Source organism: Salvia hispanica, chromosome 1 (assembly GCF_029641045.1).
Source record: "Salvia hispanica isolate PSC_SH4W2 chromosome 1, Shi_PSC_v1, whole genome shotgun sequence".
In the NCBI taxonomy this organism is placed as follows: Eukaryota; Viridiplantae; Streptophyta; class Magnoliopsida; order Lamiales; family Lamiaceae; genus Salvia; species Salvia hispanica.
The window spans coordinates 45,020,221-45,091,459 of record NC_142692.1 but is presented as its reverse complement, the minus strand read 5'-3'; the positions used below and the strand labels follow the sequence as shown (position 1 = coordinate 45,091,459).

General features: G+C 35.9%; 6 protein-coding genes and 1 long non-coding RNA gene across 10 annotated transcripts; 4 read left to right on the top strand and 3 right to left on the bottom strand.

Moving 5' to 3' along the window:
• Positions 1–5,775: 5,775 nt before the first annotated feature.
• LOC125219259 (cyclin-dependent kinase inhibitor 7-like) lies at positions 5,776–7,299 on the bottom strand. Of its 2 annotated transcripts, none has more exons than XM_048121184.2 (4): positions 6,910–7,299; positions 6,693–6,757; positions 6,379–6,573; positions 5,776–6,200 (listed from the first exon to the last, which is right to left on the bottom strand). In XM_048121184.2, exons 1-4 carry the CDS (start codon positions 7,135–7,137, stop codon positions 6,131–6,133), a joined length of 558 nt encoding a protein of 185 aa, XP_047977141.1. In that variant the 5' UTR covers positions 7,138–7,299; the 3' UTR covers positions 5,776–6,130. The 2 variants fall into 2 exon arrangements, with proteins under 2 accessions (XP_047977141.1, XP_047977142.1); XM_048121185.2 differs by having other exon boundaries at positions 6,379–6,570.
• A 13,400-nt stretch (positions 7,300–20,699) lies between these two features.
• PREP1 (presequence protease 1) lies at positions 20,700–29,277 on the bottom strand. Its single transcript, XM_048119927.2, has 19 exons — positions 28,901–29,277; positions 28,642–28,825; positions 27,081–27,255; positions 26,857–26,989; positions 26,653–26,723; positions 26,366–26,449; positions 25,700–25,790; positions 25,072–25,592; positions 24,828–24,992; positions 24,541–24,759; positions 24,328–24,455; positions 23,699–23,888; positions 23,302–23,385; positions 23,125–23,222; positions 22,550–22,814; positions 22,279–22,441; positions 22,016–22,196; positions 21,449–21,520; positions 20,700–20,851 (listed from the first exon to the last, which is right to left on the bottom strand). The coding sequence occupies exons 1-19, from the start codon at positions 29,169–29,171 to the stop codon at positions 20,710–20,712; spliced, it is 3,237 nt and encodes a 1,078-aa protein (XP_047975884.1). The 5' UTR covers positions 29,172–29,277; the 3' UTR covers positions 20,700–20,709.
• Positions 29,278–29,929: 652 nt separating this feature from the next.
• On the top strand, positions 29,930–31,077 carry LOC148933914 (uncharacterized). Its single transcript, XR_016135600.1, has 2 exons — positions 29,930–30,267; positions 30,375–31,077. It is a non-coding gene; the product is annotated as an uncharacterized LOC148933914 (long non-coding RNA).
• A 6,559-nt stretch (positions 31,078–37,636) lies between these two features.
• Positions 37,637–50,175, top strand: LOC148933913 (uncharacterized). The gene is made up of 4 exons (XM_089062027.1): positions 37,637–37,893; positions 49,211–49,373; positions 49,454–49,745; positions 50,048–50,175. Exons 1-4 carry the CDS (start codon positions 37,637–37,639, stop codon positions 50,164–50,166), a joined length of 831 nt encoding a protein of 276 aa, XP_088918153.1. The 3' UTR covers positions 50,167–50,175.
• A 4,357-nt stretch (positions 50,176–54,532) lies between these two features.
• LOC125218507 (uncharacterized) lies at positions 54,533–58,703 on the top strand. 3 transcript variants are annotated; one of them, XM_048120187.2, is made up of 7 exons: positions 54,533–54,719; positions 54,875–54,961; positions 56,768–56,796; positions 56,883–57,048; positions 57,129–57,426; positions 57,796–57,972; positions 58,060–58,703. In XM_048120187.2, the coding sequence occupies exons 1-7, from the start codon at positions 54,618–54,620 to the stop codon at positions 58,155–58,157; spliced, it is 957 nt and encodes a 318-aa protein (XP_047976144.1). In that variant the 5' UTR covers positions 54,533–54,617; the 3' UTR covers positions 58,158–58,703. The 3 variants fall into 3 exon arrangements, with proteins under 3 accessions (XP_047976144.1, XP_047976145.1, XP_047976146.1); XM_048120188.2 differs by having other exon boundaries at positions 54,537–54,719; positions 56,886–57,048; XM_048120189.2 differs by having other exon boundaries at positions 54,537–54,719; positions 57,799–57,972.
• Positions 58,704–59,421: 718 nt separating this feature from the next.
• LOC125221584 (AP2/B3-like transcriptional factor family protein) lies at positions 59,422–63,264 on the top strand. Its single transcript, XM_048123726.2, has 7 exons — positions 59,422–59,676; positions 59,767–59,868; positions 59,960–59,994; positions 60,088–60,247; positions 60,851–61,057; positions 62,570–62,666; positions 63,064–63,264. The coding sequence occupies exons 1-6, from the start codon at positions 59,548–59,550 to the stop codon at positions 62,612–62,614; spliced, it is 678 nt and encodes a 225-aa protein (XP_047979683.1). The 5' UTR covers positions 59,422–59,547; the 3' UTR covers positions 62,615–62,666; positions 63,064–63,264.
• Positions 63,265–63,289: 25 nt separating this feature from the next.
• Positions 63,290–69,739, bottom strand: NQR (ARP protein (REF)). The gene is made up of 17 exons (XM_048123725.2): positions 69,405–69,739; positions 69,151–69,332; positions 68,749–68,854; positions 68,514–68,590; positions 67,575–67,662; positions 66,955–67,144; positions 66,741–66,867; positions 66,404–66,484; positions 66,092–66,193; positions 65,888–65,983; positions 65,661–65,735; positions 64,965–65,084; positions 64,594–64,722; positions 64,105–64,182; positions 63,821–63,907; positions 63,644–63,730; positions 63,290–63,553 (listed from the first exon to the last, which is right to left on the bottom strand). The coding sequence occupies exons 1-17, from the start codon at positions 69,631–69,633 to the stop codon at positions 63,503–63,505; spliced, it is 1,905 nt and encodes a 634-aa protein (XP_047979682.1). The 5' UTR covers positions 69,634–69,739; the 3' UTR covers positions 63,290–63,502.
• Between the last annotated feature and the right edge of the window lie 1,500 nt (positions 69,740–71,239).

The window sequence follows — 71,239 nt, the reverse complement described above, 5'->3', positions numbered from 1 at the left end:
ACTCCCTTAAAATTTAAAATTTGGTACCATTGGACCCGACATAAGTTTAAAAAAATATACTTCCTCCGTCCTGACTAAAATGACACATTTATTAGTCGATACGGGCATTTAGGAGTAATTGGTTATGTGTTTAATTGGAGAGAGAAAAGGTGGGTGAAAGTATTAAAATAGAGAGACAAAGAAAGGTGAATATTTTAATAGGAGTGAGAAAAAGTGGTTGAATGTATTAATTGGAGAGAGAAAGTTTCCAAAAAATGAAATGTATCATCTTAATTGGGACAAACTAAAAAGGAAAACGTGTCATCTTAAGCGGGACGGAGGGAGTAGTAGAAAGTGGGTTGAAAAAGTTAGTGGCACGTGGATCCTATTTTTATATATTAGTTTTAAAATAAAATATGAGTAGAAATGAGTTAGTGGAATGTGGGGTCTACTACCTAAAATGGTAAAAGTGCAAAGTGATAAATTTTTAAGAATGAAAGAAAAAGAAAATAAGTGATAAATTTTTAGGAACGGAGAAAAAAAAATCATAACCGAAGCAACGGCGAAATTACCATTTGCTCTTCACTTCAACTATAATTAATAATAGTACTATATGTTAGGTGTGGGAGAAATGTACTAAATTGAATAAATATGAGATTAAACAAATGAAAAGGTATTCTTAAATAGATTAAGAATCTGCATTAGAAATGTAGATTCACGGAATACAAATCCCAATAAGATCTTATATAAGTATAATTTTGTTCAAACCAATACATTAACTGGAGGTACGAGGGTATAGCTTTATCTTAGCCACAATTTCATCTTTAAGTTTTCATGTAACTCTTGTTAGCAAATCTCATTTGCCATAAAATTTATTTCCATTAAAAAATATACTATAATCTAAATTTCTAAATTTTTCTCCAGAAGCTTGATCAATATTTTTATATTGTTGGCGTTTGACTCCACATCAACAATGAAAATAGAGAATGAATGGGAATCGAGATAATGGACAGTGAATGGTGTGATAATTTTGTGCAAATAGAATTAACAAATAAATTTTTCATAATATTTTATATTGTTGGCGTTTGACTCCACATCACCAATGAAAAATAGAGAATGAAAGGGAATCGAGATAATGGAGAGTGAATGGTGTAATAATTTGTGCAAACAGACTTAACAGATAATATTAAAACTTAAATATGAAGTTTCAATCGAATAATCTCGAGCATTAAAATGAATCCTAAAATCTTAATATTTAAAAATTAATGTTGAGGGCTAGTGCGGATGCCCTCAAACTAAGTTAATGAGCCCATTAGTATGATAAATAATTTAGAGAATATGGTTTGTTTTTCCCACCAATTTTCTGGTATAAAAAGATCATTTTTGTTGTAGCATGATATAATTAATTGATTTATTAATAAAATGTAAAATACCATTTCTATTTATTTTTTGAAACTTAAAATGTAGTGTTATCATTATCGGAATAAAGGTAAAAATTAATTACATTTGTATGTACACCTTCCGACACATGTGAAATGTTTCCTATTTTCTCTCTTGTACTATGTGGATTACTATAAACAAATAGAATCAAAACTATACTCTTATCCAAAAATAAAAGCATAACAACACTATTATGAATTTCATGCCGAAATACATGAGAAATAATAATGTAGTGTACGAAAAGGCAACTTTTACTAAAAGTACAATGTTAATTCAAAGCTAAACAGCATATGTACTTACACCGTTTGAAAATCTGACAAGGCTTCATGCGCATGACAATGAACATTTCAATAGTAGTACTCCTATATGTTTCATTTTGTGTCTCATTTTACTAAGGATTAATGGTCGTAAATCCATCGATTACAATCAAATTGAGATTTTTCCATAATTTATAAAATTGGTGTCTAAAATAACTTGAATTACTATATCTTAAAATTTTCTATAAATACAAATTTCGTGTAGAAATATCCCTTGAATCCAAATTACGGGAAAGTCAAACTAATGTGCCACAAAAAATGACAATGCAAAATCACGGCATCCACAATGGGACGCCCTAAGCGACGCCCTATGTATCGCCACGTTAGCATTTTATCCTCCTCCTATTCCACCTGCAGTGGGGCGAACTATAACCCGCCCTAAGCATTTTATCTATTATTTGAATATTTAAATACTTCAAAATTTGGAAAAATAACTTCATTTCATCAAAATTCAAACATTACAATACGAAATAAAAAAACTACAATTTCTCAACGGCGGCGGTTTCAAACTTCTTCAATGTCGGTCATGACCTGAGTATGGTCTTGTTGGTTGCGCATTGAGGCCTGTCGCTGTAGAACCGCACTGAAGCCAGTCGGTAATCCTCGAGTGACAGGCGAGGTCGTCGTGCTGAAGCTAGATCCGGCTTCATCATCCACCCAATTGGTGACATGTCCACGTTCTTGTTCGACTATCATGTTATGCATGATGATGCACACATACATGACGTCGACGATGACTTCCTAACACCAGAAACGCGTCGGACCTTTCACGATTTCCCACCGCGATTAGAGCACCCCAAAAGCCCGCTCCACATCCTTCCGCGCGGACTCCTACTTTGCCGCAAACAAGACTCTCCTCTCACCAATTGGGCAGTTGATCGTCTTCAAAAAAACAGGCCACCTTGGGTATATACCATCGGCCAAGTAGTACCCCATATGATGTGTGAGGCCGTTGGCAGTGAACTGAATGGCCGGACCACGACCCCTGCACTGATCGGCGAATAGGGTGGACGAGTTGAGGACGTTGATGTCGTTGTTCGACCCAGCTACACCAAAGTAGGCATGCCAGATCCAGAGGCGGTGGTCAGCGACGGCTTCTAAGATCATCGTCGGGTGGTTGCCCTTGTAGCCGCTAGTAAATTGGCCTCTCCAGGCCGTCGGGCAGTTCTTCCACGGCCAGTGCATACAGTCAATGCTCCCTAGTATCCTAGGGAAGCCGTGCAACGTCTCGTGCATCCGCATCAGGCTCTGGCAATCATCAGCAGTCGGGCGTCGCAAATATGTGTCGCCAAAAGCCTCCACAACTAACTTACAAAATTTCTTGAGACATTCGCGGCCAGTTGTATCCCCGACGTGAAGGTACTCGTCGAACATATCCGCTGTTGTGCCGTAGGCCAACTGGGATCGCAACCGTGCACTTCTGCAACGGCGTAAGTCCGGGTCTGCCGGTCGCGTCTTCCCGATACTGGAAGTACTCATCACGTCCCTCCAACGTGTGCACAATGCGGAGAAAAAGACCTCGGCTCATTCTAAAACGTCGGTGAAAAATATTCGGGCCCCACATTGGATTCTCAGCAAAATAATCTGCGAACAGACGTTCGTGCGTTACGTCGTGCTCGTGGGGGACAAACGTCCGAGGGACCCGCGCCTCCGCCGCCGCCTCCTCCCGCTGCATTTGTGCCAAGCATTCCGCCTTGGCTTCATTAACGGCATCGAACAAGGCTCGAGTCAAGGCCCGTCTGCAGCCATCCGATGTACTCAAATCGTAGTCGTCGGGATTCATTTTTGAGACGATGAGAGAGAATAATTGAAGAGAAATTGAAGAGATGTGAAATTGGAGTGTGTGAAATGGTAGAGAATTGTAGTGATTAAATAAAAAAAATTCAAAAAATTCAAGAAAACAAAACAAAACGCGTGACCATCGTCCGTCGCGTCGTCCGCGTCGTCCACAGTGGCGGACGATGCGACGAACGATGGGTATCCTCCGCGCGTCGTCCGCAGACGATGTATCGGCGCGGACGATGGGTAACCCATCGTCCGCGATGCTGCAGTGGTGGACGATGCGACGGACGATGCATCGTCCGTCGCATCGTCCGCCCCATTGCGGATGCCCTCAGTATATAGATGACACAACGAGTTCGATAGTTAAAACCATATTTTTATTAATTTAAAATTAATAGTAAAACGTCTTTTTTTTTAATCACAGGTGTACCAGATCCGCCTTTGGCAGAATCCGACTAATCCTGCACGACCGGACTTGCGGAAAGTCTCCCAACAGGTGAAGGGGTTTGAACCCGTGACCTCAAGATCACCACAGCTCCGCACTGCCAACTACAGTTATTAATGTGAGAACTGTTTTCATCTCATGGGTCGTGAACATCTGTGGTAGATGCATCTTCTTAATGAATGGATACAGTTTTTCAGTTCGATACTAGAATGACTAAAATTTCGCACTAGTATATTTTTAATACGGTTAAATTAGTAAAGAATGCAGTGAATTAAACATGTTATAGTGTCGTTCGATTGTCGTGACTTATTTCATATGATTATCTACCTAATATTAAGTTGTGGAATTATTTTAGTTGGAGATGGTGACTATGACTAATTATCTTAAGATGATCAGTTTAGGATTAAGTTGTGGAATTCAACCTTATGAATTAAACACATTACAATATTCAATCATAAGATATAATCTTGCAAACCGAACATCTCTCATATATTCAGTGCAGTGTCCACACATTTGTACCCAAATGAAATTTGTTTTGATGTCAATCTAATCTTATATACAATACTCCCTCTGTCCCCTAAAAATGAAAACTCTTTCTTTTTTGGTCCATCCCCTGAAAATAGAAATTTCTATGTCAAGAAATTTCTCTCTCTAATGAGGTGATAATCATTTTTCACTAACACACTTTTCTTTCTAGATTGCTCTTACTGTATCAATTTTACATTCAAACTCGTGTCGTTTTAAAAGTTCTATATTAAGGGAATGGAATGGAGAATAGGAGTATATCATTATAATTTTTTTTTTAATAAAAAATGAATATTTTATTAATGCACCGTGCCCATTAATGATAAACAAATACTCTGCATTGCTTCCTCATAGTTCCCACTCATTTGTATCTCTGCTCAAATCTATGTCGTCTTGCTGTTTCACATTATATTATATAACAACATCATAGGAAAATTAATTTGAATACAAAATTTCAGCTTTATTACATAGTAGTATTACTATAATTTCGATCTCACACACACAGGTGGTGGAGCACATATTTTAAACATGTGCAACTATTTCTTAATTGACACAGAGAGAGCCCCACAACTCTGTTTTTTGAGGATTTCATATGTATCTGTCCCTTCAACAATCATCACTACCACTGTTATCTGACTCATTTTCTCTGCTAATCAGTCGCATAAGAAAAACATATGCTCTAGTATTATATTCTCATTTAAATTTATTTTTTTTCAAATAGTTCCCATTTTGCATTCCCTTACCATTACAAAATTTGGAAAAGTAACATAACAATAATTCTTTATGAATCATTTTAACAAACTCATTATCACCTACACAATGTCTTATCCAAACTAGTTGTTATAGTTATAGAGGTAGAGCAATAGATGTATTTTATTAGTGTAAATTTATCAGCCGTTTGGGGACCAGATCTATCTCGAAAAATACAAATTCTTTTTCAGCCAGCTTCTTTTTTTTTTCCTTTCATCATTTTCCCACTCTCCATATGCTAAAGGACAAACCTTTCAATCAAACTTCAAAAGCAATTCAGATGGCCCACTTTACACACACTGAACCCACTCACACGTTTCATATATACACATACATGTAGCATTAGAGCTCCACTCTCAAGACACACACATGTGGGTGGGTGGGTGCATTTTCTTGGCCATGTACAAAGCCATGCAGCCAATTTCCCTTTTTTTACTTTTACATCTAACTAATTATTTAGAATTGCAATTCTGCCAAATGATGGGTACAAGAAAGTTCACACACAAAGTGACAGCAATCAAGAATGCATCCAAAATATACACAAAACAGAAACTCCCTTTTCAAATGAAATGCAAGATAACAAAACCAAATTAATTAATACCGTCCTACCCACCACATCAGTATCATCAAACTCTGACAAAAGAAATCATCCCAAATTTCGCCACTTGGGAAAAATAGAAAAATGGAAAGGCTATTATCGTACTCGATTTTTCATTAAGAGAACTCTAGCTTCTTTACATGATTTTGGGAAATTGCTATACATATCCAGCCAGAATGATTTCGGTGTTAGAAAATGTCGAATCCCCTCTCAAATTAATTCAATCTAACCCCACAAAAATAGAGAAGAGGAAATCATAAGATGCCTTGTTTCTTGTTTTGGTTGTGGTTTCATTTAAGGCAGTAAACGAACCCACTGATACTTGCCCTCCAATGGCACGTCCTTTACAATATCATAGTTGTACCTGAAAATAATACAAACCCAATTCAATCAAAATCATTTCCCCTTTCCTTTTCCGTTGCGGGAATAATCAATTGGCCCACGCTAAAATGAGCATTTTCAGCGCTTATCGTAAACACACTACTGCGAACAAATTCGTAATCATTGTATGCATATGCGAGATTTTAAAAAGTTTTACGCACTTTTCAGAGAATCGTTTCTGCTCGTACTTTTCCGCCGCTGCGAAAAATGCCTCCAGCTCCGCCGCCGATGGCATGCTGTCCGCCGCGGAATTTGGTGTTTTACGGCGGAGATTCGTTGATTTTTTCCTTGACGTAGGCGGCGGCGAAACATGCTCCGAGTCTCCGCAAAGCTCGCTGGTTGGAGTCGCCTCTCTACTGAAATCGAACAATTGTGAAAATTGAGAGAGTAATTGATTTCATCACGACGTTTCGGAAAACTGAAAACAGAAAAAGAACAAAAGCATAATGACTGCAATTATTTCCATTAAATTCACCTGAAAACGCGACCGGTGGAGGCGGAAATTTCCGTTACGAAACCCTCGGAGTGCGAATCAGCATTCTAGAGAGAGAGAAGAGAGAAAGGGAAGGAACAAATTCAGAGAAATTCTTCGAGAAAGGACGTAATTTCAGCTGCGAAAACGTACACACAACGCACACAATTCCACAAAGTAGCACTGAATCCGATTCTGCATTCAAATTTCAAATTCTCACCTCCAGATCTGGCGAAGTCGGACTCATCTTCACGACGTCGTTTGAGTCCTCACGCTTAGAGCAGCTGGAAGTCCTCGACGCCGCCGGCGACGGCGAATCCTCCGCCAATTCCGCCTCGCCGCAGCTCTCATTCTCAAGCTCAGAGTAAACCTTCCTCTTTTTGTTGAAATTCAACCGCATATCTTCCTCCATCGCTCTACACTTTATTCTCACGCTGAATTCCCCCATCTCTCTCCACCTCTACGCATACATTCTGCTATAATCCGAGAAGAATGTGTGATTGTGTGTGTAAATTATTTTATGTGTGTGGGTGTGTGTGTGTGTGTGTATATATATATATGTGTGTGTGATCAATCAACACACACAGCTGCAAAGGCATAAAAAAGCTCAATTTCTTTTGAGCGCACCACATCCGGTGCTATAAAAATCAGAGGCGAGGAGAGAGAAGAAACAGGAAAAGGTGCGATTTGATCGGACGGCTGAGATGAAAGGAAGCGGTTACCGTAGCATGTGGTCCTGACTCTGTTAACGGTGACAGGCACATGGCGATGCCGTTAAGAGAGAGATTGGGATCGTATAAGAATGATTATGGATTAAAGAGACCAGTAGCGGAGCGACACGTGGAAGGGGAGGACAACCGGTTATAACCTGTTTCCTCACCGGGAATCTTGGTTATGACTGGGATTTTGTTGCCGCATAACTGAAAATTCACTGCCACAATAGTTTCCATGCCGGTTGTTATTCCCAAATTGCCTAAACACGCTTACTTGTGATCTTCTAAAAACCCGGGCCCATATTCCAATTTGCAAAATTATCGATTCATGATTCAGCCGGTCAGATCGCGACTGAAACCCGTATTCGAATATGTGATTTATCGATTCATGATTCAGCCGGTCAAGTCAATTTTTTACCGTTGGTGGGGTCGAAATCTTAATTAAGTTATATTATAAACTCAATTAATGACGGAAGAGATACGAAGATAAACTCAAATTTAATAATACTAGTAGTGATTGGTTATAGGAGGTTTGACTAAGTTCGAAGAAATTATAAGATATAGTTTGTCAAAGTGTATGGATGATTAACTTTATAAGTTAGAAATTTGCAAGTTACTCAAATAAAATTCATATTTTGAGAAGAATAAAGGAAGGAATCGAAATGTTGAAAATAGTAAGCATAGTACATTTATTTTTGTACATTGATTATTTTTTATGAGATTATTGAAAGAGAATTTGAGGTTAAGGAATTCTTTAGGCGATTATTTGCTATTGGATCTAATTGTGTCAATCACTTTGTAAAGAGCTTATAATTTTCTAAACAACTTATAACTTGTGTCTTGTTATATGAAGCTTCTAACTAATCTAAATCGAACACCATCCTAGTCAAAACAATGTATATACAGAGATATTAATCTTAAAAATAATAAATATTATGTGAATTCCGGTATTAACTGCGAACTTTAAAAAATGAATAATTTATAATTTTAAGATTGAGAGCATTCCCAATGGAGGTGGCGAATTCTCGGCGATAAATCGCCGGTTATCGCCGAATTATCGCCGGCCATTGTGGCGAAGTCGGCGATAATTCGGCGATAATGTTGCCGTTGCTTCGCCGAGTGGCGTTCTAACGCCGGATTATCGCCGAGCGATCGCCGGCCACTGTGGCGACGCTCGGCGATAATCGGCGATAATTAAAATTTTTTTTTTTTTTTTTTGAACCCAACGGCTATTTTACATTCCACCCCTATAAATATTTCCTCCACTTCCTCCATTCATCACCCACAATCTTCATTCTCTCCATTTTCAATCTCTTCTCCCAATCTTCAATTTTCATCAAAATTATGAGCTTTTGGAAGAAAAGTTCCCGATCGGGTAAGGATAAGGGTAAGGGGAAAGAGTCGAGTTCACAAATTCCCAACACGGATGAAGCAAACGAGCAGTGGATGCAGTCGTTGTTGGCGATGGGTTCTCCTCCCGGCCAACTTCCATACGGGGGTCCGTCTCCTTTGCAGACTCCTCCGGCGCGGAGACTTTCTCCGTACTTCAACTCTGCCGGCAGAATGCCCTTTCCAGCCGACGATGTGTATCGGCCCCAGTTCGACACCCCCGGATCAACCCCAGGCGACCAAGAATCTCAGGCCGCGACACTGAGCGCGGAGGACTTCGAGGTGGAAGAAACGCCCACCGAGCCGCCTTCTAGGAGCGGGAGGGGGAAGGCGCCGGCGTCGTCGGCTGCGACTGATACGGGTTCCGATGAGAGGCCGAAGCGGGTAAGGACTACTTACACTCTGCAAGAGTCCGAGCTGATAGCCGACTGCTGGGCGGACACGTCACAGGACGCGGAGCGCAGCAACTACCAGACTGAGATCATATTCTGGGAGCGGATTGCCGCGAAGTACAGGAGCCACAAGACTGCCTCAATGAAGGACCATGGCAGCGAGGCGATCCGTCGGCATTGGGAGCGCCTCATGAGGGACTGCGGGCACTTCAACGGTATTTATTCTAACTTGATGACTCACATGACGAGTGGCCAGAACGAGCACATGGTCCGAGATGAGGCCATCCGGATGTATAGTAGCCAGTACTTGTCGACGAAGGGCTTCAAGTATTGGAACATCTACGATAAGCTGAAGGATCTCCCCAAATTCCGGACGGGAATGCACGACGCGCTGCACGGGAAATCGGTGCGCTCGCGACTTAGCGTTTCGGAGAGCGAGGGGAGCGCGGCCCACATCGACTTGAGTGGGGATGGTCCGCACGAGCGCCCGGAGGGAGTGAAGAAGGCGAAGGGGAGGCGGAAGGGGAAGGGCGCAACGTCGGAAGTCGCGTCGGAATCCGTCATCGACTTAGAAAAAGCCACTTATTCGAGCAATGTCGCCAATCTGACCCAGATGTACACGCTGTACTTCACCGGCGGCGGGACCCCTGAAGAAAAGGCGGCCCTCTGGAAATGCATCCAACACCTGCAGAGTACGCTGGGGCTCGATCCCGACGCCCCTCCGGCCCCTCCGTCTTAGATTTTTTTTTTTTAAATCTTTGTTTATTTGCGTTTTTTATTTGTAGTTTTTTTTTTCTCGTTGTATTATATTTTCCAATGATTAATACAACGATGAATTGTTCATTATTAGTCTATTTATTAAATACATTTGTAGGGAAAATTAAATAATATAAAAAATAATGATGTAAAAATGAAATGTTGAGTTAGGGAGAAATAAGGGAGAAATAAGGGAGAAACCAATGTAGCACTTGGCTAAAAACTGGGGATAAATTTTGGTGCTGATGTGGCGCTGATGTGGCAGGAGTTAGGGAGAAATAAGGGAGTTTTTAGGGAACTCCATTGGGAGTGCTCTGATATCTCATATAAATATAGCGAAGGTAGTAAGCATATTTTGGTGGTACGACAGATTATCAATATTAAGTGCAGTTTTTTAGTTGAAAAGGTAAAATAAAATAGACATCATAACTAACTGTCGGAGAATTACATAAAAATATCAAATCCGACATGACAATACAAGTCGATGGACTTGATCTAAATCAAAATTAGTGGACGTTAAGTACATCATTTTTATCAGAGTGATAATAAACAATCAAATTTTAATTTTATACAAGTAAAATAAGACTATATTAATAATTTGATGTATTAATTATATATTGAAATAATAAATATAGTAAGTGGACAAGTTAAAAATACTTATTTGTCTTTAACCACATTTTTTATTTTTATATTTGAATTTCCTTCCTATTTTTTTTAAAATTTGAATAAGAATATGCACTAATTACATTTATGGTTCCAAAAAAACAAAAAAAAAATTATACACAAATCATAAATATATGACCACAATATTATGCACTTTCTATGTACTATATATGCATCCATATACTTTAATTAAATGCATAAATAAGCCTATATTTTTTCTAAATAAACTAGTTTTTGGTTGTATAAAATTTGGTCACATAGATTTGTTGTTTTTGTATAGTTAAGTAGATCAAGTTATATACTCCTTCCGTTCCATAGTAATGGAGGTGTTTCTTTTCGACACGGAGATTAAGAAAAATTATGTTAGGTGAGTTATGTAAAGGGAGAATAGAGTAAAAAATGAAAAAGGTAAAGAGATGAAGAGAGAAAAAAGTAAGAGTGAGTAAAGTAAGTGAGAAGAAATGTGTTGACTTTTACTAAAAAGGGAAATGACTCTATTATTATGGAAAATACCAAAATGACAAAATGACTCTATTACTATGGAACGGAGGGAGTATTATTTTGTCACAATATATTTGTATAAATGTGTTAAGGGGTGCACTATGGTGCCACCATAGATAGGATAACACCATACCACCAATATAGTCTGTTAGATCTCATTTATGGACGCCTAGGATTAAGTTTCGTAAAAAACATGGGTTTGCTGTCTACTGTAATAGATATTGCAGTCTACTGTATTAGATATTGCAGTCGTGGTAAACTGCAATATTTTTGTGGTAAGACTGCAATATTCAATGAACAGCATTGCAATCTGGTAACGTAAAATTAGAAATTTCCTATTTTATCCCTCTGTATTTTTACACGCGGCAGCATGATAAGCACACGATTTTTCAATCTAATGACCTAAAATAATAATATGGTGTCACAATAAAGAGGGTTGTCATCTTAATAATATATATAATACTGTATGAATTAAATCGGTATCCGTACGTATATCCATATTTATACTACTAAGAATCATAGACTTGTAAACATAAAAGTCTTTTTTTTTGGAAAATGAAAAATCACTTAGTTGGTTAGTGCGTCCATGTATTTTTTATTTCTTTAAAAATAAGTTTGCATTGACAATTGAAACAGATAACAAGTATTGAACCTATTCACAATAGTCTCTACAAGTGATTTTCCCACACACACACACACATATATATAAGAGCATCCATAATGGGGCGGACGATGAATTTCGGAGATTACCCAAGTCCGAATAGTCCGATGTTCGAAAGTGCACGATGGTCGGGTACAGAACCCGATGAATACCGGCCATTCGACACCAACGCACAGTACGATCCCGAGTTCAGCACGGACTCGTACGGGCTGTCAGACATGGAGCCTTCTCCCAACCGCACACCCGCCGCAGCCGCACCTCGCGGCCGATCCGCCGCCGATCCCTCCGTCGTCGCCGCCGCATCGGGCTCCGCCACCAAGAAGAAGCGGACCAAGGCACGAGCCCAGAAGTTGCCGCAAACGGCGGTGTGTGAAGAGTTCGCCCCGGGAAGGACGAACTACGCCCCGGAAGAATCCATCGTCTTGACGAGATGTTGGATTGATGTTTCAGAGAATCCGGTGTTCGCCAACAACCACAAGGTTACTGCGTATTGGGAGCACATCGCCGAAAAATACAACGAGGCCAAGCCGCCAACCGCCTACAAGCGCCAAAGGGAGCCGCTCTGCAAGCATTGGGATCAAATACAGAAGCAGGTCAATCTGTTCGCGGGGGAGTACGACAAGTGCGAGAGGGAGCAGGACATCGGCGAGAGTCTCATGGATGCGCGCGACAAAGCAATCCAACCGTACATGTCATTGTACGGCGAGTTCAAGCACTACCAGTCCTGGACGCTCTTGAAGGAGAAACAGAAGTTCGTTGGTGGTGTGATTCCCCAATCGACGGCGGCGAAGAAGAGGGCGTCGAAGCGCACCTTCACTGATTATACAAGCAGCGAAAGCGGCGCATCTCCAATGGACATAAACAATCCCGTGTTCGAGGATGAGAGTTCCGGCACACCAATGTCCCGGCGTCCCCCTGGCATCAAGGCTGCCAAGGACAAGGGCAAGGCGACCTCCTCCGCCGCGGCGCCGCCTGACCAGGCCCCAAGCCTGACCCCGAGCGCAACCCCGAGCGCAACTTCGGCTGCGTCACATGCCTACACAGATTTGGTGGCTTCCTCCGACTACATGACGTTGTTGGACGCGCACAACGCCCTGATGCAGGCGACCAACCCGGCTCAAATCGAAGGCATCCAGGGGATGATCGATGGCCTCAGCCGCAGGTTGGGACTACTCTAGACTAGCCGGGATTTTTTTATATGTAGTGCACATTTTTTTTTATTTCTTGTTTTGTAACTTTTTTTTTTAATTAAGTAAATGTAGGATTTGTCTTAATTTTGTTGTTTTTATTTATTTATTTTGCTTGATATATTTGCATAAATTATATAAATACAAAATAGAAGTAAAATGCTTAGGGCGGGGCTTAGGGCGGGCTATAGTCCACCCCATTGCAAGTGGAAGGGACGGAGGATAAAATGCTGACGTGGCGATGCATAGGACGGGGCTTAGTCCGCCCCATTGTGGATGCCCTAATATACATATAGAGAGGGATAAAATAAGCTGCGTCGGGCTTGTCAACCTAAAGTTTTTTTTTGAAACATGAAATGTTAAAGAAAAGAAATATATAATGGTAAATGTGAAAGAGCTTAGGTTTGTATTTAATGTCCTAATTTTGTAAACATAACACGGTAAACTAGTCTAAATTTTATGAGTTCGGGTACTACGAATCACTTATTTTTTATCAATCAATTCTATATACTATAACTCAAAATAAAACACTTTCTACCATTAACTAGATTGTTATATGTATAGTTATTCACTGTAATTAGTAATAATTGTAAAATCTTTAACTATCTGTTAGAAAAGTAGTAATAATTGTATAGTCTTTAACTATCTGTTAGAAAAGTTAAACGGTAAATAAAATAATTAATAAATGCAGTTTAATAATATATTACTCTCTTTCCGTGTCTCATTAAAGTGAGTTATTTATTTTTAGCATAAAAATTGAAAAATAAATATTTATTGCAGTAAGTGGTAGTAAGAATAAGTTAAGAAAGAGAAAAAAAAATAAGAGGAAAAAGAATAAAATAAATAACTAAAGAAGTAAAATAAATAATAAAAAAATAGTAAAGTAGGGGCGAAATAAAGTAAAATTATTGTTTATTAACATTATCATCAAATTAAATAAATATAGAGAGTTATTCACTAAAATAACCTTTAAGGAAAAAAGGAAGAAAAAAGTTTGAAAACAATGAAAAAAGTCTCTGAAATAAAGTTTTATTCAGAAACTTTCAGTGATATTTATTTTTATGATATGCCAAAAAGGTTCAAACATCATTGTGTAGGAACATATATGTATAGTTATCTTAGACAAATAATAGGAGTAGTAAAACTTTTCTCCTTTTCAAATTTCGAATTTGAAATATAGAAAATATGCTTCCTTGGATGGAAAATGACCATTCTGAAGATTTGTCAAGAAACTTTAGATTTTTATGTTCAATGTCATTACGCGAACCATCTAAGACATTCAAAAAAACAAACATTTTCCAATAAGTTGACTCAAATGAGACCTCAAAAAAGAAACATCTATTTGGTCATCGTAAAATATGAAATGACAATTAAGTGAATCAATACCAAAGTTCGTACGGATCCTAGGAATCAATGAAAAGGCAGAATCATTTGATATCGCTGGAGTATTGTCAGTGAAAAATGAAGTTCACTTCACTAAAGAGAATAAAATTTCTTAAACAGAAGTTTTTATGTGATCGAGAGATTACTATTATATTTGATTTCTTGAGAAATATCTTGGTATCTCTTGTTGGACGGCTATATAATTAAGATGAAAAATTCATATAAAGGAATCAATTTGGCATGTTGAAATTGTAAATCAACTATTAATTTGTTAAGTTAATCTAGTGTATACAACGCTCTAAGAGGTAGGTCAAGTTCAACTAGAAATACAAATACGAAATTTTTCGGTCTCGTATTTTTTTCACTTGTTACTAGTATAATTTATCATATAGTAAATCAGTCTATTGTACACAACAAGGTTGTGTGACTGTAGAATTTATCATATAGTCGATCTCCTTCCATTGATTATGTTTTCATGTTCATTATAAAATAATAAATTTTTTTGAAACACGATGAATCTTCCCGCTCAAAAAAAAAGTAGTACTACTACAAATAAATAAAGATAACGCATGTAGCATAATTATAACGTATATTTACTAGGTGAGACATGTATGTGTCAAATTAAATTTGTCCAGATGCATAAGGTTGCAGTTAATACAGAGTAGCTGGATTGCTTTAATTATAAGATAGTAACGCCTTAAAATTAAATTTTTGGTTAATTAATATTGAAATCATATGATCCTCTTCTTCTCGAGACAATTTTTGCATCTTTCGAAAGTTTTCCGTATTCCTTTCCGATTTCGTCTCCAAATTAATTGTTTGTAATATTGATTATGATTAATTTATTTATAAGATTTTTTATTCATTCTGTTTGGCGATCTAACATTCCCAATTCAGCAAATTACGTTCCATCTCTTCCTTTGATTAATCAAAATCCTTTTTTGGGTGGTGGTTGGGGAGAATAGATTATTATTAATTTTATTTATAGTATATTATTATTATTAACTGGGCTTCCAATATTATTTACTCGGATGAGTAAATTAAAGTCAAATTCAAATTATGTGGCGTGTTACAATTGGGCTTAATTAATAGTTTGAGCCATCTCACAACAAAATGAAACTTTTTCGCTTACAAAGAAATGATAATTTTCTACTATTAAAAATAATTTTATAGAGGGTAACGTTGGTGTTTTGATGGGTATATGGACGTATAGAGTTAAATATGTGAAGTTATAAACTAGCTAGAGACTAGAGTGCTAGTATAAATAAATATATTTTTTATTTTTTCAATTGGAATTTGGAACAAAATTAAATAATTAAATTCTATAATGTTTTATGTACTATACAAATCCAAAATATACATATATAGGACTGCATTATTAATTTTCAAACAAAACCCATGCATTTAATTAATCACTGTTCCTTTGCCCAACACCATACATTAATCACTAATTTTCGAACAAAATCACTGCTCCTTTCCTTTTCTGTGTTACTTCTATAATTCTATTTTTTCTTACTAAAATACTACCAACAACAAAGAATTATAGTTATTATTATGATATTTATTTAGTTTGGTGAGCTACAAACTATAAACTGATTGAGTATTTAATCAACATTCCTTATCCATTTATACGCCACATCTCTTTCTCGGATCAATCAATGATATACATATGTTGTTTCATTAATTTAGATTGTAGATGTCGGAAAAACTTATTAATTAATAACTATATATGATGTAGATATATATTAGTCTAAATAGTGCATATGATATTATTGTTGAGCTCCTTATCTAAATAAAGTACGTTCGTTTTTCATGATTAATTATACAAAATTTTAACTAGAATACTTCCACAAATATTAATTCATAAAGTTATAATAAGTTGTGTTACAGCCTTAGAGGGGGAAAATATATTTATATTAAATATGGAAAACAACCACAACGACTTTTATTCTTTATTTCTAAATTTTCCTAAGTTAAGTCGGGGAAGAATAATATACTATTTCTTGGTGTGACAATAACATCTCGAACTGAAACAAGAGAAAACGGCAACTATTTAATATCGTCAATAATTAATATATAAACAACTACACTAGTCCTAGAATTAAATTCCAACCTCAAAATCTTAAGAACAAAATAGACTTCACTTTAAATAACATGTAACCGATCACAACGTTTTATATTCTATCCAAAATATATTTAAAGACTCATCATAGATATGTTTAATTTGCACATGACAAGCTCAATTTATCATGACGGTGAAAAATTTTTCCAATATGAAAGAGATAGGGAAAATAAAATAATTAAGCCCATAAAAATAAATGGCAGTGGGTGTGAATGAAATAAAATTTCACCATCCCTTGTAAGACATAATTGGAGAAAACACTTAGTACATGTAATAAATTAGGGCATCTACCATGACTACTGGGAGCAGTGATAGTAGATGAATTTCAAATTAATGCAATATTCAAGAAACACAGATTTTATAGGTAATCAAGATTTACTATTATGCATATTACAGATGAAAATTATTGGACAAAAAAATGGTCATTTAATTTAGGACCACAAAGGGTAAGAATTAATGACTTTTGCACCAAATGTATTTGCTTTCACTAAGAATTAAATAATGTGAAACAAAGATATCGTTGAAATGTCGCCATTATCATAGTTTCATAGATATGTATTAATTAATGTTAGAAGGATAGTATTAATGTAGGAGTAATCTTGTAACGAAAAAATGTACTAGGCCATGTATACCTCATCATCATTCATGCAATTATTTACGTCCAAATAAATGAAATGCCAACAAATTAATTTATAGCTGATGCCATAAACGAGAGTGTCACCTCAGTCAGATTTATTTGGAAATTATTGATTTTGAAATTCATTTCTTGATTTATTGAGTTTGGGTGACCCTGTGTCCCCGAATTTATATTAATGCATGTTACATGTTTTCAATTAATTCATTTTGTTTGTGAGTCGGGTAATCGAGCATTAACGAAATTAGAGTTGTTGGAATTAATTACCAAATTGGAACTAATTGATAATTGAAAATGAGTGAAATGGTGAAGATTGCTACGTTCGAACTGAGCTGCAACTATAAAAATAGCATTTACCAACTTAAAAATGCAAAAAAAAAAAAAAAAAAAAAAACAAATAATGCGTACATGAAATGGATGGAAGAGATTCAATACTGTATACTAAGTGTTACACAATATCTATCTCTCTCTATATATATACCAAGTGTTACATGAAATAAAGCTTGGCTTATACAAAAGAAAATCATCAAGTCATCTTTTAAAATACACTCTTCTATGAATTCACCAGCTTAATTTAAGTATGAACCATTATGAATTTTGTAATTTTACATAAAAATAAAAATAAAAACTCAAATTGCTGCGACACTTGCAAGAGCATTGAACCTTGAGAGCAGTTGTTTTTCTGGCCGCCGTATGGCTTTTTCTTCGTTTGCAATAGAGACGCGACGTGATGTGCATTGCAACTCTATTGTGAATGCCCTAATAATGCAAACATGGACTCTAATTATAGGAAACACAACTGCAAAACTATTTTTATAAGTTATGCTTCAATTAATTTACTGATATCCACGTTAGATACTTCCACAAATAGACAGACATGCCAAATCAACTAGAGAAAAGCATTTATTTAGAAGACATAGAGTCCTATATAGTAGATTGTCTGGCTAATGTCTCAACTAGTTTTATTTATATGTAATCATGTAGAATGCACAACTTCTAGTATTAATCACATCGCACAAATTAATTTATTTTTCATGATTCAGTCTCAACACAAAAATAACCAAGTTTCGAGATTTTTTCAAGAATCGTGTGGTAGATTAGGACAAGGAACACACAATTTGGCAGTTCAGTTCTATTTTTTTGAAGTAAAAAAGTTTTAGATTTAGAATTGAATCCACTCTCTCTTTTTATAAATAAATCAATGGAATGACATATAAAAATAAAGTACTAGTACAAGCTATATTCGGCATACCGATGCATTTGAATTCACTCTTGTTTCACAAGAAAGGGTTTGTTATTGGCCGGATTTTAGACTTAAAATTTGGATAAAATGCTAACGTGACAATTTAAAAAATATATTATGGCTTGATTTAAGGATTTCGGATACGAGCACAATGAGTTTATGTTGCTGATGGCCTTCAAATCTATATGGATACCACCCAATTTCCAATCAGAAACAATGAAAAATGACGTAAAGTAGATCTTCAAATAACATTTTTGCCAGGAAAATACAAAATTAGTTACTCTACTAAATTTACTGCAGAATTTTAACAGCGTTTGGAAGAAAGAAACGTTAGCTGACAAAGAAGTTAGAAGAGAGAAAAAGGCCAACCAGCGAAAACCAAAAGTATAGAAGGCTTTGTCACGTTTGTTAATTTCATCTTTTTTTTAAGGTTACGTCAAAATAGTCAAAGATTTACTAAATATAAAATTAAAATTCTGAGTAATATAATAATGATTTATGCTCCAAGATTTACCAATTCATCATAAACAATGCTCTTTGTCAAATTTGTATTAGTGTATACTACAAAATGACTTCGTTTCACCCACGAATTGTTGACTTCACTTTAAATCAAATATTAAGATATTATTGAACTACCTGTTTCCCTACACTTTAAATAAAACTCCTGTTCTAGAAAGTATTGATTTAAATAGCAAGATTGCGCAATATCCTACTCCCAATAAAAGTCTTCCAACATTAAAAAAAACGAAGGTAAACTACAACATACGTTGTATAATTTTTTTTAAAAATAAAAAAAAATAAAAATACTTATGGAACATTCTAACTTGTTACAGATCATCAATTCCCAATTATAATTTATTTAATCAATTGATTAAAATATAATTAAAACAGATGCACCGTGCATCCCAATACAACGAAACATGCCTCTTTAATTAAATACCTAACACGTGGCTGTGACTAAAACTGGCATAAAAAAGAGGTGAGAAGCCCACATCTCAGCAAACGTAAAAATGGGGAAGTTTGAGAGTAGCTGTAAACATTGGATTCCCTTAGAAAAGGCAAAAAACGAATGGCCCACAAGAAAAGGTAAACATAAAAATTGGCCACCAGTAGAAACCTCCAATTTCCCCTTCCCCCCTAAATTCAAGGGCTGTTATCCCTATCCGTATATGACACGCAAAATATATTTGAATGGATGTGACTTGTGACAGTCATCAGCAAATCAGTTTTTGTAACAACATAACAACAAACCCATGCACGGTGACCTTCGTTGAGCACGAGCACGCATGCTAAAATGTCGAAGAACACCCGAAAAACAGGCTGCCTCGTGCTTAGCTCGAATACTACATCATTCACCTTCGGTTAATCCCAGGGTGCCGCGTCGTATTATTTATAAAATATTATTGTTAATCCAAAAATCAGATTAAAAAAATTAACTACCCAACAGCTTTTCATAAATCAATTTAACTGAAATATACTATAACTAAAAAAATAAACAAAATAAGATAACTTGAAAGGATCCATAAACAATACTCGTATAAATGAAGTATTTAGTACTCAAGGATTTTGGATAATAATCATAAGCACTGTGAATTTGATGAAGACGGCCAATTTCGCCAATGGTGTGTCGCATCATTTATAAATCGGACGGCACTCACGCTCATCTGCAGCTTTTCCCTATTCAATTTTTACCTCCTATTTTCGATATTCGATATTAAGTTTTATGAGTGAGCTATATACCTGCCTTGTATATGCCTCGCAAACCAGACTTCTAAATCATTCTGATTCTTTATGTTACATTGTTACTGCATTTTGTGTTTCGCTTTATAAATGTACGCCACACACGACGCATTGATAACGTGAACACACAAAATAAGGTTAAAAGTGAAATAGAAACTGAATTCATGTATGAGTAGATTACCTGGTAGGCTGGTAAAGAGATGCAAACCACAAGCGCAAGACTCTGAATTTTGGCCCTTCGGAAATGGGCATCAAAACCTAACATTCTTTGAAGTTATAAAAATGTGAACAAAGACAAAATAAAACTGAGGCCATATTTATCTTATGATTGCATTCCTTAATTTGAAAATTGAGGGAATGTAATGTAAATGTAATAGATCAATGCTAGGTGGGCACAAATGGCTCTGGGAAATACTGTTCAAACAGATTCAACATCTTTTGCTATCTGTATTTGTAATGGAACTCCAGCTTCAATTTGACAGCGCTCAAAGCCTGGATGATATGAATCTGTTTATTTTTCCTGAAATGCCAGGTAGTATAACTCCTTTTCATTTGTTTGGCTGACCAATATCGTGGGGGAAGCGAGTGCAAGAAAAGGGTGCATCACGTGAATTTCTTGACACTCACTTTAAGATCTTAGAGAGCTTTCTTCACTTGGAAGAAGTCGGGGCATGTCTTGTGAGCAGCATCAACATCGTCAGAGGACGCAACAGCAACCGAGACACCTTTGTCCTTAACTGCCTCGATAACATCAGCGAACTCTTTGAAGTCATTCAACCTACAGAGATGGGAAAAAATGGTTAACAAAACATGCCTGACGCATTTACCTCGTTTTCTCTACTACTGAGTACTGAGGAATACAGTGACATAGATGATTACAAATTTACAAATAGGAGCTTCAAGCCAAGTATCAGCTCATAACGTGATTGAGACGGTGAGAGGGAGTGTTCATGGTAAAAGACAATTGACTTGCGAAACAGGTAGCTAGAAAAGTTAGGCTCTTACTCACCCAGTCATATAAAGTTATGGCTACATCAAGGTTACTGCTTTTAAATGGATAGATATGTATCCAAACCTTTCAAATCGTAGTTTTCTAGGGAAATATCAAAAACAAAACAGTCCCATGATCACAAAAGGTTGTTTGCAGTGACTATTAAAAATGGGCAAGTTGACTAGTGAAAGGTAGAAGCTTCTTGTTAGCAGTTTTGGGATTTGACACCCTTCATGATTTCAAGGTTCATATACTTTGGACATCACAGCCAGTTTTACAGAGATTAAAAGGTTCACGAGGGTCATTTCCAATGGAAATGTGGACAAAGAAATTCAGAGATATTGTACATATTAACATGATATATAGCCAGAGAAATAGAAGTACCTCGTTGACAAAATTTCTTCCCTTCTAATCTGCCTCTCTTCCTCGGTGACTCCTAACAAGTACCTCATCAAACTGAACATAAAATAAAAAAAGTATCAATTACATTCCCTCTAATAATATGTAGCATTTGACATTTCACATAAATATGGATAGGTAATCGAAAGAAAACACACACATGCACGACCCCAGCGGCCAGCCCCCACCAGAAAGATTAAAAAATTTCAACAGCGTTGCAAGATGTGCAATTGCAACAAAGCAGGGTTGAAGAAATGCTGAACACTAGTGGTCAAACTAAGTTTTCAAGAAAACGCCATTGATTTCAAAATTATAAAAAGAAAAGAAAAAGAAAACTCAGTGGATGCCTCAAGTGACAGATAGAATATTGTGTAAATGCAAAAGTTCCAAGTTACCTTGGTTTCCATATCCTAGAATAAATGTGCACCCAAACAACTTACCTTTTCGAGGTTATAATTTCTCCCAATGTTTATGGGAAGTGATGATTGTGCTTGCGTAATATTCTCACACAAAATGATGCTTAACCAAAATCAAGTCCAATAATTTTCTTACCTACTATATCCCTTGGCATCAGGTAGCTGATAGGAATCAACATCCCCAATAGTCCCAATAATTGCCTTTGTGAGAGCATCATCATCCATTTCAAGTTCTCTCAGAAAGTTGCTTGTTCCATCATAGATATCAAGTGTCTTCAATAAATTAGGATCTCTATACGATAAGAATGAGAAGACACCTGAACAAAGACTCCGATGGTTAGGAAAATAGGAAGTAAGCAAGGCATAAGTACTATAACAGTTTGGCTGTATCAGTTGCACCTGAGTGAGTGTCAAAATCACAAAACCCTCCATAAGCTCCACCACTGACTCGCACACGGTCCCACAGCCATGTATTGCTTATGTATTTTGAGATGACATATGCACTACCTTTAAGTTGATAGCCAGTCTCAAAAAGGTTTGCTGCTTTTCCTACATAGTTTACCTGTGTATAGATATTAGTACATGGTTAAGTTAATTTGCCCAGCAGATTACTAGTGTTTTGAGCAAATAGAGACAAACAAGCAAAACCAAAAATTTATTTTCTACCAACCTGAGTCGGTATCACAATAGCTTCATTTGTGGGAGGGAGTCTAGCATTCCAAGCTGTTGATCCAGCAGGAGAGCTGCTAGGAAGCATATCAACAAATTTACCAACATACTTCTGTGTGTTCTTAAGATTTTGTCCATCAGCTGTAAGATTTACTAGGCAGTCATTTTTTGTAAACAGCGTTCTTCGTATCTCCTCAAGAGAAGAAGCTATTCCAGCCCAGTCGTCATCAACTTTACTTTCAAGAGATCGTAAAAATTCCAGGTAACTGCAATCAAAATATGCAATCAATAATTGGGGCCAAAGAAACTAGGGGAAATGGCAGTATTGGAGCATGAAGGCTTTTATTTTACAGCTTCAAACCAAAATAGAACATCTGGCAGAAGCGCCATGCCAACAGAAATAACCCAATAAAAAGTAGAAAATAGCAAGACAAACTTCTCTATCATATTTTGAAAGCATATTCCTGAAATAGTGAGTGCAAATTCTCTATCATATTTTGAAAGTAAAAACATTTTCAAGTTCCTGAAACTGCAACACGTAGGTTAGAGTTAAGACTCCTAATTACTATGACCAACCTGACACCACCCATTTGCTCAGAGATCCAACCAGCGACATTGAGCTTTCCATCCATTCTTGCAGCTGCAATGCCATGTCCACTGCCTCTTAATCGGTTCTGAAAAATGTAATCAACAGTCAGCAATGTATAAAGGTTAAAAAAATAATACTCTTATTTCACTAGATTTTACAAATACCTCCATTCTTGCTTTGCTTTGGGAAACAAACTGCTTAAAACGCTTTTGGTCTGTTAACTCAACATCTTGCATAACACGGTTGACCTATGATTAACAAATTCACAACTTCATTAATCATCTCCAGCAGTTCAAGAAAAACGACAGTGCAGAAACCCAATACTAACTTTACAATTTGAATAAAAAGTTTCCTCCTAATAATGTGAAATAGGATCTAAACATATTGGGAGTCGAACTCAGACAAGTAACAAGCAGCCTATTTTTTCTTTCTGATTCTCATTCAAACAATAAACAACCTTGCTAACAACTTGATTAGTGACGTTCATGAGGATAATCAATTCACATGCTTCATCAGTTATGAATAACTCATCATATATGAAGAACGATTATGAGTATTTACCAAATCAAACAAATCTTCAGCACGATCAGACATGGCTTTGCCTCGGACAATTATATGGCTGCATGGGTCCTCTTTCCCTCGGACTGATGACGTGAAAGGATATACTGATATCCCACCAGTTTTTCTTCCAATTAACTGGTTCAGCTGTACGAAGTCCAAGTCTTTGGTACCCATTTCCAGCAAAGATTGACTGTTGACATAACAAATTAATTTGATGCAAACAGAGTTGCCACAAGACTATTAATCAATTGAAATCATCAATTTTACAACTGGGACATTTAAATATCATGAAACTGTAAACGTTGAATACACAGCTATATTTTGTAACAGGAGGTTGGAAGACCAATGTAGTGCAGCAGTAGTGGATACAGAAATAGTTGCTATGTTTAAAGGCCGGAGGGAATAACATTTACGAGGTATTAATCCGACATTAGAATTTGTAGAATTCAAATCTAGTGTTAGAGACTCAGATATGCATTCTTTTATTTGATCTGATGATGGAATATGATTTTTCCTCAGTCATATCTTGAATATACTAAAAAAACAAGACAACTTGCAGTTTATGACATTCAGCTCTCATGACTAGAACCATTAAATTCCAAAAGAAAGATTACTGGTTGCTGTCTCACCAGAATAATGGTACCAATGGAAGAAGCTCTTGCTTCAATGCTCTCATATTGAATACAAGTTCAGCATATAGAACATCATTTGTGAAAAGGTCATGCTGCAACACCTTTACCCCATTGATATCACCCACCTATATAAGAATTGATCTTAAAGTAAGATTTAAGAAGAATTGGACAGTTAGTTTTATAGAATTACTATTTACAGCATCTCATCACCTCGATAGGAATTTGTATAGGCTTTTTAGGAATATCTTTTAAAGAGAGGCTCGGTACACATTTCAGAGCTTCTGGTGGATCAGGAGTCTCCTGTTTCAACTTAAGTTCATGAGTAGCACGAGCTAGTTCAGCAAGATCCTCTTCGGTCATTCTACCTTTCACTTTTTCCAGATTTTCTTTTTCAGCTGCTTCATCACGAGAAGCCATCTCTGGATCAGGCTGCCAATGACCGTGAGTTAGTATTTCAAAAGTGTCAATTTACCAACATCAAAAGTAGCAACATCTACCTGCATTTCAATAGTTACACGATGTGGGTTATTCAAAATGAATTTTTCTATTAAGGGAGCAAATATTGCTTTTGAGCCTTCCTCAGCTATTCTAACTTTCAATGCCTGTAAAGGTTCTTGATACTTTAATGGCACAAACGGATCCATGTCATAAATCCACTTCCCCTGTCAGATAAAAAAACTTATAAGACTATTTCCAACTTGAAGGATGAAGAATAATAATAGAAAACAAATTCCTACTTACCATGGAGCGAAGCATGAGCGCTAGGCCACGAGGAAATGATCCAGTATTGTTTTCTCTTAGAGAGAACTCAATTGTATTCATTGATGCTTCTACAGCTTCAGAAGGGAAGCCTTCATCTGCCAGCTTTCTTAGTGTATTCAAGATTAATTCTTCTACTTTATGAATATCATCTTCTGATACACCTTTCAGCCCAAGACTAAACTGAGGCTGAAGAAGCTCATCTTCAATACCCCCACCAACAATTGCATCCCCTAGACCACTCTCTAGCAGGATTTTTCTCAAAGGAGAAGCAGGAGTTCCAGTCATTAAATGGTCCAAAAATCCCAGGGCTAGCTCTGTTTCTAAGTCTAGAGGCTTTTCTGAGAGGAGCCAATTAAGGCACACCATGTGCTTCTTTTTCATGTCATCCCCATCAGTAGCAGGATATTTCTCAACAATTCTAACCGGTTCTGCAAACAGTTTCTGATAGTTCACTTTTGATTCCTCAGGAGCTGAGTTCGCTTCAAACATGTCTAGATATTCTGCAAAAGTATGGGGGGGAAAGATGAGGCGTAATAAGTTTTATGTAAGGTTTCCATAAACGATTGAATAGTAAAACACCAATAATCACACAGTGATAATTACATACCGCTTAAAATGCGTAGCCTTTCATTTGCATCATCATCTCCATAAAACCATATCCTGGCATTGCTAGGATGATAGTATTTACGGTGGAACTCCTGTACATAGTCAAAAAATAAAGAAACCCTTTGGATTAGAGCAAAATATTAGGCAATCATATTTGTTCTGTAGCCAGAAAAATTCTAGATATAATGAAAGTTGATGGTGTATTATAATAATATGCATAATACTAAATGACTGAGTACCAGTAGAATTTCCATAAGAGTAGTGCACAGTTAATATCAATAAACAAGCATTGGGTAAGGACTAAGGCCCACGTACACTACATCAATTTCAACCTAAAGTCATAAACAGAATATGATGTAAAAAGATTTCTTGAGATTTCAAATATTCCAAATGTGAAAGGATAATGGCAAAGACTCCAGAATTTAACAGAAGAAAATAAAGATCTGATGCATACATACGTTTCATAAAAAATCCTACAACAGAATGACAGGAGAGCAAAGACTGGTTACTTTCAACATATAACTTCCAGTCATTTATTATTCCATATTTGAAATACAATGTAGCCAGGAAATCATATCTCATACAAAAGGCTTGCAGTTGTACTAAAATACAAGTATATACATAAGCATCAAAACTATCATTATATGCCAATTGATGGGAAACCGACCTTGAATTCCTCAAAGGTTAAATTAGGAATAGCTTGCGGATCACCGCCACTATCAACACCATATGTATTATCAGGAAAAAGGGCCTGTAGAAAAACAATCACAGTTAAAAAAGCCCATCAATATAATATATAGTCAAGAACAGAATATATAAGTACATCTAATATCAGTATCAAACAAATCAGTTACTGTGAGTATATGACACATAAGCTGAATTAACAATATGGTCCACAAACTTTCACTAAAATAAATTCACAGACTATTGAATCCATGATCTCGGGAAGCTTACCTGTTGGGAAGCTCGGCCTAGTATGCTATCCGGCTGAGAATAGACACCTTTCATCTCATTGAAAACAACACCTGGAATATACCATTATCAAATAAAAAAATCAGGATGCCATGGATCTGCAAGCTATGTATGAGTGATCATTCAAGGAACATTGTACTCAAACAGTAACAGTGGATAGTTAAATTATTAGAAGTAAACACCGACCTTTATAAGTGATATCCTCTGAAGGGTCATTCAGTTCATAATGCCAACCTTCTTGTTGAAATGTTTTAACATCTTCAACACATTTGGGGAAAAAGACTGCATCTAGGTACACATCTACTAAGTTATAGAAATCCTGCACGCAAATTGGAACCATATGTTCGTTATATAGGCCTTTGAGTTTGAGGAACTTATTATGTGTCTTTAGTTGGATAAAGGAGCCAGACCTTTGTATTTGTGGAAGCAACGGGGTAGCAAGTCCTATCAGGATATGTGAAAGCATTCAGAAATGTATGCAAGCTCCCTTTTAACAACTCAACAAAAGGCTCTTTCAACGGATACTTTCTCGAACCACATAGCACACTGTGCTCTAGAATGTGAGGAATTCCGGTCGAATCTTTTCTGTATCAACAAATTGACAAATAGATACCTAATTCAGTAATCCTTATTAATTCCAAAGATAAATGGAAAATTAGTTTGGTGAGAAGAAGTAATTTAAAAGACTGCTTGCTAAAGCATTCCTCAATAGTTTCCCTTTATTATGGGGTGGAAGGAAGATGGAATGTTATTAGAAGAAGTAAAACTAACAAGGGGAATAGTCAGTCCCAAACTAATGAGAGCGTCATATTAATTATGCAGCTCCAGTATCTAGCTAACTCTGGACAAAAAGATAATAATAATAGACCCTCAAACTTTTGATGATTCAAAAAGCACCAAGCCACCATACCACACATCCTCCAACATTTCTTCATTAACCTCAAAAATTGTTCTATTTCTTTATAGTAAACCCAACAACATCTGGTCCTCCTTATTGTTAATGAAGTCCTCAAGATGTGATAGAACAGATAATCATTGGATGTAACTAACTGCAGCATAATTCTGCATTTGTTGTCTTCATCATGAAAGTCTATCATTTGTCCTCCTTATTGTTAATGAAGTCCTCAAGATGTGATAGAACAGATAATCATTGGATGTAACTAACTGCAGCATAATTCTGCATTTGTTGTCTTCATCATGAAAGTCTATCATTGAGTTTTACACGTATCTTTTCTGTTCATTCTACTTCTTAGAAGACTCTTCTCTACATTATTTCTCTCTTACTTTACCATTTCTCCACTTTAACTATTTATTATCATTTTTATAAAAACGAGTGCAGAAAAGTCAACGGGACTCCTAATGTGGGACGGAGGGAGTATTACTTATTAATAAAAGAAACCAGTTCTTGTAACATTATTGATTCTCGTTAATAAGGAAGTCCAGGGGAAGTAATGAAAAAAGATCAAACATCCACAAGTGAAGACTCAATTGCATATTGTGACTTACAAGTTTGTTGAGGCAGGATTTCCACTCTTTTGCATGATATGTAATGACAATAATCCTATCACTGGATGACAAAATTAAACAAGTTCATCACTATTATACTACTATCCTAACCTCTAATGAGCCACAACCATTCAGTAGCAACCATAAAAGATCAGTGTACAATATCAGATTCCAGTACTCTTCTATGTTCTATCGACATACAGATGTATTTATCCGAACTTAAAACAAATATTATAGGCAAAAGTTATACTGCTTGTTTTTCTTCCAATTCCAGTTCGGTACATGTAACTAAGTAAGAGCTCTCACACACAATCCAAAGTACTTTTGTAGAGGACTGAAACATAAAATAATAGGAAACTTCCTATAACGCATGATATATGGAGTATAAATTAACAACGTTAAACTGAACAATCACTCGGCAGGGATGAGATATCAAAGTCATAACGGCATGAATTGAAGGCTTACGGAGGAGTGCGGAAAACAATGCCGAATACTTTGTTCTCGTCGTCATTGGAAACAGACATGATCTCAGCGCCAGTCTTCTTGTGCTTATACAGCACAGCTTTAGATTTACACTCGTCAATAAATTCCTCCGTTACTTTCTCAAAGCCGAGCTTCTCCGCCACTTCATCGTCCGCTCCCAAAGTATCTGCAAAAATTGAACAAAAAAATCAGCTAGAACATCAAAGTTCCTTTAGGTTTCACGGATTAATCGCTGAGTTACCAGACGAAGGCTGGGCGGACGAGGTAGCAACGGCGCGGACGGAGAGCGGGCAGAACTGTCCTTTCAGGTGAATAGAAGGACGGCAGGCCGGTGAGATGAGACCGATGTGCCGCCCGAGGAGGGAGGAGCGGCGGGAGGCGGGGAGCAGACGGTGTCGTCTGGGGAGGCGCGCGAGGCGGTGAGCGGAGCGGGAGAAGAATCTGGTGGAGGCGAGCACGGTGGAGGCGGGGGATGAGGAGGAGAATGAGCGGAGGAGCACCGCTCGCTCCATTGAAGGTATGATAAAAGGGGGAAAACGGCGGAGAATTGAGAGAGCTCAAATACAAGATGAGAAGAAGAAATGAAATGATATATCTACTGTTTAGTTAGTAAATTATAGAGCAAAATGATAAATATCACAAATTTGACTTGCTTTCTTGGGCAATAAGAATTAAGAAATGTGAATTCTACTACTTTTGTTTTTATAATAGTAATGAATTTTATGGAAAATGATAAATATCAGAAATCTGTGGTGCTTTCTTGGGGAACTAATCTATTATTTCACTTTCTTAAATTATGCAGAGTGGAATACAAACATATTGGGGTTAATTTAACTACAGAAAAGATAAATTTTATTCTAGAAAGATGTGATAAAATACAAACATATTGGGGTTAATTTAACTACAGAAAAGATAAATTTTATTCTAGAAAGATGTGAATTTAATCACGACAAATCAGAAAAACATACTCCTAAACCCTATATAAACATGTTATATGAGACGAGGGAATACCAGTTAATCATCAGATTAATTTTTAGCTAGTTTAATAAATTAATTTATTATACTATCTAAAAAGAATCTTAAATTTCAATATTACATACATAATGTTTTAAAATTTTATTTACTTAATTTTTACATAGCTACACTACAAGGGGTATTATTGTTATTTTAGAATTGCCAGCAATTTTTCTGGCCAATATTGGACGATTTGGTTGATTCTCGGCCTTATTTTAAATTTGAATTTTGTTCAAACGCTAAACTCCCAAACAATTACTACCCACGCATATGGTATATGTATGTATTCCGTTTCTAACATATTATTTCAGCTAGCAATGTACAATCCATTTAAGAATTTTACTAAAATTTTTAAATTTAATAAAATTTATAAAATATAAATTAAAATACATATATACACCAAACATAAATACGAATATACGATAATATGGATTACAGTGGTGCTCACATAATCTATCTATCCTCTATCCTAATCTAAATGGAAAAACATTTTTACCCTTTTTGGAAGGAAAATTTAAAGCTATTTTTGTTTATCCTTTTAGTTATTTTAAGAAATAGCAACCATTGGATAAAATAAAGGCAGCTCCTATTGAGGTAAATTGAGTCCAATCAAATGCAAATTTCTTGAAGAAAATTTAAAACACTTTTATTAAATAGATGGGCTAGAATCTGCATTTTATGGACTGATTTTGTGATTGCAGTATAGCAGGTATCCGGCGACAGTTGGCGGGTGAGGCGACGAGAGAGATGCCGGAGATGAAGAGGAAGCGGCGACGCTGCTGTTGTGCAGGTACTGCGGCGGTGGCGGTGCAGGAGGGCCGACGGCGGCGGAAGCGGAATAAAGAGAATGAGGGCATGTGGAAAGACGGCGCTGGGCAGCGGCGAGGCAGGCGGCGCGACGGGGCACTAAGGCGGTCGAAGGCGGCGCGTACTGGAAGCAGCAGCGGCGGCTGTTGAGACGGCTGTTGAGATAAAGTGAGGGATCAAGAGAAAGATGTCGGAGATGAGGAGGAAGCGGCGAGATGGTCATGGCTGAAGGAGCAGTAGCCGCCGTGAGAAAGAAAGGGGGGGCACAGTGAGAGAGAGGGAAAGGGTGCTGCATTTCGCCGCGCTGGTGTGAGTTGACGTCGACCTGGTGGTGCCGGCTGGAGGTATAGTCGACGGAAGGAGAGGAGATGAAGATGGTGCGCCGCCTGCTTTCCTTTTCTCTAGGGTTAGGGATCATTTTTAGAGGAATAGAATGAAATTGGGCTCAAATTTGGGCCACTTATGCAATTAATGAGTTGGCCTGATTTCTCAATTTAATTGAAGATTAATCTTAAATTACACAGAAATAGCAAGAAACGACTGGGTGTGAAGAAGATGATGATGAAGACTGATAAAACCATAATAATATACTTTTACTATCATTGTTCCAGTAACTTTTTAAACGTGCACCACACTATTGATTAGTTTCAAAATTATGTTAAAATGAAACTAACTTACATTTTGTTCAATTTAATTCTTTATTTTATTTCGTATTTAGCATTGCATCTTTAATTCTTTTTAGGAACTGTTTTTTTGTTAATATTCAATTTTCTTCTTTCTTTCCTCTTCAGATTCAATTAAATTATGCAAAAACTCGCAAAATAAAAAATTAAATTCCCTATTGAATAGGAAACACTCTACTTAGATTGGGACCTTACATTATTTTTTATTTTTAAGTGTAAATAATGATATTATATCTTATTTCTACTTAATTATTCTATTTTAATTAACGCATATTCGTTAATCTTTAGTCACACATCTTTTTTTTGTCATTAATTTTATATTATTTTTACTCCACTTAAATTATAAATTAAAATTGTAAAAATGTTTTATTCATTAGAATGAGACAAGATAAGTACATTTTTGTTTTTTTTTTTAATTCTTAACATTGGTTTGAAATATTAACATTGCTTTAGAATTTTTAAAATATTGAAATATAGTAATTTATGATATTTATTTTAGAAGTTTTTTATTAAATAAATGAAATTTAAATATTAAGTTATTTAATATTTCTTTATTTCTCTTGATAGTATATTTCAATATTGTTTGGAATTTTTGTTTAATATTTAGTGGGCTTTTTTGAATTTATTGTATATTGTTTGGAATTTTTGTGTAATATTTAGTGGGCTTCTAATGTGTTGGATTTTGGAGTATAATTTAGATTTCAAATAGTAGTATTGTAAAACTATGTAATCAATTTATTGTAGTACATCTTTCTTGATTAAATATAGTTTTTAATTGAATTTTTAATTTATTGGATTTTGTATAATATATATATATTTTAAATTATTTTTTCCAATAAGTAATTAAGTTTATATATAGTTAATATTGAGTTAACTTTGATTTACTATGTGTTAGTTTCTTGATGTTAGATCTTACACTTGGTGTTACTTCTACTCGAGGGGAAATATATTTTTTAAGTCTTTTTACTAAAGTAATTAAATTCATAGTATATACTTATATTTCTCTTTTTAGATTTAGAATTGAATTCATAGTATATACTTATATTTCTCTTTCTTGATGTTAGAATTGAATTAACTTTGATTACTCCTATTTCTCTTTTTAGATTTACTAATATATACTCCCTCCGTCCCAAATAATTTGGGACACTTTGACCTGACACGAGTTTTAAGAAATCTAATGGAAAGTGGGTTGAAAAAGTTGGTGAAATGTGGGTCCTACTTTTAAAGTATTAGTTTTATAATAAAATGTGAGTAGAAATGAGTTAGTGAGATATGGGGTCCACTACCAAAAATGGTAAAGTGAAATGAGACAAATTATGATGGGACGACCCGAAATGGAATACTGGGTCGAATTATCTGGGACGGGGGGGGGGGGGTATTTCTATTCTTTTTACTTCTCAAAAATTTGAAATATGTTTATATTGAATCCAAATGTGTACTAAATTAATATTATTATCAAACAAAGAACAATATTGCATAACATTAATTGTTGTTGTGTACTTTTATTTGACTACTACTATTTATTCGTTCAAATAGTTTGCTTTTTTTATTCTTTTGTAAATAGTAGTATTATATTTTTCTTTATTTGTATGTCTTATTCTATTTCATCCACACATTTTCTCTTTTGTTAAAACTTTTATTTTATACTACACTCATATCAAATATTAAAATAGTATATAATCATCTACTAAAATATGAAATGTTGTTAAGAATGGGTTGAGAGAAGTATAATTGTACAAATATTTTTTTATTGTTGTTTATAATATTATAAATACTTATTTTAATTAGTTCTTACTGTAAATATATTTTTATACTTTTTTTGCTCCATATTCTTTATTTTAAGTTAATATATCTTCATTATTTAAAAATATTTTATCTTGTGCGTAGCAGAGGTGTTAACACTAGTACTTACATAAAACAGACCTAGTAATTTATATAATTTTACTGTTCTTGTGTTTGAATAAATTTTTGTTTTAAAGTCGACATATAAATTATCTAAATATTACAGTAATATCTTTTTTACAGTTCAGTACTATCTAAATATAATTTATAAATTATTTAAATTATTCTATCATTGGAGTATATAAACATTACTCCTGCTAGAAGGTTTAATATGTATGGGCTTGTAGGCCCATATTTGGTGAATGCGAGCGCATATAGAATTATGAGGACATTTTGTTGGCATTCCGCAATGTTGCAGTTAGAGGTGGCACGGTGCGGTATAGCGCATTGAGAATGTCATACCGCTAACTGCAAATTGCGGTATGACATTTATCTTACAAAATTTTTCGGTTACCGCATTGTGATTATTTCTGTTATCATATCGTATTACGGTATACCGTACTTTTACGTTATACCGAAATAAGGTATGACATACCGAGTACGGTATACCAAAATAAGGTATGACATACCGTTATATTTGTGTTTCATACCAAAAAATTCTATTATAGTCAAATATTTAAAATAAAATTTCACCTATTTAAATAATATCCAAAAGATTAAACCTACACCACAATCAAATTTATACAGTGGACTTGATTTGCATCTCTGCGTGAGTGTGTTTGGGGTTGGGGGCGGTTGAATTAAAATATGGAAGTAGGGTTAGAGATTTTAACATATTAACTATTTTTTATATAAATTTTAAATACAACATATATTGAAATTTTGGCAAATATCGTAAATGTGTTATATTGCGGATACCGCGGTATAGGAAAATCTATACCTTTACCGTACCGAAATCTATTGGTAAGGTATCATACCGTACCGCAACTTACGGTATACTGCAAATTCGATATTTTCGGCATTTTTTCGATACGATAAGTGCGATATTTCAGTATATTTAGTCGAACCCTAGTTGTAGAATTGAAAATGAATTAATTATAATTGATTATGTAAGGTTAATAAAAGGAAATCTCATATCCTAAGTCCTACGCGTAGACCCTTAAATTTCAAGTGTCTTATCAAAAGTGTCATCTTCTATATGCTTCGATCTTTTTTTGGCTTCGATAGATGAAGTGTAATTACATAGGTGTACTTTCATTCATACAAAAGAGAATAATACTCCCTACAATTCTCATGGCATAATTGCAACGCAATATCTACCTATTTCTATTTCCTTTCCTAATCATCTTTTGATCGAGTTTAAAATCAATTTATATGGCTATTTTGAAAATAAATTAATTAAATTGATCTAGTAGCTTGTTCGATTAATTAATGGACATGGAATATATAAAACCATGGGAAATGAATAAATTGAAAACAAGCCCAGATTATGTAATCTAGATACTCCTTACATACTTTAATTAAATCAGGTTTTATTTGATTAAGCAGATGTCTATTACAATAAGGTCTATCCAAATTTACTTGGATCCCTAGTCAATACTCATTAAGAACTCTTCAATTTTGACGAGAACAAGATCACATTATTTGTGCATTGGTCTATTGGATGTTTTACATGAGAATGACATGCTACACATAGCTCTCCGAATTACCCAAACTATGATGATTTATCCCTTCTATAAAAGAGTTTGATAGATTATTGCTCTTGCAATATTCAAACTCATGAATATGAATAACTAGTTAGAAGATTTGAGGTCAAATACAGTTGATGGAATGACAAGAGTAGCATGCCCTTATTTACAAAAAGAAGACTAACAATAAAAGGTATTCCGTATTATGTAGTAATATACCTAGAATCTTTTTATTGATCTATTGTCAAATGTTATATCGTGAAATTAATTTAAGTATTTTTTAAAATCATTCTATGATATTCTCAGGAACATGAATTTTCAGTATATTCCCAACAAAAGTACCCTAAAAAACCAAAAGATATGATAAAAATAAATACATTAGCACTTTTTCACTTTTGGAATTTCTTCACTTTATTATTTATAAGACCGCATCTTATTTATAGAACGAAAGATATAAAAGATCAGGATTTAAAGAAATCGCGTGAATTATAGTTTTATTGGAATACTATTATATGGGTGGTAACATCATTTAAAATTATATTCAACCGACAGTAATTATAGGTAGTCGACAACTGCCATTATCATCATTACAAAACAAACCTGAAATGCCAATTTGTTGCCAACCACACATAGGGACGTCAACGTAGCCCGCAACCCGTGGGCCAACCCGAATAGCCCGCCAAATTTATAGGGTTAGGGCTGAAAATTTCTAGCCCGATAAAATTACAACCCGATTAGTCCGCACCCGATTAACCCGCAACCCATTAGGGCCAGACCCGAAAACCCGATGGGCTGGCCCGAAAACCCGATAAAATTTCTATCATGCTATTTGTTTGACTCTAATTCGACACTTCATTGATTATTTTATAATATATAGATTACTAAAAAAATAACTTTCAATTTTATATATTAAATATATAAATTATATATTAACATAATAATGGATATACAAATTAGAAACTTCAAATTCACTGAAAAATATATTTAAATTTCTAAAACATGCTTTAAAATTTCTTTGATGTTTATGTTTTATTTTGCATAAATATAAAATATTAGTATTTGATCATGTTTATATTTGAGTTTAAGCATATATCTCAAATTTATCATAATTAAATATTTTACATTTTATAAATGTAACTAATTTTCACCATTATTTATTGGATTGAACGCGCGCTAATTTTATCGGTAGCAACCCGATTAGCCCGCTGGGCTAGCCCGAAACCCGAGCTTTTAGGGTTAGGGTTGAACTTTTATAACCCGAAAAAATCACAGCCCGATTAACCCGCAACCCGAATAGGGTTGGCCCGAAACCCGGTGGGCTGGCCCGATTGACATCCCTAACCACACATATCTCTCCGAATTACTACAAACTACACGACAGTCGACAGCAGTGGAATTTGAAGTTAGAGCATTCACCGGACACTTTTTGGTGGACAACTTTTTTTTTATCCATAGCTCCATTTTATTTGTCAACAGCCACAAAAAAAAGTATTCGCAATATTAGTGGACGCTTTTTGGTGGACAAATTTTACTTTATTTTATTTGTTGTATATTTTAATTCAATTACAATTAAAATTATCGGACTATAAATAATTAGAGAACGAGATAATAATAAAATTAAAAAGTGCGATGAGACCAAATATTCGTTGTATTAATGGATACCGGAAAATTACACAACGAACATTTTATAAAAAAAAACATTTAAAAACAAATAAAAACACCGCCACCATCTACTCGGTGGCGGAGTCGGAATCCTCTGCCTCTTCTTCGTCGCCCACTCCCCCCGGCGCCGCCACCCCTGCCCCCGCCGCCCCCGGCGTCGCCCCTGGACCAGTCAGCCCCAAATCCTCTCTGATCCTACACATGAGCTCATAGTATATCGCCTTGGTGATTGGGTCGGTGGCCAACTCGTAGAAACGGCAATTATCTTGCAGTTGTTTCATCAACTGCACATTCAGGTTCCTGTTCAAGACCACATGGGCCCCATGGTCCACGGACTGAGCTCTAGAAGGCGCGTGCGCGCTGCGCGATTCAAACCCGGGCGCCGAGTAGCGGGAGGAACCTGCAGACATTCGGGCGCTGCGGATACTAGCCTTCTACCCCGGAGGGCGTGAACGCCTAGTGTGTGTATCAGAGGGCTCCTCCGTTTGGGCGTCGTTGAGGTCGATTGAGTGTCCGCCGTTGTTGCTGCTGTAGTTCCCGGCTCTGTTCCGTCTATTGCGCTTCGCCCCGTGACCTTCAGTCTCCTCTGCACAGATGGACTTGAATTTCGGGCAGTTCTCGAGAACGAGAAACTCCTCCCACTGGGTGAACTTAGGCTTATATAGCGCGTTGTATTGGGACACAGACAGAGCCTTCACGTCGGCTTCGTTGCGGCCACTCTCAGCGTTGAGAAGGTTGTTGTCGTAGATGCCCGTTCCTGGTGGGTGTCAGAATCCTCCCAAACTTTTTCCGGAGCTGTTCCGCGTCACGCGGTTTGGCGCCTCTCGGCTTGAACTCATTATAGGTCAACAAGACGCGCTTCCAAAAGCCCATCTCGGTCTGATCGGTGCCAACACAGGGGTCTGATGTGACGGCATCCCATGCCCTCGCCACAGGAATCGACTCGTCTTTGGTGTAGTGCCCGCCCCGACTCGCTACCGCCGCTGCCGCTGCCATCCCCGTCGTCGTCGCCGCCGGCCCGCCCCCCACCGCCGCCGCCTCTCCCCCCACCGCCGTCGCCGCCGGCCCTCCCCCCACCGCCGTTGCCGCCGGCCCTCCCACCACCACTGTTGCCGCCGCCTCTCCCACCACCGTCGTCGCCGCCGCCTCTCCCACCACCGCCGTCGCCGGAAGATCTCGTCGGCGGGGTCTCCGGTAGGCCCGGACTCATCAGCCCCATCATCTGCTCCAGTGTGAACCTATCGAAATCAGACAAAGGAGTCTGGGTGCGCTGGAAAGAGTGAGAAGGGGTATCCGGCCGCGGATGGTTGGGCAAGTCCATAGTCGGTCGATAATCTCCAAATGCCGAACGGCCCAAATTCCTCTGATGAGAAGATTGACCCCGATATTGGCTTTGTTGCCATGGCGGGGATGTCGGTGACCACAACTGGAATGGAGGGGGACTGGGACTCGATCCCCGGGGGGTGGGACTCGATCCCCACAGCTGAGATGGCCGGGAAGAAGGATAGTATCCGTATCCCGATTCTTCCGTGCCGGGTGAATCTTCGTCTCTCCCGTGCATTTGTTATAAAATCTAGGGTTGTGAAATTGGGAGTGGAGTGAAAAACAAATTGGTGGGGTATTTAAATAAGCCCAAAAAAATAATTACAAATTCGAATTTAAAAAAAAAAAGTAAAAGCCGGCGACCGCCGCGGCGGTTTCGCCGCGCAATAGATAGGCGCGGCGGCCGCCGCGCTTCTCTCTCATCCGGCCCGTCCTCGCCGACTTCGGGGCGATGGCCCTTCCGCCCCAACATTTTCGTCCGCCCCCGGGGCGGACGCGTCCTCCCCTATAGACCGCCGCGGCTAAGCCGCCTCCGGGGCGGCCGGCGCGCCGCCCCTATAGTGGATGCCCTTAGATGGCCTTTTCATGTTAATTTGATATATTGTGCTTACAGCAAAAGAAGAGAAGATGTGGTGCAAGTAGATAACAAGGAGAAAGGTATTTCAAGAAAGCTCAAATCTAAAGATATATACGTGAGAATTTATGATTACCTAGCTCAAATCTAAAGATATATACGTGAGAATTTATGATTACTTTGGTTTATTACATGTGATTTATGCTTGGATCCATGTCTATATGCACCATTATGTTTTGTTGATTGTGAATTTTTGGGTAGATTTTCGTTGAATTCTCTTTGTTTAATCTTGTTCCAATTAATGCCATTGAGTTTTTTTTCCTTTTTTTTGTCTCAAATGCCAATTTGTTGTGAAAGGGTTCGTTCGGTTCCCAGATCTAGAGGTCTAAGGGTAATCGGCGATTTGAAATGTTTATGGGTTCTCGTGTAACTAGATTCAATTTTTCCCTAATTTTGAATCGTTGAGTGGGTTTAAACTCATTTCACGTTTTAGTTGTTTAAAAGTGTTATTTACCCGGGTAACCTGGTATAGATTCCGTTTGTATTTATTGTGGCTGGTCGTATTAAGCAAGTTTGGCAATGTATCCGTAAGAAGGCAATACTCATTTAATGCTCTAATATCAACGCTTACGAATTGTAGCAATTAAGTGACCTTATGGCTGATAGTTGAGTTGTATTTTTTTGGGGCGGTTTTGTTTTTATATTTGGCAAAAACTTTATTCTTTCTTACTTTATTTTTTCTTTTTCGGTCTTTTTTTAATTCATTTTCCTACATTATTATTCTCTTATCACTTGACATTTAAATATCAATTTTTAAAATCCCGCACAAAAAGAAACGCAATTAAATTTAATTTAATATATTTGCTTACAACAAAAGAAGAAGAGAAGGACGAAGAATGTGGTGCAAGTAGATAACAAGGAATAGGTTGTTTCACGAAAGCTCAAATCTAAGGATATACAAGTTAGAATTTATGATTTCCTTTTGTTAATTATATGTAAATTGTGCTTGGATCCATGCCTATACACACCTTTATCATTTGTTGATCGTGAATTTTTGGGTTAATTTATATTCACTATATAAACACAGCACACATTGTGCATACTCACAGTCGCACACACTGCGCACACACACATACAATATATTTTTTGTTAGTTCTTAATTTTATTTTCAATTTTAGTTTTGATTAGAGCATTGCATAAGACTAATTTAATTAATTTATGCTTATAAAATAGTTTATTAGCTACACGTCTCCCTCATGTTCAAAACATGTGCATATTAAAAATCATAGTTATTAGAAAACCAGAAGATAAGATCAAAATAAATACAATTGCATTTTTCCACTTTCAGTATTTCTCAAATTTTGTACTACCTCTGTTCCACTTTATGAGTCTCGGTCACTTTTCTGTATAAGAGTCTCTTCAACATTATTCTCCTTCTTACTTTATCATTTTCCCACTTTAACTATTTATTATCATACTTATAAAACGAGTGCAGAATGGAGTATTTATAAAACACATCTTATTCATTGGACGAAAATATAAAAGATCGAGATTTAATGAAAACCGTAAATTGTCGGTTTTCTGCCAGAAACCGTGGACCGACCAGATTTGAATTATTATTTTTTCTTTAAAAAAAGCTTCTCTCTATTTTACATCTATAAATAATCTACTTCGCCTTCATTTCTACTCACCTCATTCCGTGTTGACAAATATTTCTCTTATCAATCTCAATTTTCTTTGTTCTATGCCCTCATTTTCTCCAATTTGCTCAAGTGTTGATGTCATGTCTACTTGTTGTGCTCATAATCTCATTATTTACTTAAGTTGTTCACCATTTATGAATTATTATACTTCAATTTCAATATGTCTTCTTCTCATGGTGGCGGTGTGATAAGGCCCGTTTCATGCATCGGTTTAGGGTAAAAATCTGTGCATTTGGGGCGCTAATGTGCGTTATATAAGTTCAGGTGCGTAGTAAATCTGCCGGACCCAGGAATTGCTGTTACCTGACCAGGCAAATGCAAAAGAGATGGAATTGAAGTGAAAATCAGAAGTCGTCGCCCGGACCTGGGAGAATTAGAAGCTGGCGGCAGGAACAGAATAGAGCATGAGCAGATTCCTTTTTAAGAGTCTTATTCAAGGGCAAAAGCGTCAAATTACCAGAGGGATGCCCTAGGGATCAGAGCCTCACCTATATAAAAGGCTCCTCGCTCACTTTTGAAGGGAGAGTTCGATTTTCCTTAGTTCCACACTTCAAAAATTCTCATTTCACTTGCTGCACACTTGGAGATGGGGTGATTCCGGCTACCGTGGTGGTTCATCGTCGTTATTTTGCTGCTGTGTAACACTGCCTTGTGAAGGCGAAGAAACAATATTTATTTTGCTTTGTTTAGTTTGTTCTCGGTTTTAAGTACTTGTTCGTTTTAGTTTCGTAACTCTTAGTTGTTGACTTGGATCTACTGGATTTGAACCTATCTCTGCATTTATGGAAGTTTACCTTTGCTTTTGTTGGATTTTGTTCGGTCGAGCTTGTTCGGTTGTTTTTATTTTGCGTTGTTGAATTATTGTTGGAATATTCGGAGCTGAGATTTGTGTATTGGTTGCTGGAGGCTGTGGATTTTTGTATGGAGTTGTTTGGATTTGTTGAGTTATGTTGGATTTGAGTTGGAGTTTGGCAGATCTGGTGTTTCTATTTATGTTTCTGCATGATCATGGCTATTTACGTTATGTTTCTCCATTTCTTAGGTCCAGTAGCGTAGGTCTGTTAGTTGCGACTTTAATTTCTCGTTTTTAGTTTGGATCCGAAGTTTACTCTGTTTTCATGATGTTAAATGCTCTGTTTTCTCTGTTATTCTCATTTGATTCCTGAAGAAGATGATGTTTGGTGGTAGTTAGAATCAAATCTGCTTTATGTTAGCACCTTTCTGCAAGACCTTTTACTTTTCTGCATGTACTTCTGCTTTTCAGCTGCTTTTCCAGACCCTGGTCGTTTAAGGAAATTGGTCCCCACTGTTTGTTTCTCCTTTGTTTGTCTAAATTAGGAAAGTCTGTCTAGTTACTTAACTCCAGTTGTTTTCTTTAATTCTCAAATATTTTATTTCTTAAAGTCATGCATGTTCCGTACGTTCTTGTTTCTTAGACCCAGTAGGTAGAGTAAAGTAGTTTAAGTCTCTCAGACCCAGTAGTTTTAGTACTCAACCCATAATTTGCGTGGCAGCAGCCAACCCCTTTCTTTTCCAAAACATCCTCAAATGCAGTTTTGTAGCACCTTCATCCTCGTGGGATCGATCCCTTACTTCCCTGTGCTAGTTGTAGTATAGTGGGTTGAGGTTTTGAGGGAATAGAGTGCATCCAACGACCCCTTTCTGATAGTTCCACGGTTTTCTAGCCTTAGAAGTCTAGTCGAATCCTTTGGACCTGTTAGATCGCGTGATATCATACCGCACCTGCACTGCACTCGTTAAAGCTCTAGTGCTCTCACGGTGTTACAAGAAAGCTCAGATCTAAAGGTATACAAGTGAGAATTTATGATTTTCTTTGGTTAATTATATGGGATTTATGCTTGGATATGTGTCTATGAACACCTTTATGTTTTGTCGATTGTGGATTTTTGTGCAGATTTAAGTTGAATTCTCTTTCTTTAATCTTGTTCTAGTCAAAGCCATTGAGTTTTTCTTTTCTTTTTTTGGCCTTATTTGACAATTTGTTGTGATGCCATAAGGGTTCTTCAGTTTATGGAGGTCTAAGGGCAATCGGTGATTTGAAACGTTTAAGCATTTTAGTATAACTAGATTTAATTTTTACCTAATCTTGAAACACTGAGTGGGCTCAAACTCTGTCCACGACTAATCTGTGTAAACGCGTTATTTATCCGGTAACCCGACACAAATTCCGTATTCGGTTAGTATGTATTTATTTTGCCAGGTCTGATTAAGCTAGTTGGCCGATGTATTCGTAAGAAAGCAATAAGCATTTAATGCTTGTTGGCCGATTAATGCCAGGTCTAATTAAGCTAGTTGGCCGATGTATCCGTAAGAAAGCAATAAGCATTTAATGCTATATTTTTTTCATTTAATGTTCATATTTTAAGGATTACAAATTGTTGCAGTTAAGTGACCTTATGACCGATAGTTGAGTCGTATTCTTTTTTGGGTTAATTATATGAGATTTATGCTTGGATCTATATCTATGAACACCTTTATGTTTTGTTGATTGTGGATTTTTGTGCAGATTTATGTTGAATTCTCATTATAGTTTTTTTTTTTTTTTTTTTTGCCTTATATGCCAATTTGTTGTGATGCCATAAGGGTTCCTTAATTTATGGAGGTTTAAGGGCAATCGGTGAGTAGAAACGTTACAACGTTTTAGCTGTGTAAATTCTCTATTAATCCGGGTAACCCGGCATAGATTCCATATTCGGTTAGTATGTATTTATTTTGCCAAGTTTAATTTAGCGAGTTGACCGATGTAAACGTAAGAAAGCAATAAGCATTTAATGCTCTATTTTTTCATTTAATGCTCTAATTTCAACGCTTACAAATTATAGTAGTTAAGCGACCTTATGATCGATAGTTGATTCGTACTCTTTTTAATGTTAATTTATATTCTCTATATGAACACAACACACATTGTGTGCACACACACGGTCGCACACACTGCGCGCGCATACACACACACACTATATTTTTTGTTGGTTCCTATTTTTTTTCGATTTTAGTTTGGACTACATCATTGCATAAGACTAATTTAATTTATTTATGCTTATAAAATAGTTTATTAGCTACACGTCTCCTTCATGTTCAAAACACGTGCATATTCAAAATTATAGTTATTAGAAAACCTGAAGATAAGATAAAAATAAATACAATTTCACTTTTTCACTTTTAACATTTCTCATTTTTTGTATTTATAAGAACGTATCTTATTCATTGGACGGAAATATTAAAGATCATGATTTAAGGAAAATCGAAAACCACCGGTTTTATGCCAGAAACCGTGGACCGAGCCGCCAATTTCTGGGAGAAAACAACCAGATTTGAATTTTGAATTTTTCTTTAAAAAAAGATTCGCTCGATTATTCGTCTATAAATACCTACTTCACCATCATTTCTACACACCACATTCTTGTGTTGACAATGATTTCTCTTATCAATCTTAATTTTCTTTATTTTGTACCCTCATTCTTTCGAATTTGCTCAAGTGTTGTTGTCTAGTCCACGTGTTGTGCTCGTAATCTCATTATTTACTTAAGTTGTTCATTATTTATCAATTATCAGATTTCAATTTCAATATGTCTTCTTCTCGTGGTGGGGGTGTTACAAGAAAGCTCAGATCTAAAGATATACATATGAGAATTTATGATTTTCTTTGGTTAATTATATGAGATTTATGCTTGGATCTATATCTATGAACACCTTTATGTTTTGTTGATTGTGGATTTTTTGTGCAGATGTATGTGGAATACTCTTTATTGAATCTTGTACTACTAGTTAAGCCATTGAGGTTTTTTTTTTTTTTTTTTTTTTTGCCTTATATGCCAATTTGTTGTGATGCCATAAGGGTTCTTCAGTTTACGGAGGTCTAAGGGCAATCGGCGATTTGAAACGTTTAAGCATTTTAGTATAACTAGATTTAAGTTTTACCTAATCTTGAAATGCCGAGTGGACTCAAACTCAGTTCACGTTTTATCTGTTTAAACGCGTTATTTATCTGGGTGACCGGCATAGATTCTGTATTCGGTTAGTATGTATTTATTTTGCCTGGTCGGATTTAGCTAGTTGGCCGATGTATACGTAAGAAAGCAATAAGCATTTAATGCTCTATTTTTTTTTTCATTTAATGCTCTAATTTCAATGCTTACAAATTGTAACAGTTAAGCGACCTTATGACTGATAGTTGAGTCGCATTCTTTTTTTTGTTCTCTATATGAACATAGCACACATTGCATGCACACACACACAGTCGCACAAACACACGCACTATATTTTTTGTTGGTTCTTAATATTTTTCAATTTTAGTTTTTACTACATCATTGCATAAGACTAATTTAATTTATTTAAGCTTATAAAATAGTTTATTAACTACACGTCGGCCTCATGTTCAAAACACGTGCATATTCAAAATCATAGTTATTAGAAAACCATAAAATAAGATCAGAACAAATACAATTGCACTATTTCACTTTTAACATTTCTCATCGTATTTATAAGAATGCATGTTATTCATTGTACGAAAATATTAAAGATCTCGATTTAAGGAAAATCGAAAACCACCGGTTTTATGCCAGAAACCGTGGACCGAGCCGCCGATTTCTGGAAGAAAACAGCCAGATTTGAATTTTGAATTTTTCTATATATAAAAGATTCTCTCTATTTTCATCCATAAATACCTACTTCCCCATCATTTCTACTCACCATATTCTTGTGTTGACAATGATTTCTCTTATTAATCTCAATTTTCTTTATTCTGTACCCTCATTCTATCTATTTTGCTCAGTGTTGTTGTCTTGACCACTTATTTTAAATCTCATTATTTACTTAAGTTGTTCATTATTTATCAATTATCACACTTCAATTTCAATATGTCCTCTTCTCAGGGTGAGGGTGTTTCAAGAAAGCTCAGATCTAAAGATACGCAAGTGAGAATTTATTATTTATCAATTATATGTGATTTATGCTTGGATCCATGTCTATACACACCTTTATGTTTAGTTGATTGTGAATTTTTGTTGAATATTTGGGTTAATTTATGTTCATTATATAAACATAGCACACAGACAACACACACTACGCACACACATTGCACACGCTCACACACACACACACACTATTTTTTTGTTGATTTTTAATTATTTTTAAAATTTTAGTTTTGAGTAGAGCATTGCATAAGACTAATTTAATTATTTAAGCTTATAAAATAATTTATTAGCTACACGTCTCCCTTATGTTCAAAACATGTGCATATTCAAAATCACAGTTATTAGAAAATCAAAAGATAAGATAAAAATAAATACAATTGCACTTTTTCACTTTTTAACATTTCACAAATTTCGTATTTGTAAGAACGCATCTTATTCATTGGACGAAAATATAAGAGATCATGATTTAATGAAAATCGGAAACCACCGGTTTTCTAACAGAAACCGTGGACCGAGCCGCCGGTTTATGGAAGAAAACAACCATATTTTGAATTTTGAATTAAAAAAAAAGATTCTCTCTATTTTTCATCTATATATACCTTAGTTCTACTCGCCCCATTCTTGTGTTGACAACGAGTTCTCTTCTCAATCTCGATTTTCTCTATTGTGTACTTTCATTTTCTCCTATTTGCTCAAGTGTTGTTGTCTAGTCTACTTGTTGTGCTAATTTATTTACTAAAGTTGTTCATTATTTATCAATTATCATACTTCAATTTCAATACAACTTCTTCTCATGGTGAGGGTGTTTCAAGAAAGCTCAGATCTAAAGATATGCAAGTGAGAATTTATGATTTACTTTGGTTAATTATATGTGATTTATGCTTGGACCATGTCTATACACACTTTTATGTTTAGTTGATTGTGAAATTTTGGGTTTATTTTTGTTGAATGTTTGGGTTAATTTATGTTCACTATATAAACATAGCACAAATACAACACACACTGCGCACACACAATGCACACACGCCCACACACACACACTATTTTTTTGTTGATTTTTAATTATTTTTAAAATTTTAGTTTTGAGTAGAGCATTGCATAAGACTAATTTAATTATTTAAGCTTATAAAATATTTTATTAGCTACACGTCTCCCTTATGTTCAAAACATGTGCATATTCAAAATCACAGTTATTAGAAAATCAAAAGATAAGATAAAAATAAATACAATTGCACTTTTTCACTTTTAACATTTCACAAATTTCGTATTTGTAAGAACGCATCTTATTCATTGGACGAAAATATAAGAGATCATGATTTAATGAAAATCGGAAACCACCGGTTTTCTAACAGAAACCGTGGACCAAGCTGCCGGTTTCTGGAAGAAAACAACCATATTTGAATTTTGAATTTTGAAATTTTCTTTAAAAAAAAAAGATTCTTTCAATTTTTCATCTATATATACCCTACTTCCTCATCATTTCTACTCACCCCATTCTTCGATTAGTATGCATTTATTTTGCCTGGTCGGATTTAGCTAATTGGTCGATGTATGCGTAAGAAAGCAATAAGCATTTAATGCTCTATTTTTTATTTATTTAGTGCTCTAATTTCAACGCTTACAAATTATAGCAGTTAAGCGACCTTATGACCGATAGTTGTGTCTCATTCTTTTTTGGGTTAATTTATGTTCTTTATATGAACACAACACACATTGCGTGCACACACACAGTCGCACACACACTATATTTTTTGTTTGTTTTTAATTTTTTTTCAATTTTAGTTTTGACTAGAGCATAGCATAAGACTAAATTAATTTATTTATGCTTATAAAATAGTTTATTAACTACACGTCTCCCTCATGTTCAAAACACGTGCACAAATAAGATCAAAATAAATACAATTGCACTTTTTCACTTTTAACATTTCTCAAATTCTGTATTTATAAGAACGCATCTTATTCATTGGACAAAATATAAAAGATCACAATTTAAATCGAATACCACCGGTTTTCTGTCAGAAACCGTGGATCGAGCCGCCGGTTTCTGGAAGAAAACAACCGATTTGAATTTTGATTTTTTTTATAAAAAGATTCTCTCTATTTTTCATCTATAAATACCCTACTTCACCATTATTTCTACTCACCCCATTCTTGTGTTGACAAGGATTTCTCTTCTCAATCTCGATTTTCTCTATTCTGTGCTCTCATTTTCTCCAACCTGCTCGAGTGTTGTTGTCTTGTCTAATTGTTGTGCTAATTTATTTGCTTAAGTTGGAGTATTATTTATCGATTATCTTACTTCTATTCCAATATGTCTTCTTCTCGTGGTGAGGGTGTTTCAAGAAAGCTCAGATCTAAAGATATACAAGTAAGAATTTACGATTTCCTTTGGTTATTATATGTGATTTATGCTTGGATCTATGTTTATACACACCTGTATGTTTTGTTGATTGTGAATTTTTGTGTAGATTTATGTTGAATTTTCTTTGTTTAGTCTTATTCCGATTAATGCCATTGAGTTTTTTTTTTTTTTTTTTTAGCCTTATATGCCATCTTGTTGTGATGCCATAAGGGTTCTTCGGATTATTGAGGTCTAAGGGTAATCGACGATTTGAAAGCGTTTTAGTATAACTAGATTTGATTTTTACCGAATCTTGAAACGCTGAGTGGGCCCAAACTCATTTCATGTTTTAGCTGTGTAAATGCGTTATTTATTCGGGTAACCCAGCATAGATTCTATATTCGGTTAGTATTTATTTTTCCAAGTCGGATTTAGCTATTTGGCCGATGTACTCATAAGAAAGTAATAAGCATTTAATGCTCTTTTTTCTATTTAACGCTCTAATTTCAACGCTTACGAACTGCAAGTAGCAGTTAAGCGACCTTATGCAGATAGTTGAGTCGTATTCTTTTTTGGGCCATTCCAATTTGGTTGAATTGTTTCTATTTTTGGAAAAAAAATTAACTTTCTTCTCTTTTAAACCTCGTGCAAAACTAATGCACCAACTATCTTGGTTGGGACGGAACTAGAAAAACAAATAAGCCGGTGTGGAAATTTTAAAAGTAATATATATATATATATATAGGGGTGCGTTAAAATGACAACACTCTTAAAATGATAATGTGACACCACGCTAGACTGCAATATTATATATGCTAGACTGCAATAGTATAAACGCTAGAGTATTATAGATTGCAGTCTAGCGTATTGGATATTGCAGTCGGGAAAAGTTGCAGTCCAGTGTATTGGATATTGCAGTCCGTGAAAATTTACCCTTGAGCAATTTTTATGATTGCCACATGGCAGCTTATTATTCGTCCACATGTACAAATGATTGGCTAGGAATGGTGGTATGGTGTTACTTTAAGAGGTGTTGTCATTTTAACACAATCCTATATATATATATATATATATATATATATATTAGATACAGGGGCCCTATATATATATATTTAAAATATTTTTACAAAAATCTTACGGTTCCTACTTATTTTTACAAATTTATAAAATGATAAAAACAAAAGTATATAACTAATTTCAAATGCAAAAATATTTTTATAGTATGTGATACTCCATCTATCCTGTAATAAGAGTCCTATTTGGTTTAAGCACGGATTTTAAGAAATATGGGTTGAATATGAGTCGCACTTATACATATTAGTTTTAAAATAGAATGCAAGTAGAATAAGTTGGTGAAATGCGATGCAAACTTATTATTTTTGGTAAAAGTGAAATATGACTCTTAATTGGGGGATGAAAATGGCAAAATAGAACTCTTAATAGGGGCAGAGGAGTAATAGTTATTCAAATTATAGTAAAAATTGGTCAGTACAATGTTTCCATTTTTCACAATTACTACATATCATTCGTATAAAAAAACTTCATTTTACAACTTTATGTACTTGAATGAATAATGATACAATTGAGAACAACTTAAATTTCGTTATTCAATATTTTTACAGATTAACCAAAACTAGACCACTTTCATGATTTAAATAACTATTACCACTTACTATACTAAAACATAAATATTTGACAACTTTGTGCTAATATTTGACAACTTTGTGCTAATATGTGAAAACTTTGTGCAACGATGATTGCACAACTTTGTGCAATGGTGAGCGCACAAAGATGATGATAGATATTAACCCGTAAATCAAAAGAAAAGCAAAGGGGGTACATGAACAAGCATATATAAAAAATGTTTCTGTTTCTTTCAATGGTAAATGATGAGCTGATGATAATTTCTAAAATTCCAAACAGGCATCAGATAGTCCCAAAAAATAAAAAAGGTGAAGTATCTATTTCTTGTCCAATCTTCATGTTTATTTGCTTGAAAGTGAAAGAAATGCTGATTTGTGTACTGTGAATGTAAAGCAGCATTGCAAAAAAGAGGAGCACGTTTGGCGACCTATATGATGACCTCGAAACTCAGTATTCCGTAGTGGAGCGAGCAGAAAGAGTACATGAACGTTTGGAAAACGAACTGCCTCATTTTGTGAAGCATATGCTCAAATCAAATGTTAAAGGCGGATTTTGGCTGGTAAATATTACTCCATCCTGTTTATGTAACATGTTGGAAACATTGCATTGGTGGCCTAACATTTTTTCTTATTACGACAGCATCCACCAAGAGATTTTTGCAGAAAATATTTGCCCAAAAATAACACATCGATTGTGTTGGTGGATGAATTGGGAACTGAGTACATGACAACTTACATTTACAAGAGCCTCGGCTTGAGCGCTGGATGGATGGGCTTTTCCGAAGCGCACAAGTTGAAGATAGGAGATATATTGTTTTTCCATATGACTGCGCCTCACGAATTTAAGGTACACATTGTGAGAGTACACCATGTCGATGAGGATGTTTTGAGTGCAGCACTCTGTCTCATGGATATGGAAGGAAGCAGCAGTGGTTAGATACCTCTTTTCTTCTACTATTCTACAACGCATTATAGAATTGAATTACAATTCCAATTCATCACAATTCCACAGTCTAAATTCCATATCAAAATTAAATAATTAGACTTTGAAATAGTTATAAAATTATGCACATTCATGCACTACATAAACGTAGCGCACAAACACTGCACACACAGGCACACACAGTTGCATCATTTTTATCGAACAAAGTTTTTGGAATTGAATTATAATTCAATTCTGTGTATCAAACGAATCCTTATATATTGTGTTGCCGTGGCATACTTTTGAGAGAAGATCTCGTGAAGACGCGGAAGAGGAGGGGGAGGAAGCCTAAGTACGGGTTGCCTTATCAGCGGAGGAGGCAGGGGAGGGATTTGGAGGAGAATGAGAATGGGAAAACGGTGGAGAATTGAAGATGCTGAGAGCTCATATAGAATATGAGGAAAAAATGTAAAAGCCCTAACCAAAGAGCTAAATTATACAAAAATATTTGGTTAAATGATAGTAGTATTTATAAAGCATAGCATCTACGAATGATTTTTTCTATATCTCTCTCATATAATCTGGTTTAATATATATTCCTAATTGATAAAAGACATCAGTAACCAAAAAGTTTGTACATGTCCAACAAAATAAAAGAAATATGTGCAAAGACACGAAATGATTTGAGAATGCACTTATATTATGCCTTTTTTACTCACAAAATTTGAAAAACTTTTAGGTATTGATTTAGTGTAAACCTAAAGATAGGTATTTTTTTCTCAAAAACTAAAAATAGGATAAGTTTTTGAGTACTATTGGAGCAAAATACCTATCCCATTTTAGGTTTTAGTGTACCCTTGGAGATGGTCTTATTGTACCATATAAAGTACTACTATGTTTTATTATACTTATATAAAGTACAAAAATGAAACTATTATATAAAGCGAAAAAATCAATCGGGTATTAGGTATTTTTGGTAATACCCAACATTTGAGACATCCTTAATTTAATTACCTGGTCCCAGACCCGATGCCTGCAATTGCGGGTATTGGGTACCCACTACTTGATGGGTTTCGGGATCTGGTACATACCCGATATCTGATATCCATTTTCCCACCCCTAAGTAAATTATAGGGAAATGATAAATATCATAATTTTGTGTGCTTTCCTGGGGAATTTTGATCCACCCTCCTATAATTCAAGTATTTTTTAAAATTATTCTATAGTATTCTCGAGAAGTGGAACTTTCCGATATATTTCCAACAAAAGTATTAAAAAAAAAAACATACACATTTATGTAATGATTAAAAGAATGTGAGTTCTGAAAAATGTTATTCTTAAATCATCAATTTTTCATTAGAATGAGGAAAAAGAAAGTAGCTTAGTTCAACATTGCTAAAATGAAGCAAAAACGCTAAAACCTAAACATAAATATCTCAATGCATAAAAAATTTAAAATTGCGTAATTTATCGAGTACATCTCACACCTGGATTTTCTTCAATCCTAATACATGAGCCCGTCTCCAATAATTGTGGGTATCGGGTCGGGTAATACATACTACTCGTTACCCATATTAACCTTTCTTGGCAATTGATATATCTATTACTTATATTTTAAATTTATTTTATGTTTTTTTTGTTGTTTTTTATTTTCAGTTTTAGTTTTGACTAGTATAGAGGATAAGATTAATTTAAGTTTGTGCTTATAAAATAATACACCTCCAGGGTTGCATTAGGGTCCTATTACACTCTTAGAGTCTTTCCTCTTCTTAATATCAACCATTAGATTGATGGAATGGATGGACTAGATTAAAAGGGCCAATCTGATCCCGTATTGCATTATTTGTGCATTTTCGTGCATTAAAAGGGTAAAGCAGTAAAATAACACACTACACAATCAGTTTCGAAACGGCAAGTCCGAAATTTACGCGGCATTTTCATCGACCTCTCAACTCCCCTCTCTCTCACTCCATCCCATCAACTCTCTCTTCTCAAAAATTCTCCCCCAATTCCACAAAACCCTAGCCGCCGCCGCGAAATCAAGTTGAAATCAAGTTCTACCAACGCTGCCTGCCGCAAAATCTCCGTTGGTGGACCATTCCCGCCGTGGAATCTACGTCGGTGGACGATTCCCGCCGTCAAATCACTACGCGCTGTCTGTTGAAAAGCGAAGCGTCGCCTTCCAAAAAAAAGGTTTGGTTCTGTTTTTTTTGTTTGGTAGGCAAAAACACTCCTAAACATCGATTGAAGTCAGAAACACTCTTAAACAGCGATTTATAGTTTATAATCGTAATAATTCACAAAAGTGTTTGGCGCGATTTTGTTGGAAAAGATGAATTTGTGGTTATTAGAGTTAAGGTTTTGCTCATACTTGCTATAAAAATTCGTGAAAACCCAGTTGGATCTGGGTTTCATCGATTTAATTTACAGTTGGTGTAATGCACAAAAGTTGTTGTTTTTTTGTTGGAGAAGTCGATATTGTGAGCATTTCTATGTACTGAATGCTTGATTTCTGGCCAATATGTACACTGTTGGTCATTTTTTTTGGGCGATACCACACTGATATATGGTTGAAAACTAACCGATTTTGGCACTCTCGTCGCGCAGATATAGAATGAATAAAAGAGCTCGCGCCTACAAAAGCCAGCCAGAACCCAATCAAGGTTATGCATCATTCCAACATTTTTTGTAGGTGATTGTTCTGTTCTGTAGGTTATTGTTCATTTTATTGGTTGGAAAAGGTGTTCATTTTCTGTAGCTAGTAATTGAGTAGTATAACTAGGTTTGTACATTAAATCTTCAGATCTGTGCATTGTTGAATAGAGGTCGTGCATCACTTGTCTTTAGCTTAGGTTATGCATCATTCCAACATTTTTGGTAGGTGATTGTTCTGTTCTGTAGGTTATTGTTCATTTTTTTGGTTGGAAAAGGTGTCATTTTCTGTAGCAAATAATTGAGTAGTATAACTAGGTTTGTACATTACATCTTCAGATCTATGCATTACTTACTGTAACGCATAGATTATTTGTTGTTAACCATTGTTTTTCCTGTTCTGGACAGGGTCTAAGCACCATCGGATTGAGTTCGAGCAAGCAGTTGACGATGTTATTCCCTTAGCATTAGCTCAGAAACTTCGACAAAGGTTAGCCGCGGAAGAAGCTGGAACAAGTTTACGCAATGAAGACGTGGATAAAAAGAAACCGAGGGTGAAGAAAGCCGACCACCTGTATTGTCGACAGAACCCCACCGAGTTCATTTCATGTAGACAGAAGCTGACTTCCCGGCAAAGTGAATGATGCATAAAATATAATATTTAATGCATTGATATAAACGTGGTAATGCACATTAACAAATTTATCCAGTAATGGAATATATAAAGTGAAAGATGCATAGGATATAATATTTAATGCAATGATATAAACGCGGTAATGAACATTGACAAATTTCTGCAATAATGGAATGAATAAAGGAATTGATGCATATAATATAATATTTAATGCAATGATATAAACGCGGTAATGCACATTAACAAATGACTCCAGTAATGGAATAAATAAAGGGAATGATGCATAGAATATAATATTTGATGCAATAATATAAACATGGTAATGCACATTAACAAATGACTCCAGTAATGGAATAAATAAAGCGAATGATGCATAGAATTTAATATTTAATGCAATGACGTAAACGCGCAAATGCAATTTACGTACTAATGTTTCAACAGCGTTTTTTCTGGACGATGAAATATTTTCAACGGAGAAGAAGGGAGAAAAGATTGCACAGAAAATTTGGGTAGAATCGTTTATTTCTGTAGAAAAAACCGATACAATCATGAGAAGAGAAAATCAAGGACTTACCATAACTAACTATATTGTGTATTCCTAATCAGCCCTTTTCGTCAAATTCAATGATTAAAAATAAATAAATCAGCCTCTATTTTGGGCCATTAAATCTCAAAAATGGAAGGCCAAGATTAAAAAGGACAATAGAACATAATATTAGAAAAGGATATGAATACATCCCTACACCTCCATATTCTAAATCATAGACCAAGAAAATAAGATTAAAACAATTACACTTGCACTTTTATACTTTTAACATTTCTCAAGTTTCGTATTTATAAGATTGCATCTTATTCATTGGATTTTTTAAAACAAAACGTGAGATATTTATTATATGAGTAAAATTGTTTAAAATCATATTCGCTCGCAGTAATTATGAGTGGTTGACAACTATCATTACAAATCCCAATAAGCAATTCATGGCAAACATTTAATTTATGAATAATTGCATCTAAAATCACAAAGTTTGTAGCAATTCTTTGTTTGTCTCATACCTTTCAAAATTTTAACGATAAATTAAAAAATACACATATTGAAGTATTTGTTAAAATAAAATATAAAAGATTAAAATTTATAAATGTATGTCTTTACGAAGTATTTATAGTACAACTATAAGCGCATTCTCAGACACACAGAATTGTGTTGTATTACATAAGTGCAGGTGCCGGTGGAATGGGATGCAATGCCATTCAATAACATGAATTGTAAAAAAGAGTAGAATATGATTCACCAGTAATATTTGTCGATATTTATATTTCATTAAATAACCCTCCTATATATAATTCTAATCGGAAGATAAAGCTGGAGCCTGGAGCTTCGATAAATAGTCAAGAACAATTAGGTAAGCAATTCCAATAATTCAATTTAGGATGCTATATAGTTAAAATTACAAAAGAGCCCCTAAAGTAACGATTCCTTTCTCTCTCACCACAAATACACATATAAACAAACAGCTGTTTGTGTACAGATTTGAACACAGTAAAAAACTTTTGGTAGTGAAAAAAGTTGGGGAAAACATACAACTACAAAATTTGCTCATGAGAACCTGTAAATTGAGACTAGAATCAGACGAGGATGAGGTCCAGATCTCTGATGTCTCAGATTATTGTCCGGCAGGCTTCACGGATTCCTCATCTAAGGTTTTCTTTATTTTTACTTTTTTTGTACATTTTAATCTACTTTTGTACTTTACTAACTGATTTATGTCCAGGTTTGTTGGTTGTGTAGCTTGCATATATAGCAATTTTATAGTTAGATGGTTTTTTCTAGTTAATTTGATATATTTTGCTTACAGCAAAAGAAGAGGAGGAGGAAGAATGTGGTGCAAATAGATAACAAGAAAAAGGGTGTTTCAAGAAAGCTCAAGTCTAAAGATATACAAGTGAGAATTTATGATTTCCTTTGGTTAATATTATGTGATTTATGCTTGGATCCATTTCTATACTATACATATACATACCTTTATGTTTTGTTGATTGTGATTTTTTGGGTTGATTATTGTTAAATTCTCTTGTTCTAGTTAATGCCACTGGGTTTTTTGCCTTATAAGCCAATTTGTTGTGATGCCATAAGGGTTTCTTCGGTTTCTGGAGGTCTAGGGGTAATCGGCGATTTGAGACGTTTATGCGTTCTCGTACAACTAGATTCGATTTTTCCCAAATCTTGAAATGCTCAAACTCATTTCACGTTTTAGTTGTGTAAACGCGTTATTTATCCGGGCACCCCGGAATAGATTCCGTATTCGGTTACTTTGGCTGGCCAAATTTAGCTAGTTGGCTGATGTATCTGTAAACAGGCAATAAGCATTTGATGCTCTAATTTCATCGCTTACGAATTGTAGCAATTAAGCGACCTTATGGCTGATAGTTGAGTCGTATATCTTTTTTGGGTCATTCCAAGGTAGTTGAGTCGTTTCTATTTTTGGCAATAAACTTTATTTTGACACCTACTTTCCTCTTTCTTTCTCTCTTACTTTATACTCTTTGCTACTTTATTCTTTCTCCTCTTACCCTTTAAACATCAATTTCTTAATTCCCGTGCATAAAGAAATGCATCAACTATCTTGGGGGCCGAGGAGTAGTTCCAAAGCAATGAAGGCAACTTACAGTGATATTCCTGTTTGTATTTTTTATAGAACTTTTTGTTAGGTAACTTTGTGCTATGTTTGTTAACTTACTCAAACTATGAGACTCGACATCTTTCAAAAGAAAGTCAGACAATGACGATTGCCAGGATTCATGAGATTCCATGTTCATTTCGTGATTGTCCTCGATCTTGAGTTTCATGTTATGAGATCATTTGGCTTTCTTGATGAACTTCATTATCATTTGCCTTGGCACAAATTGAAATTCTTGTATCATCCCAATATTTAGTTGAAGCTGCATAATTGGTACCTTTCAAGAACAATTAACTTAAGATGGTGATAGAGATATTAACTTGTAAATCAAAAGAAAAACAGTAGGGTTACAAGAACAGGCATACATCAAAAATGTTTCTGTTGCTCTTAACTAGTATCCACGCCCGTGCGCTGCACGGCTAAAATTATTTTCATTCTCTCAACCATTAATCTTGAAACGCTGAGTGTGGGCAAAATCATTTCGCGTTTTAGCTATGTAAACACGTTATTTATTTGGATAACCCGACATAGATTTTGTATTCGGTTACTTTGTATTTATTGTGGCAGGTCAGATTTAAGCTAGTTGGCTAATGTATCCTTAAGAAGGCAATAAGCATTTAAAGCTCTAATTTCATCGCTTAGGAATTGTTGCAAAATGGCCCATAGTTGAGTTGTTTCTTTTTTTTGGCAAAAAACTTTATGCTCTCAATACTTAACTTTTTCTTTCTCCCTACTTTATTCTTTTTCCTATGTATTCTCTTTCCACTTGACATTTAAACATCAATTTTTTAAATTCCGCAAAAAAGAAATGCATCAACTATCATAAGGTGGAGGGAGTAGTTCCCAAAGCAATGAAGGCAATTTCCAGTGAGATCCCTGTTTGTATTTTTTATAGAATTTTTTGTTAGGTAACTTTGTGCAATGGTAATTGCACAAAGATGGTGATAGAGATATTAACTCGTAAATCAAAAGAAAAACAGTGGGGTACAGTAACAGGCATATATCGAAACTGTTTATGTTTCTTTCAATGGTAAATCATGAGCTGATGATAATTTCCAAATTTCCGAACAGGCATCAGCCAGTCCCAAGAAATCAAAAAGGTGAACTATCTATATTTTTTCCAATCTTCATGTACTTTCGCTTGAAGGTGAAAAAAGTGCTGATTTGTGCGCTGTGAAATGTAAAGCAGCATTGCACGAAAGAGGACCAGGTTTGCCGACCTATATGACAATATCGAAGCTCAGTATTCTGTAGTGGAGCGAGCAGAAAGAGTGGGACAACATTTGGAAAACGAACTACCTCATTTTGTGAAGTATATGCTCCCATCAAATGTTTCACATGGATTTTGGCTGGTAAAACTATGTAAACATTTTCCTGTTTCTGTAACATGTTAGAAACGGTGGTGGGATAACATTACTCCTTATTATGACAGCATCTACCGAAGAATTTTTGCAGTAAATATTTGCCCAAACATGATACATCGATTGAGTTGGTGGATGAATGGGGAAATGAATACACAACATCTTACCTTATCGATAGGCATGGGTTGAGTGCTGGATGGAGGGGCTTTTCCATATCGCACAGGTTGCTGAAAGGAGATATACTGTTTTTCCATATGACTGCGCCTTGCAAATTTAAGGTACACATTGTGAGAGTACACGATGCAGATGTTGTAAGTGCAGCACTCTGTCTCATGGATATGGATGCTTCTGCCAGCGGAAGCGGCAATGGTTAGATACCTCTTTCCTTCAACTATTTTACAATGCATTAAAATATTCAGCATAGAAAATTGTGGAATTGGAGGCTTCAATTCCGAATCCGATGTTTGGTTTGCAAAATATTTGGATTTGGAATTGAATTACAATTCTACCATTTGAATTCCATGCGCACACACACAACACACTGCGCACACACGCTGCACAGACTGCGCACACATGCTAGTGCTACATACTATTTTCAAATTCAGTTTCTTATCAATTGCATCACTTTTACCGAACAAGGGTTTTGGAATTGAATTATCAAATTCAATTATGTTCTAATTCCAATTTCGTGTACCTAATGACCCTTATATATTGTGTTGTCATGGCATCTTTTGAAAGAAGTTCTCGTGAAGACAGACAAGAGGAGAGGGAGGAAGCGTAGAAAGACAGAGTATGTGGAGCCTTATCAGCTTGACATTGCTTCTCCAGTGGAGAACTTTAAAGGCAAAAACTCAATCCTTAGCCCTGTGGCGGATCATAGCAGCAACCCTTTTAGCGCCGACATGGTTGAAAAAGGTACAAACTTCGTATTGTTCCCTCAAAAAATGACCTGGAAATGAGATCCTTGGAAATCATAACCGACCTGGGAAATGTTATTTGTAGGTCCTGAAATCACAAATCAGCACCAAACGAATGACCTCTGCTATCCCGAGACATCATTTTTACGTGATCATGCTTGTGAGGGCGTCACTTGTAGATAGCTGTGCAAAGTCTCGAGGTTGGTTGTAGGCAGTATGAGTTTTTGAGTGGATCCAGGACATATATAGATGCTTCAAACTTCGATTTACAACGTGGGGATGGTGAGGTGGAAGATGCAAATATTCGAAGTTAAAGTAGAAATTCTGATAGAAGGCCTTGAATATATACTGGCATCGACATCCAAAGGTAAAAAAGAAACTAAATATATTTAGTTTGATATATGCTTCTTAGGTACTACAAGATGTTCATACAAAAGCTTCATTATCATGGTCTTGTCTTCAAGCATTTTGCAATTTAGTGTAATGTTTGAAACTTGGGAAGTTTTGGAATCGAAGCGTATGTTCCACTAGCTAAAAGAACTACAGTTTGAGTTTTACAATTCACAGTTGTTTTGTATTTTACTGCAAATTTGAAGGTGTTGTATGGTTAATTCATGATCTTCATAAATGCATTAGTCAATTAGGATTTAGGACAATGGTGGTCCACTGGTGTTCTAATTGTAAGAAAGATTGACTCATTTTTATTTATATTTTAATTTTTTTTGTTTAGAGTAAGTATGATTTTTTTTACCTTATTCAGTCGAAGTTTAGATCGATATTTAGTTGGAAAATGAAGAACGAAATGAAATTGTGTGGCTCATTTAAGCTACTACTAGTGCCACACCCGTGCTGTGCAATGCACGATCCAATTGATTTTCTATCTGCATTATTTTTGTAACAGTGAATTCACATTTATGAAATGAGAAACTATATTATTTTATCAAGTTCTAAACTCACAAATATATACACGTAACAATTTATTGTACTAATAAAAACTAATGTATTCAAATAAGTTTTGAAACTAATAATTACACATAAAACGCTCCCCAATTATGAAACTTTTCGACCTCTACTACAAAAACACTTAAGATCACCTATATCGTTTTTTACTCCATTTCCTACAGCCTGATTGATGTGTGCAAATCCAAGTTACAATATCTTAAATTAGATGTTTCAAGTTATTTAATAAATAAATTTATTGTTATAGAAAATTCCATATTTTATATACACTTATGATTTATATGTTGAATTTTAAAATTTTGATTTATAATTTGTTTTACTAAATATATTGAGGATATATATAAATATATTTTGTATTAAGCATTGTCTGACGCCACTCCATAGCATAGCACCGAAGTAGCTAGAATCAACTCCCGAAAATAGAAAAATTGCATCATACACACAAAATGCATGGTTTCGAATTTGAATTTTGAAAAGTGGGCCCAGCAGGAATTTTGGGAGGGAGAGGAAGGGTTTTATTCCAACGGTCATTCCTTGCTTCAATTCCATTTTCCATCGTTCTTCTCCAAAAAATCTACTAAAACCAGAACCAGTAGAAGCATCGAAGGAGAAAATGGTGGTGGCGAAGAAATCCGCGTACGAGGAGAATAGGCAGAAGAGGCTGGAAGAGAACAAGAGAAGAATGGAGGAACTCAATCTCAACAAGCTCGCCAACTCTCTCCACACTCCCAAGCCTTCTCCGGTATGTGTGCAGTGCAGATCCATTCAATTATCACAACCAATACTATTTTGCACTGCTGTTTTCAGTCGATTCTACATTTTTGGCCTGCAGATGAAGAAGGTGAAGCCGAAGCTGCCGAAACAGCCTTTGGATCCCTCTTCTGTCCGCCGATCTAGCCGTGTTGCAGATTTGCCGCCCAAGAGCTACAAAGAGGTCTGTAATCTCTATCTACGTCTCTCTTTCTCTCTCTCTCAATCGATCGAATGAAATAAGCTAGGGTTATTTTGTTCCTTGTTTTTGATAGGTTGCGGTGCTTGAAGGAATGGGGAAGCCGAGGAGGTTAGCTCCTCGCTCTTTAACTATTAGATTGTTTTACGGCATCAATAGATGTGAATTTTGTGAGACCTGATTGTTGTGGCATTGATTCTTCAGTTATCAGAGAAGGGATCTGTTGAACAGAGTGTATGCTGGGGATGAAGAGCGGCAGTATGCTGTGCAGAGGGCGGAGGATCTTCAGTCGAGTTTAGACCAGGATGTTCCGAGCTTCATCAAGCCTATGCTTCAATCTCATGTTACTGGTGGCTTCTGGCTGGTATGTTGGACAGGAAATTTTACATCTTTCTTAATAATGAAATGTTACTGTGTTATGAATACTGATAGGTCTTGATTGATCATAGCTCTTTTGCATTCTCTAGCTTCAAAAGTTCTTGCTTTATTGACTTGGAGGAGAACACAAAACAAAAAGGGCTACTGGTCCATAAAGTCATAAACTTTGGTCGAAATTTGGTATTTTACGTGAACTTAAAATTGATCGCAAAAAGCATGAACTTATGCAGTGTAGTCAATTTCCCACGAGTTGGAATTCCAGAGAAATTTGGGGCAAGTTTTTAAACTCAAGTGACACATAGAACGACATTGTTTACACCCATTAAAAGGTATATTGATTGGTTTGTCCAATTTAGGGGAAATTTGCTACAAAACGCAAGTTCATGATATTAGTGACCAAAGTTTGTGATGTTAGGGACCATCTCTTGGTATGAAATAGAGAAAAGATCTTTGCATTAGGTTCTATAATCTATAGCATGGTTAAGTCTTGGTATGAGATAGATAAAATATATTTGCATTAGATTCTACTCCATAATCTATTACATGGCTTAAGTTTGGAAGTGATGAGTGCTATTTTGCTGTGAAATAGGGTCTCCCATCCCATTTTTGCAAGACTCATCTCCCAAGTCGTGATACAACTATTAGTTTAGTTGATGAGAATGATGAAGTCTCTGACACCAAGTACCTCGCTCTAAAAACGGGTCTGAGTGGTGGATGGAGGGGCTTTGCGATTGATCATGAATTAGTGGATGGAGATGCTCTTGTTTTCCAATTAACTGAGCCGACAAGTTTCAAGGTAACCCCTACACTATTTGGTTTAGTTACTTGCTCTTTTGACTAAGTGTTGTTAAAATCGTGCTTGGGGCGCCGCTGCCATTGCCTCAGGATGGCTGGGGCGAGCAGGGGGCGCCCTCATTTATTCCTCCGCATTCATCTCTTTGAAATCTCTGCTCTCTTTTATTCATTTGATTCCTATCTCCCTTGATCCTCTCAATATCTCTCTCCCCCTATAACTGGTTAACAATATTTGGACTCACTTATGGTGGGGCTTTGCCGATTCATTTTCTCCATTACTATGTAATGGGGATTCCCTATGCGTATTCATACCTATGCACTTAAGCCCATTTAATTTTTTATAATTCTTCTCATCTTCCTTACTCTCAATATATCTCTCTCCGACTGTAACTGCATTTAGGCTCATTAATGGTGCTTTGCTACTTCATATTTTTCCATTAGTGTGTGATGGGGACTCCCTATTCCTATTTATTCTTGCTACTCTGTCCTTCCGGAACTAACTGCGCTGCCCCCGTGGACCTCACTATTCCTATTTATATCTCTACACTTATGCACGTTAGTGCACCCTGGTTCATGGGGTGCGCTCCTCGTCGCCCCTCTGCCCAGATTTTTACTTTATTCGCCCTGATGCGCCTTGCGCTCCTAACAACACTGCTTTTGTATGTATTTGCCGATTGTGATTGACATGTTACAACATCAAGTAAATAGGTGATAATTTCTCTTTGCATACTATGCTTAGTTTCCTAGTATGTATCAATAATAAGCCTTCATCATTAAAGAAACCCTCTTTTATCTTCAAATTATCATTTCTAAGGACTATGAATATACTACTTCCTCTGTCCTATATAAGGTGACATACTTTTCTTTTTAGTTTGTCATAAACAAGAAAACATATTTCTATTTTTGAAAACACTCTCCAATTAATACACCCAACCATTTTTTTTCTCTCCTATCAAAATATTCAACCATCTTTCTCTCCCTACACCCAAATTTTCTCTCTCTTGATAAACATATTAACCAATAACTTCTAAAAATTTTTGTCAACTAAGAAATATATCATCATAGTTGAGACAGATGGAGTAGTATAATAATGAGGTTTACTTACAAACTATGAAAGTACTATTTTGCTCTAAAATTACAATTATGGAGTATTTCCTTTGTCTCATAAAAATAGGCCATTTGGTGATGACACAGATTTTAATGCATAATTGATAAAGTAAGGAAAAATAAGAAAAAGTAATTGAAATAGTGCAGTAGATGGTGAGACCCATAAATAATAAAGTACAAGAGAAGGAGAAAATGTTTTCATAAATGAATATGGACTATTTCTATAGTAGTGGGTACATATAATCAATCTAATAGTCTGATATAAAAGTCATATTGATATGTCTAATGTCTTAGTTCACTTTTCACCACGACCATCTTTATTTGCTGATCAAATACAATATATCCGAGTTCAAAAAGTCAGTATGTTGTATGAACATATGTTAATGGGTCCATTGTGCATATACAGGTATACATCATAAGGGTAAACGAACCGGCAGAGAGCAGCAACTAAAACTTCAAGACTGCCCTACCAAAAGTCGGATTTGAATGGCGTTACTGATCAGGTATTAGTATTACCCACACTTTTTTGGGGCTTCGAAGTTCGACTCTATTATGTGATTGGTTACTACTACTACTACTAGTGACTAGTGTTTACCTCTTTGCAATAAGAGATCCAATAAAGTGGAAATAACAATTTTCAAACTCCCTCTATTTCACTCAAATGTCCACATTCTTGAGTTGCATGAGATTTTTAGGAGAAGTTTGGTGGAATAAGTAGAGAAAAAAGTTGTTGAATATTTTAATAAGGAAAGGGATTTCTTTCCAAATATAGAAAGTGGACATCTTGAATGAGACAAATTAATAAGGAAAGGTGGACATCTAAAGTAAGACGGAGGGAATATATCAGATCTGACCTGCACATGTGTATATATGTTCTCATTTCACATCCTCATTTTGCAGTTTCTTCATATTTTGTACACCCCACCACCAAGTCGTGCTGACAAGGGAACAATTGGCCAACAATGGAACCAATCACTCTCAATATAAGCTATTTTGGAGAGAGAAGCTTTTGATGTCTGTGGCTTTGAGACTGACTATATTTATATGGATACTGCATGAATATAATTTATAAAAATTCATGTATTGCGACGATGACATAAATAGTGAATTGCTGGAGACAAATTGATTCACATAAAAGGCACGACCAAAATCCAATGCCACAAAATAATATTACATAGAGTTCTGAAGTGTGTGGACAATACAAACCTTAAATATGGTTTAACTGGTTATTACAACTGATAATCACCGTATTCTATCAATCTCCTAGACTGTAACTGTAGAAGCTTATTATTGATCCTTGCAAATGAGTTGCAGGAATGTATACTTGGCCACTGTCCACTCATAATTTTGCAAGGCGATTGTTGAAAGTTGGATCCATACATACAACAACCTGCGATAATAAGAAACATTCAGCAAACTATCTATCTGGAGTTTGCTACGAACCCCCAAAATGGTAAGATGTGTACTAGTATAAAATTACCTTGCCGACACTTTTACCAGAATGAAGATAGTTAACTGCATCAGCAACTGAATGGACTCCCGAGAATGTTTTGGGGTCGACAATGACCTGATGATAAAAGCATAAATGGAGAATAGGTTACATATTAATGGATTAAACCAAGTATGCATGAACAAGAGAAGAAATACTAGTAATTACCTTAAGCTTCCTAGAGGTGTAGAGATCCATTAGCTTATCCAGATGTTCTTGCCAAAACTGGGCATATTGTACTAGAAAGAAACCAGCCTGGACAGTTTTGGAGAAGAAGCATAAAAATGCAATTTGCCCATTATTCCTCTCATTGAATGGAGTAAGCCAAAAGTGATGTTAAATTATAACTTAAACTTCAATACAAACCTTCCTATTCACTGAAGAATATTGTAAAATTACAGTTGGTAAAGTAAAATTCAACTATATCCAATATGAAAATGCACAGGGCTTACCACAGTCTGGCTCTTCGCTAGAATCTTTTCGCACAATCCAGTATAATTCCGTGGCTTCCACCCATCTTCCCCTTGATACTACAATCATATGGTTTGTTTTATGATTGCAATAAATTAGAACCAATATGAAATTGTGATAGCAGTTAAGGCGGTAATGGCATGATGGACAGAACAGAAATTATGAAAAGGAAGAAAACAGAGAATAAACTCAATAGCTAAGTGAATATTAGAAGTTATAAAGATTACATAAAGGCTCTTCTACTCAACAACATCGAAGTAAACCTAATCCTGGAAGACTCGTGAATCAAGACTCTTTAAACAAAAAAACAACTGATAAAAAAAATTAAAGATAACTCCTACAGCTAATCTGCAGGGGAATGATCTCTATCAAACTGTAAGTTAACCAATCTTTAAAGGTTAGAAGAAAATGACATATGCCAAATGACAAAAGTATCCAGAAATCTTATGCTTTTGACTAAAGGTACTAACCTGAGAAATCATCCCAATCACAATTAGGCGCCCATAGGTTGCCAAAGCGTTCAGGCATAGATCAAACATTTCACCACCAACAGACTCATATATTATATCAACACCTTTAGGGAACTCATCTTTCAGAACCTGACCAGGAAATAAAGCATTATAAATATTTGGATGTCCTGCAGGCGGCCTAGTTCTATGAATTATAATATTCAAATAGTAAAGTGGGAAATAAACTGAAAATGAGGAGATGGTCAGATAGCAACTCAAAACAGAAAATTTCATTTTTTACCATCGCAGCCCATAAAGGTTTGCTGCTTCCAATTTCTATGTTTTAGACACTGTATTGAATAAATTAAGAGGTGAAGATATTAGTAACGTACAGTCTTGATATTCTCAGCTTTGTAGTCGATGACTCTATCCACTCCCAAATCCTTCAGAAGCCTGGCCTTATCTTTTCCTCCACAGGTTGCAATAACCTTATTTCCAGCTAATTTTGCCAGCTGCAATTCAACACTCTATTTATTTACTTAAAATGAACAGTAATCATCTTTCATGAAAGAATGAGAAATCATTAAAAGAGGGGGAGTCTAAGGGGCCTAAAAGAATCATTGCAGCCATTACGTAATCATGCGATGTTTAGATGGTTCTTGTGTTTCTAGAGACGAATCTCAAAAACAAGGTTTTAGAAAATGCAACCTATTAGGAAGAAAAATGCATGACAAAAAGTGGAGGCATGTGTTTCTAGAGAAGTAACTGGGAAAGAAAATGTAGTGGATCACAAAAATATCATAGCCTTTGCAGTTCAACAGAGTCGGAATCTGGCATCCTGATAATAATATGCTCTAGATTCAATCACTCCACAAAAGCTCAAAGTATTTGAAGGCTCTTATCAGGTTAATCAATAAACTTATGTTTTTTCCTTTCACAAATATATCCATAAAGAGGCAGACCACGAGGAATTCTTCATTGATACAAAGATAGAGCATAATGCAAATATACCAAATTCTTACCTCCCAATATTCAAGAACTAGGAACAGTTTCTTTTAACTACAGAAAATTTCATCACTAAAATATACCTGGACAGCAAATTGCCCAGTCCCTCCTGCAGCAGCAGTGATTAGAACTGTTTTCCCCGAGTCCATTTGAGCTGCCTACAACATCAGCAAAAGGAAGGAGCAATTGTAAGAGTTAACATTTCATATACTTCAGTCTGTGAAACAGAAAGAATTAATCTTCTAAATCCATTTTAAGCCACTCACGAACTTGAAAAGGATGGAAAAGAAAAACCTAGAATGAAAAATACCTTTTCTAAAGCTATCGAGGCTGTTAGCCCAGATGTGAGCATAGCAACAACTTCTGGATCTGGTCTTGCCACAGGAAGGATGTGCTTTGAAGGAACCTAAATAATAGGAAAATCTATGCTTTCAGTTATCATACAAAATTTATAAAGAGAAATGCTAAGGAGAGAAATGTACCAAAGTATGTAAAAAATAAACAAACGTATTACCGCAGTGAATTCAGCATAACTGCCATATGTCATAATTGCAGCTGGAGTCCCAACCTTTAAGTGCTTAACTGAATCTCCAATAGCAGCAATTATACCCACAGCCTGCATATCAAGGATGCATTTGTGAACTGACTTGAAAATGACACCAGATCACACTTGTCCTTAACAGAATGAAATTTTCATTTGGGATGTGAATTTCACGACTTCTTCCGGCAAATATATTGTACTCATGCAGATGTTTACATGTAGCAGATGATGTTGAACAATCTCAAAATTGAAATAAAAGAATGCAGACTGGGGATTTCTCCTAACCTCAAAGCCAGCATCAAAGGGAAGCAAAGAAGCAGTGTCTTTACTGCTCCCACTAAAGTATCTTCCTGAGCTAAAATTCACCTGTTAAAAATGACCATACGCAATTACAGATGTCAATATTTTGTAGAGAATTAGATATACATACTCCCAAAAAATATTAAATTCTCTCTCGACATTAAGGTCATATGTGCTGTAATAACTAAGACAAGTGGGTCTGTAGTTCATTTTACTGTTTACGTCATACATGTTAGCCAATTAAAATAGAAATTACTATAAATAAAAAATAACCATTAATCTGAAAAACAGTTGCCATTAATATTGAGAGAAATAAACTTACATCACTAGCATTGACCCCAGCATATATAATCTTCATAAGAACATAATCAGGTTTAAGCGGCAATCTCAAGGATGCCCGTACTACTCTTGTTGCACTTTGGAAATTGTGACTTAGAGTGTGTACAACTCTGAAGGACATGATTGAAATAATGATATGTTAGGGTAACAACATAAGTGACTTGAGAACAATAGGTGACCTAGATACATGTACCTACATCTTATCAAAACTTTGAGGGATTTGAACATTCACTGGCAAAACATCTGCAGACTTTTTCCTTGAAGCCTTAGGACGAACTCGATATTTCTCTTCTTCTGCGGGAGTTGGCCAGTACTCAAAGCCCCTTTTATTGGATATCCACAAGCAAGCCCCAGCTTTACTTTCATCGATAATAAGGTCAAAGGCTCCTACATAAGTCAGAGGCTAAAACCAATGTTAAGATGTAGTTCGTTGTATTAAGGACAAACAATTTTTATCAGCTTTAGAGGATGCAGAACTTGAAAAATAATGAGCTGATTATGCAAGCCTATTTCTCATGGCTGAGAACAATTATAGGTGATCTAAAACGTGCATTCCTGCTATATGAAACAGCAAGAAAATCTTGGGGTCCAGAGAATAGCAACACACAATAGACGCATAATCAGGCTACTTCGCCATGTACTATTGTAAATCATGCCATAGTTACTCCAAACAGCCTAAGTTCAGATACTCTGAAAAAATACAGTTTTCAAGAGCATAAAAGAATAAACCCCAAGTGTCCCCATTAGATTCATAAGTAGACAAATGAGAGATCATGACTATACTGACATACAGATAAACATTAGGAGTAGAATTTACCTTTAACAACCACCTCCATACTCATGAAGCCGCCAACCATATCAATGAACTTAGGGTCCATCTTAGCAGCCAACTCGGTTTGAACAAACTGCATAGAGTAAGAGTTGAAAGCTATAAAACTACAACCCTTAAAGTGCAGTCAAGTTGGGCTAGCAACCAGATTAAGACTGAGATTGTCTGGTGTTATATACAGATAAAAAGTTGGATGAGCAGGAGGTTAGTCGTACTACACTGCACATCCCAAAATACAAGAATTCAACACCTAAACACTTTTATACTACCTACATAAGCCATCTCTTGCAATATACAAATTAAACCAAGAAAAGATAGAAAATTAATACTATTATGCCATAGTATTCAGAATGCTGATAGAACTTTTTGTGATATGGTACACAAGAGCATACTTAATTAAAACATATTGAAAAATTGCCAGTCCTCCCAGTTCAACTTAAATGTCTTGACCCAACAAAACTTGCCCAAAGCATTATAATACAATATTCAACTCAAGAACTCGTTTACGACAATCTTCTTTTACTCGGAAAGTTATGAGGGGTAGCAGGTGATTCAATACTAGGCCATACATTCACCTATACCTCACGTTCTTCTAAAAAATTCATTTAAGAGGGCTATTTTTATTCTTTATAAAACGCTACTTCATTATCTATCTGCATATGGTTCTTCTAGCTTGAGAAGTTGACAACAACAATGGATCCAATGGATCCAACTGAACAATCTAAAGTTTGTCATTTGGGAAACAAGTTTTCAGCTGATTTTATAGCTCCTTCGAATATATACAGGCGTGTTATTATCAATTATATTAAATTTCATTGCTTAACCTATGCTTAGTAGACATGAGTTTACTAAGCATACCAAATATTTTTTCTGCAAAATTAGGAGTTTTATTTTCATTGAGAAAAATAATCGATAAAAGTAGCTCACCTCAGGGCAAAGAACATTAACACGGATTCCTTGACGCTTGTAAAGAGCCAGCGATCTGGTGAATAGAACCACCCCCCCTGCAAACTTTCATTAATTCAGGACAATATGACTATGCTAATGGTAAAACTTATAATTACACAAAAAAAAAAACTACATAAAAAATAAGTACATTAACTATTTGTAGATTGGAAACAAAAATTTGAGTACACTCAACAGAAGTCAAGGAGTTACAAACCTTTCGCGCCAGAGTAAATAGGATCAGCATACATTGGGTATAAACCTGAAGCTGAGCCAACATTAACGATGACACCAGGTTTCTTTACTTCTTTCATTGATCGAATCTGTGCACTCAAAATGATACTTTAGTTCTTAGAATCACAAGTAAGGAGACAGGCATAAACAGCCTAAACACCATAATCAGATGCCACCAAAAGTTATAGCCTATAATAGAATGATGAACAACTTTATCTTAACACAACAAGCTGATAATTTATATCATATCATCATTAGGTGCAACATACTACAATGAAAAAACACTGACAAAATACTGAACAAAATTAAAGAAGGACAAATTTTCATCTTAATTTGCAAACATAGCAGCTTCGAATTGATTTCAATTTAAAACCTCAACTCATACCGCTAGGCGCGTGGATTCAATCACTGCAACAAAATTGATATCAACCGCACGCCTCCATGAATTAAAGCCGTCGGTCTGATCCTCGTAGAAGGAAATCGGAGTCGCGATTCCAGCACAGTTGATACAGATATCTAATCCGCCGTAAGTGTCCACGTGCTTGCGGAAAGCCGCCGCGAGTTCATCTGCCGCAAAATAAACATCTGAACACACTAATTCACGCAAAAAAGCATAAAATCCGAACACCGCTCACTTACTTGAGTTGGAGACGTCGCATCTGGAGAACAGCACCGGAGGAAATTTGAGGTCGGTGTGAAACTTGCGAAGTTGTACCTCAGCCAGTGATGCAGCCTGTATCCCTTTGTCTTGAGAGAAATCAATGATTGTGATGAAAATTCCTTTGTGCGCGAGAGCTAGCACCAGTGCTCGGCCGATGCCGGCGGCTCCGCCGGTGACGATGGCTGAGAGGCCGGGCTTTAGTTCCATTGTCGTTTTCTATCGCTGTTGACTAAATAATTAAGCAGGCCGCATACATACGTCTATATATAGTGCGATGCATTTGTCAATGAGCGTGTGTGAATGAATAAATAGTTACGTATATCCTGTTTCGTCCATCTCGAAGTTTGCTCCCAGGACGGTGAGATGATATCCGATTTCTGTCCAATTTTACAATTTACAGTGTGTGTGTGACCACTAATTAAAAAAAAATTAATACTACTAATATTACTCTATGCTATAATACTAGTACTCTGTATTTAATTAAAATCGATTCAACAGTCAATTGTACACCTAGGAGGGGCATTGCTCTCAGCGTTATGATTGCCTAAAAGATGCGAGTGCGACTCAATTTTAAGTGAGACTACAAGCAAGGCCCGAGCTAGCAGCTCAACGGTGTACCGTACTTTGAGTGTCATACCGTATACCGTACCAAAAGTTACGGTATGACAAAACACCATACCGATACCGTACCGAATTTTTCGATATACCGGAAATTCGGTATGGTAGTTTTTTATACCGTTACCATACCATGTTTTCGGTATACCGTACCGCATTCCGGTATACCGTATTTTTGCGGTATACCGAACTTCTGTACGACATACAATTATACCTGTTATACCGAAAAAATAATTTTATACCTAAAATATTAAAAAAAAACAATTTTATTGTTCAACTACTTCAAAAAGTATAAAACAACTAAACTACGTACCGTCATTCTAATACTCAACTTTATAAAACTTTGACAACCAAATAAAAAAACAAATTATAAAACCATGAGCACCATTATCTTCATTTCTTAGAACCTTGTTAATGAATTTGACAAAAGACGTTACTTGTAGATGAGAATGAAAATGGAGGATCTAACTTGCCATTAATATAAGGGTTTTATACATATAATAATAATCATATAAATCTAACATAAATATTATATATATAGGTACATATAATCAACGGTATACCGAATCTTCGGTATGCCGGTATATGAAATCTAATACCGTTACCATACCGAAAGATTCGGTACGGTATGATACTGTACCGAAAACTACGGTATACCGAAAAATCGGTATTTTCGGTATTTTTTCGGTACGGTAAGTCCGGTATTCCGGTATTTCGATATAATTCCCCACCCCTACTCTTATCCACAATGGGGGAGCCGCGGCTAGCAGCTCACTCTTAGAGTGTCTACAGTAGGGAAGCCCACGGCTCCCTATTGATGCAGAAACATGGGGCGCGGCGGTTTGGGGCGGACAGTCAGTCGAGTATCCGGCGAGGATGGGGCTGCGGGAGAGGGGGGGTACTGACCGTGGCTGACTATTGCACGGCGCCACGAGCCGCGGCGGCCCGGAAACTCTGTTTGAAAGGCCACCGGTGCTGGGAGAGGAGTGTCCACCTTATTGTGGGCCCGGATCCACTTTTATTCATTTTTTACTCTCCGCTCTTAGGCAAGAGCACAACACCTACATTCATGCTCTTACGCAAGGACAAGCTCGAGGGTCCAATCATTTTATTATTTAATTTAGATACTTCAATTACTAAAAATATTTTTACAATATAAAAATACATTAAAATATAAAAATTACATAATTAAATCCTA

Excerpts from the sequence above, each read along its gene's own strand:
- LOC125219259 (XM_048121184.2), bottom strand. The coding sequence starts at position 7,137 with ATGGGGGAATTCAGCGTGAGAATAAAGTGTAGAGCGATGGAGGAAGAT. Across the intron at positions 6,758-6,909 it reads CGACTTCGCCAGATCTGGAG|AATGCTGATTCGCACTCCGA; the intron begins GTGAGAATTTGA and ends CTCTCTCTCTAG. Across the intron at positions 6,574-6,692 it reads TCCACCGGTCGCGTTTTCAG|TAGAGAGGCGACTCCAACCA; the intron begins GTGAATTTAATG and ends GTTCGATTTCAG.
- PREP1 (XM_048119927.2), bottom strand. The coding sequence starts at position 29,171 with ATGGAGCGAGCGGTGCTCCTCCGCTCATTCTCCTCCTCATCCCCCGCC. Across the intron at positions 26,724-26,856 it reads AGAGGATATCACTTATAAAG|GTGTTGTTTTCAATGAGATG; the intron begins GTCGGTGTTTAC and ends GGTATATTCCAG. Across the intron at positions 24,760-24,827 it reads GTGTAACTATTGAAATGCAG|CCTGATCCAGAGATGGCTTC; the intron begins GTAGATGTTGCT and ends GGTCATTGGCAG.
- LOC148933913 (XM_089062027.1), top strand. The coding sequence starts at position 37,637 with ATGCCGAACGGCCCAAATTCCTCTGATGAGAAGATTGACCCCGATATT. Across the intron at positions 49,374-49,453 it reads TTAAAGGCGGATTTTGGCTG|CATCCACCAAGAGATTTTTG; the intron begins GTAAATATTACT and ends TTATTACGACAG. Across the intron at positions 49,746-50,047 it reads TATGGAAGGAAGCAGCAGTG|ATCTCGTGAAGACGCGGAAG; the intron begins GTTAGATACCTC and ends TTTTGAGAGAAG.
- LOC125218507 (XM_048120187.2), top strand. The coding sequence starts at position 54,618 with ATGAGAACCTGTAAATTGAGACTAGAATCAGACGAGGATGAGGTCCAG. Across the intron at positions 54,720-54,874 it reads TCACGGATTCCTCATCTAAG|CAAAAGAAGAGGAGGAGGAA; the intron begins GTTTTCTTTATT and ends TTTTGCTTACAG. Across the intron at positions 57,973-58,059 it reads CGCCGACATGGTTGAAAAAG|GTCCTGAAATCACAAATCAG; the intron begins GTACAAACTTCG and ends TGTTATTTGTAG.
- LOC125221584 (XM_048123726.2), top strand. The coding sequence starts at position 59,548 with ATGGTGGTGGCGAAGAAATCCGCGTACGAGGAGAATAGGCAGAAGAGG. Across the intron at positions 59,869-59,959 it reads CGCCCAAGAGCTACAAAGAG|GTTGCGGTGCTTGAAGGAAT; the intron begins GTCTGTAATCTC and ends TGTTTTTGATAG. Across the intron at positions 61,058-62,569 it reads CTGAGCCGACAAGTTTCAAG|GTATACATCATAAGGGTAAA; the intron begins GTAACCCCTACA and ends GTGCATATACAG.
- NQR (XM_048123725.2), bottom strand. The coding sequence starts at position 69,633 with ATGGAACTAAAGCCCGGCCTCTCAGCCATCGTCACCGGCGGAGCCGCC. Across the intron at positions 66,485-66,740 it reads CTGGGGTCAATGCTAGTGAT|GTGAATTTTAGCTCAGGAAG; the intron begins GTAAGTTTATTT and ends CATTTTTAACAG. Across the intron at positions 63,908-64,104 it reads TAGCGAAGAGCCAGACTGTG|GCTGGTTTCTTTCTAGTACA; the intron begins GTAAGCCCTGTG and ends AAAACTGTCCAG.